Consider the following 59979-nt stretch of genomic DNA (forward strand, 5'->3'; position numbering starts at 1 on the left):
CAAAACGTCTCGGTGATACACTCTTGTGTACTGTTCTGTCATAATGAATTCAATCTGAATACTGCCAAAATTATAAACTGACCACAAAAAACAAGGAGAGAGGTACTCCATGCATAGACAACTCCAAGGGTTGCAAAAAAAAAATCAAACAAAAAATAATATACAAAAGAAAAAAGCCATAGACCAATGATGGCGAACCTTTTCGGCACTGAGTGCCAGAAAGGGAGCGCGCATATGCGCGTGACATGAAATGCCGAACAGGGAACACTTTGTACACACTCGTCAGGCCGCGACCAGGAAGAGGAGCTGCCCAGGGGGCATGCGTGTGCCAAATAAGGTACTTCCAGTTTCCAGCACACACATGTGTGCCAGCCAGCAAGTCTTCCAGTTACTGCCGTGCATGTGCCAATCAGCTGGCGGCGTACATGCTCATACCGGAAAATGGAAAACCAGCTCTTCCAGTTTCCGGCACTGCTGCACGCACAAAGGCCAGTTGATTGGCACGTGCGCATGTGCGCCAGAAACCCAGAAGAGGAACAAGTGACTTCACGCATGCCAGGTGACATGGCTCTGCGTGCCACTTCGGGCACATGTGCCATAGGTTCACCATCACGGCCATAGACTAACCCATACAGCCACAAGACTAATACATAAACACACAAACCAATTCTATCTGGGCAGAATATGCTTAATGGCCAGCCATGAAATAAGATGCTACGAGTGCAGGAAAGTGAAGATTGTTTGAAGGGCCATCTTTTCCCAGCCATCCAACCCATTGGATGAGACAGAAAAGGTGTTAGTTCCTTATGTTAATGAGGTCCATGTAGGGCAGTGGTTCTCAACCTGTGGGTCAGGACCCCTTTGGGGGTCGAATGATCCTTTCACAGGGGTCGCCTAAGACCATCGGAAGACACGTATTTTTGATGGTTTTAGGAATAATTTTATGGTTGGGGGTCACCACAACATGAGGAACTGTATTAAAGGGTCGCGGCATTAGGAAGGTTGAGAACCACTGATGTAGGGGGACCAAGGAGGGTTTTCTCCACGGTGGCTGTCTCCCTGTAGAACAGCATCCCTGGGGAGATAAGACTGTTGTCCATCTTGATAAGCTTTTGAAATGCTCTGAAACCATGGTTTTGCCATAGGGACTGGGGACCCCAGGGCAAAATGAAGCCCATCAAATACTTTGACTGTTGTCACAAAGGAGGTAAGGGTTTATTGGGTTTTGTATCTAGAGTTCTGTAAAGCATTAACTTCTGTAAATTGCCCAAAGTCACTGTAAATTGGGCAGGCATGTGCATTTTCTTAATAAAGTTGGAAAAGTATGAAGTACCTTCGAAATGTATACAACTGGCTAGCTGGGCCTTCAAGAGGAAAACCAAGCAAGAATGCAGAAACCTGGCAAAGACCACTTATTTTTTTTCTTGGGTATAAGCAAACAAGCACCCCTTCCTACATATGTACCCCTCATAGCTGCTCCTAACAGGTTGCTAGGTGCCATTCTAACAGAAGCAACTCCCAGTATCTAAATAATAGAATGCCACACAGACTTATGATAAGCCTCAAAGGGAGTTGGTGGCCACTTTTTAGTCGGGTATCCTTTGCCCGTGCCTTTAACTAAGCGCAAGCAAAGAGTCATTCAATAGGCGAAGTCATCAGCAGAGTTATCTGTACTTCTCCTGTTGAATTTCTGCCTGTCATGGACCCAATTCTGGGACGCAAAGAAAGGGGCAGATTTCGGACACACACCCACACACCCCACTCATTGTTCCAGAACTGGGAAGAAACGCGTTCCAATTCAAATAGGATGGTTTCCTCCTCCTCGGAAAAGCAAAACGGGCATAGTAGCTCCAGAAGAAGTTTGAACCAAGCCCTGAACTACAAGCCCCAGGGGAGGTGAAGGCAACCCCAGGCCATCGTTTTAATGCACTGGCGTCGGAGCCGTCCCAACTCCGCTGCTCTGAGCTCACGACCCAGCCCGCGTTCGTGTGTAGCCCAGCGGGGAGGGTGCCAAAGTGCGCCTCCGCAAAGCGGGCACGGCGCAGAGAAAGGCGCCTTTCCCGCCTGCTCGAAGGTCCCTCCTGAAGCTCAGCTCCGAGCCTTTTGCCGCCACCACCTCAGCCGCGCGCGCTTCGAGAGCCGAATGGGCTGGCAGAAGTTCCCGAGAGCCAGCAAAAACTCAAGAGCCAGCGGCTCGAGGAGCGCCTGCGCACTGCAGGGGCGCCAGATTTGGCGGGAGGGGGAGTGTCCAAAAAGCCTTTGTTAGATGGCATCTGTTTACAGAGTTACGCTTTCATCTCAACCTGTTTCCTCCTCCCCTCTCCGGCTCCTGAGAACTTAACAGCATAAGAACCCTTTTTTAAGAGGAGACACGCCAAGCACTGCTTCCAGCTGCATAAAGCCCTCTCCTCCCCCGCCCGCCCACCCACCTCTCGCCTTTTCCCCCCAGTGACTAATGCAAGGATGGCCAGGAGACCTAGGCACAGGTAAAAAGGCAAAGACTGGAAAAGGCAAAGCAAATTGCTTTGCAACACCGACGCATTTTTTTTTAATTTTTATATATATATATAGATATATTTGTCGTTGTTTCTCTCGCGCGCTCTCTTGCTGGCTCTTTCGGCCTCAGATATGTTGGTAATGTTGCGCGCGCGTGCGAATTGTTTTGTTTTATAGCGACAAAGATTCTTTGGGGGGAAAAAGTTAAAAGGATTGGAGAGAGATTGAGAACTGTTGCACAGGGTTCAGAGGAAGCGTTCTCTGCCAGTTCACCTGTCAGGACGTGCGTTAAATCGTTGTATTTAAATAAAATGCTGCATTGAATCAGTTGGCGCTTAGCAACTCACTTTCTCTTGGGCTACTTAGATTTTCCCCCACCTCCGCCGCTTATTAGCGATTAGGAATAGATAATAACACTCGGATCCGTGCAAAATTTCCAGAAGGGGTTGGGTGAGCGTCCGACCGAGTTGCAAGTTGTAGGTGAGCCGAGATAATTTCAGCTAAAAGACTCGAGAGCCGTTCCAGTCTTGCAAGGGGGATCCGTTGCTTCTGACAATCGCGATCTTGGTTTGCGCTCGTTTGGAGGCGAGAGAGCACAACCCTTACGCAAAAAAAAAAAAAAAAAGAGCAAAATGTCGGAGCTGCAGGTACCCGATTCCGTTTTCATTCATTCGTCTTTTCATTCATTCTTCGCGGCTGGGTAAATGACAAGCAGGGTGGAAGGAAAACTAAATCCCTTTTCTGCAGTTGTCGCTTTCTTTCGGGACCGCAAACCCATTGCCTTTGAATTTGGGTCTCTGTTACTTTCTTTTTTCTTTTCTTTTCTTTTTTTTTTTTTGAAAGTGCTTGCTAGTGAAGTTTGCGTTCGCGTTGCATGCGCTGTTTTTTCCTTCTGCGGGAGTTGGAGCTTTCCTTGCAGTGTTGCATGGGACAGTTTGGCACCGCAGGACAAGGTTGCAGGTGGGGGGGGGGGAGAAGATCGGTGGTTTGTCAACTGTCACTTATTTGGTAATGGTGGAGTTTTTGACCTTGCTTTGCAGGCCTGGGTTTGACAGTTTCTACGGAGGGGAAACTTTTACCAAAAAAAAAAAAATCTTGCTGAGGTGCTCGTATGTGGTGGCTTGTGATCGTCCGGGGCGAGGACGGCTTGTGGTTGTGGGGAAATGTTGCAGGGTGGAGGTGACTGAGGCTACCCGCTGCTTACTCCTTTTCCCCTTTGCGCTGCGACGGCGTGCAAGCAGCCGGCGAGCGAAAACCTGCGCCTCGTGGTCTGCAGAAACGCTTTCTTCAGTGCGGGATTGTTTGCTTAAATTAGCTCGGGACAACGTCCACGTGGAGTCAAGGATTGAAAAGTCTTTTCTCTTTCGCTCTTTCCGTTTTTTAACGCGCCCTCTTTTCCGCTCAGCTTTCCTTGGCACGGAGGGCGGTTAACCTTTGGAACTCCGGAAAGTTCCGCTTTACTTCTAGGAAGAGAAAGGAAAATAAAATAAAGCGAGGGGCGGAGGAGGCAGCTTTGCAAAAACCGCCTAAGGAATAAATATATATATATATATATGGCCGTTGCATGCATGCATGTATGCAGACAACATTGCTAATCGGGCTGGCAGAAACGATTTGGGAGGGGGGTGGGTGGGTAGTCAGTCTGCGGCGCTGCCTATTTTATTTTGAGTGGTGGCACGCTTCCCAGCCGCACGCTCGCTCGCTCGCTTCCTCCGGGTCGAGATCCGCAGCGCCGTGCGGGGAAGAAGCGGGGGCTGTTATTGAGCTTTGCACTTGCACTTGGGAGAAAGCGCTCGACTGTGCCAAAGGCGCCGTCTTCTCGACGCAAGCGCGGGACTTTCGGGGCACTTATTTTTAAAGCGATGTGTAATAATGTTCCTCATTGCAAAGAGTGAGGTTGAATAGAAGGATGTGGGGGGGGGGGAAGGAGGCGACGGAAGACACCGCCTCCTCTACTCCAGTGGGATTGGTGAAGGGCCATAGTTCCCCCGTTGGCAGCGGGCAGGACGGGCGGGGACACAGAAAAGAAAACCAGCCGGGGTTCGCTTCGTTCCAGCACCTGTCGGACTAGAAGACCGGCGAGAAGGATCGCCAGTGACTGCCCTTCGGCTGGCTGGCGAATTGCTCGCTTTTTCTTCAATCACAGTGACAGCGGTAGTAGTAATAGTAGTAGCTGTAGTAGTAAGCGGCAGCAACAAATCACTTCCTCCCCGCCCCATCCCCACCCTCTCTCTCTCACTCACTCACACACACACACACACTCACTCTCAAATTGGTTGCACAATTGAAGTTCCTTGGCAAGAGCAGAGTATTCATGAGTGTGTGGAGTATTTATGCACAAATTAGCTGGAGGAACGGTCTTAACCCTTTCCGTTTCTGCAGCCTGACACGTCATCTCAGACTGCTCTGAGCAATTGCCCGTTTATGGGTTCTAGAGATCAAAAAAAAAAAAAAAAGTGTATGGATGGAGGGACAGAAGGCTAGAAAGAAAGCTGGACTGCTTTTATTGGTTGGCTTTTTTTAATTGCAAAATGTGAGAGCATTTGAGTCCCGCCATCCTCATCTGGAAAACAAAAGAACAGTTATGGAACTCAGCTTAAGGAGCCTATAAAATTGATGTGAAATTGGAAACTAAGAGGTTTTTTTACATTGTCATGATTTTTGTTGTCTTGATGACTGTTAAAATAAGTACAGCTCACTAGTAGGTAAAGCTTAAAACATACAATTAAAATCTATACCAACATCTGAGAGCAGAAAAAATATTCAACTGTTTTCACAGCTCCTCAAGCCCCTATTTGCGTGGAGCACATACACAAACACACATATACACAATTAAATTATGCACAGAAAATAAACCTCAAATTCATTTTACATAGGAACAGTCAAATCATATGATCAGCAATTTTTGCATGTCATAACGCTTCATAAAACGTCACTTTTGATTGTAGGGTGAGTTTCCCGGGAAACAAGGGTTGCACTGTAGTCCAATTTAGTTTGGTTTTGAGTATTTTATACCAGTTTTACTGGTCTCTTGTGAGTGTCTAGAATGATGAGAATAGGTGGCACAAGATATGTATACATATTTATTTGCAAAAATAAGTACAAATACTTAGAAAAAATATAAAAATTTATTTAGAAATTCTTATATTGGACCAGTTTACTTTAATCTGATTTTTCAAAATGCATTTAAAAGTGACATTAAAGTGCATTCTATTAGTGTATTGCCATAGGTACCCCTTAAATCATCCATATTTTCTTCTCCACTTTAGATACAAGCTTTAGGCTAAACTTTCAAAACTTATGTTTACATTTTCCAGTTGAAAATAAAATGTTGCTCAATAGAATTTGAAGTAAGGCAACCGTCATTGCAAAATACTTTGCATTTTACCAAACTACATGAATTAAACTGGATGTTTTTAGAAATTTCTGCTCTCGTATTCGCTTGGAAAAAAAGCTGGGGCACTCAGCAACTGAAGCACATTAGATGGGATTGAGGTAGCAATAGTAGGAAAACTTGTATTCTTAGAGATACCTGTACTTGGCCATGAATTGTGAATTTCTTGTCATTGCAGAGTAAAACAAACCAAACTGACTAGTTGAATTTATTTTGCATTGACTGTTGACTTTGGGCACTTTGAGGCTACATTGCCAGGCATTTGTGCAAATTGATCCTCTTCAAAGTCAACCTCAAAGAATTTAGTAGCATATATCCTTGTAAAATATGTCTGCTGTTTCTTCAAGTGCATAGAAATTTCACTTAGTACATATAAGTGGTAGGTGGGAATGACTTTGGGAGACAAGAGAAAGTGCAGCAGACTAGACAAACAGTAAAATTAGTGTCCACAGAAGGACATGCGGTATGGGAGACTTTTCAGAAGGGACCCTCCTTGTTTTCTGTAGTGTAAAAAGGGAGGAGGGGGAAATATTTCAGACCTGCAAGAATCTATTAGGTATCCCTATAATAAAGGTAGAGCTAATATTCATTATTGTGTTTCTTGCTTGGACTACATTGAAGGGCAAACAGTGTAGTTTGAACTAGGATCATCATGTCTAGTCTGCAGAAAACCTGAAGATAAACGGATGGTGGGAAAGTTCTCACTCTGCTGCCATCTAGTGGTCCTCTAGATTTTTGCAGGCTGGACATTAGTCATAATTTGAAGTTAGTAGGAATGTGATTCCCAAACTTTGTGCCCCACGGTTCCAGACTGAATTCACAGGGGCACAGTGGAATATTTTACACTGTGTTAAAAAATGGAACTGTTTGTGGGTTTATTGTGGTACGCCAAGACACCAAAGCACACGGTGTGGAATCACTGGGGTGCTATAAACTGAGGAAGTTTGTAAACTTCTACAAGAGTTATTATACTAGAGTCATTTGGCATAAGAGGTTATTAAATAATATGACAGTAGGATAGTATAAAATACTAGCCTTCTAAAAATGTAAAAACTTGGTTTTCATCTGAAAATTAAAATGTGGATTTTTTTTTTTACCTCTTTGTGAGGTATTCTTTGAATGATTTGGCATAAGGATTCCAAATATGTACTTGGGCAAAGGACACAGCCTCTGTTCCCTTTATTGTCCTAAACATTGTATTTTAATTTGAAACCATCATTGGTTGAACAGCTGCCAAATGTGTAATTTACCACTGATCTAACAGCATGAGCAGGTCTAAACATGCATAGTAAGCAGAAGGTTGCCAACCTTTTGCTTGTATCTGTGGATACCAGAAACAGCAGAACCAGTTCAGAATGCTAGAACAGAATGCAGAACAAAATCTTGTCATGCAACTTTCCAGACAATTACCCCTATAACCTTTGCAAAAGTTGTTGACTTTCGCTAACTTTTTATAGAACCTGTGATATTGAAATCAAACTCTCCCCTTCAGTGTTCTGTCTTAATTTTGCTTTCTGTATTTCATTTCTTCAGCATATATAGCAGTGATGATGAGGATGAAGATGTTGAGCTATACGATCATGACTACGATGGGCTGCTCCCCAAGGGTGGAAAACGTCATTTAGGGAAAACACGATGGACCCGAGAAGAGGTAAACTGGCTTCATACTAAGGGTCTGTAGAAGACAAGAATTTTAGTACCATTTGTGGCTGGCTTCTCAAGCAAGTGGATAAGTAGAACCTTTTGGTTAATAAATATGAAGCTGAACACTTAATTTTTTTTTTCTTTTAGGTTGCCATGATCAGGCCTGTGCCTAAAAAACGCAGAATTTGCTTTACAAAAGAAACCACACACAAGTAGTTTAGCAATAAGCAGTATCTTTTGAGAGGGAAATTATATATAATGTCGATGTTGGGGCCTACTCACACTGGTGCCAGTTGTGATAGTGAGGTGAAAATAGGAACAGCTAAAAAGACAATGGACAAATGAAAACCCACTAGTTTAGAAGGAAAACGATAGAGAGGTACTGACTATATTATTATATTGACTTGGAAGCCTGAGAAGTCAATCGGGCAGTGGAAATTCTATTTCCTGCACATTTTCCACGAAAATCAGCACAACAGTAATCATGTCTTTGTATGTTGGTTTGTATGAAAAATGGAGGTGGTTCTAGGTGGGGCACTGCTTCAGCTATTTTGAATACAGGGTTCAACCTGTTGCTACAGATAATGGCTGATTTCATAGCAGTTGGTCAACTGCAATAAGGTGTGTAGAAATTGGCATTTATGCACTTGATAGAAAATACATAGAAGCCATTGGAAACATGTATTACATGTATTACATGTTACTGGGATTTATATGTCATAAATGGTTTCCACCATTTAATAGGGTCAAGTCCTGAGGCAATAACACATAAACCAACTTTTCTCATTTCTAATGATTGTCATAAAAGAAACAAAGACTGAAACTTCTTTCAGTCACAATTAACAATGCATAATATTTATCCCCTTGAAGACAGATAATCAATTAAAGGTATTACAAGGAGAATCACCCTCTTAGTTTCTACAGCTTGAGTATAGGATAGGTAATTTATTTTATTTATTTATTTTATTATATTTCTATACCGCCCTTCTCCTGCGGGACTCAGGGCGGTGCACAGCCGAGATAAAACATAACATATAAAATTTAAAAAACAGTTTAAAAACAATTAAATAATTTCGGCCCGGTAATTAAAATAACCTGATTAAAACCAATTCAATTAAAACAGAGAGGATGGGATCAAACCAGCCCAGCTAGATGGAACAAGTATGTCTTCAGGGCCCGACGAAAAGTCCGGAGGTCTGATATCGTGCGTATCTCAGGGGGCAGGTCATTCCAGAGGGCAGGCGCTGCCACAGAGAAGGCTCTCCCCCTGGGGGTCGCCAGCCGGCACTGCCTGGCCGACAGCACCCTGAGGAGGCCCTCTCTGTGTGAGCGAACCGGTCGGTGGGAGGCTATCGGTGGCAGAAGGCTGTCTCGCAAATACCCCGGCCCTAAGCCATGGAGCGCTTTAAAGGTGGTCACCAACACCTTGAAGCGCACCCGGAAGACCACAGGAAGCCAGTGCAGCTCGCGCAGGAGAGGTGTTATATGTGAGTGCCCCGTTGCTCCCATAATCCCCCGCGCGGCCGCGTTCTGGACCAACTGCAGCCTCCGGGTGCACCCCAAGGGGAGCCCCATGTAGACTGTAAATGTAATGACTCGGTTCACACATTACATTTAGCTAGATGGTTTTCTGTTTTCAGCTTCCCAATTGTTATCAAGAAGCAAATTCAGCCAGCTGTGGCTAACTCCATAGCAGTAGCAGTTAGACTTATATACCACTTCATGGTGCTTTACAGCACTCTCTAAGCAGTATACAGAGTCAGCATATTGCCTCCAACAATCTAGGTCCTCATTTTACCAACCTGGGTAGGATGGAAGGCTGAGCCAACTTTGAGCCGGTCAGAATCAAACTCCTGGCAGTGAGCAGAGTTAGCCTGTAATACTGCATTCTAACTACTGCACCCCATAAATGTTCATGTTCAATCATAAATCATGGTTAAACAGACAATGGCTTAAAATGAAGTGTGAAGGAGGACAATGTGACATCAAGAAGGAATTAATTTCAAAACAAAAACTAAATATAAGGCTGTCCACTTACTAAAATTGGTGTTAAGCTTAAAACATTCTTTGAGTATGTTTAAATAAAGTTTCTAAATAATTGAGTTGTATGTTTAGAACAGTAGTTCTAATGATATTAATAGTGTTTACCACCTAACTAAATAATAGGAATATAGTCTTCTTTTTAGAAAGCTAAATATTAAGAATTGAATTAGTGTTTTTAATTCATATGTGTAGTGTACTCTGCATTTCTTTGGCACAGGTTGCTGTGTTAAAATACTAAATTTGTAACACTGCTGGCAATAACTTCAGCTGACTTTTTGCTAGAGACTCCAATTTTCATATTTAGTTTGCTTTAGATTCAGTAACATGTTGATATGTAAACATTGACAGGTCATTTTCCCAATGATTTTATAAAAACTTAGGTTGTTGCTGCACTATTTGGCAACTCTCCAAAATAGCCTCTGCGGCTTAATGTTGTGCTTTCTAAACCCTTCCTGGAGGTTACTGGGTCAAATGATCACAAGGAAGTAGTCATCAAAATTGCAACAAATTAGTACATTTCTTTATAGGGCCACAGAGAATAGCTTAAGGATGATTGTTACGTTGTTCAAACCAACGATTTGGTTAAGTTAGTTGAACATGGTGACAGTTATAGCAGTGGCCGCCAGCCTTCTGGGCACCAGGGAATGTTTCTGTGGAGAAAGGTTTTTCCGCGGACTGGAGGGTGCGTGGTTTTGCATGCTGCCTGCATCCCTCAGATGAGGCTTCATTTGTTTGCGCAGCCCAGTTACTGGCATGCCGTGGACTGCGTGGTTGCTGGCATGCCTGTCCACGGACTGGGGGTTCGGGCCCCCCAAATTAAAGTTTTGAACCTTAATTGCATCTAGAAAAGTGCTTCTGTGTGGCGATTCTTTTATGTTGCAGCATAGTATTTGAAAAAATCTCTTGCTTCATGCTTTGTGTTTTAAACCCAACACACTTTTAGTAATAGCACAAGACAGTATTCCAGGTAGAACAATGCTTTCCACTCACAGGCACATTTTTTATTAATATATTTGAAGAAGGCGGTCCCGTGAAAATAGCCACGGGACCACCTTCTGCCACCGATAGCCTCCTACCGGCCAGTATGCTCCCACAGAGAGGGACTCCTCAGGGTGCCATCGGCCAGACAATGTCGGCTGGTGACCCCCAGGGGGAGGGCCTTCTCTGTGGCAGCACCTGTCCTCTGGAATGACCTGCCCCCGGAGATACGTAGGATCCCAGATCTCCGTGCTTTTCGCCATGCCCTTAAAACTTTTTTATTTCATCAAGCCGGGCTGGCTTAAACCCCCCCCCTTAGATATTTTTAATTGTTAATTTGATTTTAGTTGGGGTGTTTTAAATTATTGGGCCAAAATTTGTTTAATTCTTTCTTTTTTAAAAAAAATTAAATTTTGTATGTGATGTTTTTATTCTTGGCTGTTCACCGCCCTGAGTCCTGTGGGAGAAGGGTGGTATAAAAATCTAATAAAATAAATAAAATTAAATTAATAAATATGTTAGACTTTAGAGTTCAATGGTTATTGCTCCATCATTTAACAATGTTAATTGGGACCAGAATTTCCATCACTAAATAATCTGGTTGTAAAACACAATGTGATCCAATCCCCTGTTTAACGATGGCAATTCTGGCTGTTCCCTGCTACCATTTGTAAGCGGAGCTTTGCAGGTCCTTAAGCGAGGACTTCCCATGTTTGTGACTTCTGACTTCCTGCCAGCTTCCCCATTAACTTTGCTGTTGGAAAAGGTTGTAAATCATGTGATTGTGGGATACTACAATGCCTGGGATTTTGAGGACTGTTATTAGTATCACTAATTCAGCACTGTCATAAATTCAGTCGCTGAGCAAGTGATTGCTAACTAAGGATCACCTGTAGCATAAAAAGAAGTGCTTATCTGGATTGGTTCACAAGATAATGTTGGCACTATCATATTGAAGGCCATTCTTGTTCTATCTTGTATGATTACAAATAAGAGTTCTTGCAACCAAGTATAATGTTGAAATGCAGCTGGATTAATGATTGCCAAAATATTATAATTAACTTCAAATTCAGTGAACTTTCCAGTTACACTAATTCACTTTTGTACTGTAAATTAAATGACTTCAACACAAATGGTGCCAATATAGGAAGTGATTAGAGCAGCATTCTTCAACCCAGCCCTCTGGATAAGATGAACTACAGGTACATATAGCATATGCACCAAAGGCAAATTCCTTGTGTGTCCAATCGCACTTGGCCAATAAAGAATTCTATTCTATCCTATTCATGATTTTCAGTTAGCATAGTCGATAACCTTGTTGGTTGGAAATTTGGGGGCTATGGTCTGAGCTGTCTGGAGTACAGCAAGTTAGGGGATGCTGAGGTTATATGTGAAACTTGAACTAAGTGATACTGTCTTTATATTTCTTCATTTCTATTTTTCATCTTCATTTATTGGCTGTGGACAATTCACTGTGAGAGGCTACATTGCAGTTGCTGTCCAGAAGATTTCTCCCATTGAATTCTTCTCACGTAGTAAAATTGAACCTAACCAATCAACTATCTCTAGCTAGTGATATGAATGCCAAACGTCATGGAAATTGGATGTCTGCAATGGCAGATCAGTTTGTTGTATATACATGGTTTAAGTCGATGTGTGGATAAGTCAAATAAATGCATCTACACAACTATACATTCAAGATAATGCTAGATGCCTTAACTAAATATGTGATGTGTTTGATTCGTGTTTAAGAGGCAAGCTAGTCAACCAGGTTACTCCATTTTGGTGTCTGCGTGGATCATGTGATGGCTATTTGCAACCATATCAGCCAGCTTCTGACAAACGAAGTCATTTGGGAAAAACCAGATTTGCTTAATGACCGCATATTTCACTTAGCAGCTGCAGTGGTTCATTTAACAACCAAGGCAAAAAGATCAGGCTGACTCACTTAATAACCACATTGTTTAGCAATGAAAATTCTGGTCCCAATTGTGGTTGTAAGTGGAGGATGACCAGCAGTGTTTTGTACCAGTTGATAACCCAACTTGTTCACTGTTGCAGTTTGTTTCATCCCAACCTTCAACTTGACTGAATATAATAAAAACATATGATGCATACAAGTCTCAAATGGGGTGTGTACCTAGGAATGCAGCAAATTGGCCAACTCTATTGTTCATATGCTCCAACAAACCCAATTCTCTGCCAATGTCAAGTTGATAAGGTGAAATTGTGAAGAGCTATACATTTGGGACTCCTTCCATCAGTTTGTCTTTAAAATAAATTGTAATCATGGTTGATTACCATTGAATTATAGGAATCCTGGCCTCTCCAAGCATATACATACATCCCTGGCCATTTCCATCCACACACATATTTCACCCTGAACTTATGATGAAGTCAGGAAGAGCCAACCTTGGCAGTCAATGCATATATAAATGGATGGAGAGAGAAATGGGCAGAATCTATATCATGTTTCTTTTTCTGGAGACAAAGCCCTGGCATATTAAAAAGAAAAAAGCAAGTGACCTTTAAAAAATTTAATTACATAATTTTTCCTGACTTCTGTGGCAGTTTTGATCTTCATCAAGCATACTAAGTTTTCAGTGCTGATTTCAGCTTAGTTTACCAGTTGACAGCTTTCCAAATATAAAATGTCACACTGTTTTCATTGAAGAAAACTACCCGGTTGAGAAATGGGGAAGAAAAAGACTACCGTGTTGCCTCAAACAATTAAATTGGAAATCTCACCTTTCATGTTTATGGAAAGCAAGGATATTCAACAATTCATAATGTTGGTTTGGTCTTTTCCCTGTTTTGAAATGAAACCCCAAAATAATGGAATTTATATTACTGTCTTTAGGATGAGAAGCTAAAGAAACTTGTGGAGCAGAATGGCACAGAAGATTGGAAAGTTATTGCCAATTTCCTTCCTGTAAGTAGGCCTCTTTTCTGTTTATAACCACACATTTATCAGCGTGCAAGGAGAGAGGTTGTTTCATAATTACAGATGGAGACTAAATAGGCATTTGGGAGACTTGCAGAACTCAAATTTATATACACTTCTTTCACTTCTCATGTGAAATAAAGGACGGAAAATATAAAGAGCCTTTGGGGGGAGATTTTATGTACAACAGATGGCCGATACATCATATATTTCACATAGTTAAACAACAAAAACTTCAGAATAGAAGTTGACTGTGATCTTGGGTTGATGTCGCTTGTTAAATATATATTTATAGTAAATATGGTTGCCAAAATGCTAAAGGGGAAATATATTATTAGTAAGAATAGCTTGCTTTTATTGGGTCGATAAATATGATCAAAATTTTAAAATGCTCTCAGTTATGAAAAACTACAACAAAATGCCTGGGAGCTGAAACAGCCAGATAGCTGATTTCTAGCAATGTGTAGCTGTGTGTCTTACTTCTCTCCGTACCACTGTACTTACTCTTGGTAGCTGTACAGATGATATCCTGAGCAGTAAAACAAAAAGGCAAGTGGAACCCTGCAATAAACATTGGCAGTTTAGATGTTTCTGGATGACATATTAACATCTGTAGCATTTTGTAATAATTTGCTTTGGATTTTGTTCTGCAATCCTAGAATCGGACAGATGTACAGTGCCAGCATCGATGGCAAAAGGTGCTAAATCCAGAACTTATAAAAGGCCCATGGACTAAAGAAGAAGATCAGCAAGTATGTTTGAGTAATCTGGATTTTACTGCTTCCTTAATATTTAATATTGTGTCTAAACAAGCTGTATTCCAAAAGTAAAAACTCTGCATTTATACAGAGCATTGCCTTTTTTTTTCTTATTGCTACAGAATTTATTTTTTTTACAGCCTCTCATGCGGCCTTGAAAATTTACCAGCATTTTAAATTGTTCAATTGGGATAGCCATAGTATAGAATATTTCAGAGACTGAGCTGTAAACCAAGTACTTTCAACAGCAACTATAAGGGGGAAGAAGGATGGAAGCAGTGTCTCAATGGAAGCCCCACCTCTTTTGTATATGCACAATGTTATGGATATGAAAAGGGTAGCACTTGTAGCATGATACTGCTTTTATCATTCTGGTGAAAGCAGCAAGTTTCCTATAAGTACAGCCAAACACATTGTGGTGTAATTATTTAAGTTATTAATTAAAACTTTTCAAAAAAATAGTATTTAGCAGGTAGCAGTTACTTATTTTTGAATATTATATTCAAAATAACATAGGTTCTATTTTATTTTTATATTGCAGAAGGTATCCTCTCTAAAACCTTGCCTTTTGTTACACACGTATCATATTAAGCAAACAATCTGTTATACTCTTCAGAAAACTGTTTTATTTACAAATGCATAGTATGATCTTGTTATTGAAATTAAAGCTCCTGTGCTTAATATGGCTGACTCATCAGAAGAGAGCGCTTATAATTGTTATCTTGGTGGATTAATGACTTTCAAATACAGAGTAAAACCACCTGACTGAATATCCTTTCGTTTGAGCTGATTGTTTCTTAGCATTGGAGTCATCCAAAGCAGGTTGACGGAGGGAGATAGACTACCTCATTGAAGTGTGTTGCAAATTAGGGAAGCTTGTTTATAAGTTGAAATTGGAATTCACCGTGGGGTTTTTCTATTAAGATTTCTCTAATCAGTCAACAGACAATTATTTGATGCAGTATGGTGATTTCAATTTGGCTCTATTTATATAACACTTAACCACTAGGGATAGTTTTTTTAATTGTTGTTGTTTATTTGCAGGTAATAGAGCTTGTACAGAAATATGGCCCTAAACGCTGGTCTGTCATCGCCAAGCACTTAAAGGGAAGGATTGGGAAGCAATGCAGGGAGCGTTGGCACAACCATTTGAATCCAGAAGTGAAAAAAACATCCTGGACAGAGGAAGAAGATAGAATTATTTATCAGGCACACAAGAGGCTTGGAAACAGATGGGCAGAAATTGCAAAGTTGCTACCTGGACGGTAAGGTCAGAACAAGACAATTAAAAAGAAGCCTGGATGGAGTGGGGAGATTCTTTGTCTTTTATAGCAGAAAAATATTTCTGCACTTTAAAAAGTTAAATGTTGCTATCAGTTGCATTATGATACATCAAGTAATAGACAAGTCTGTCAGGTTTAATTCCATTTATAATTTTTTTAATTAAAGTTTATTTAGTTCTACTGTATCTTTCAAACAAAATCTACAAAATTCGGATGCGTTTTTGTGCATATTTCTAATACATTTTTGTATCCAGTTTTCCTAATGCATGCTTTTGCAGCAATTTTTTTTGCTTAATATTACTTTTTCCTATTGTATTTTTTGTTCAAGTTTTTCATACAAGGGTCCGTCTGAAACTCATGAGTTGTGGGGTACCATTAGATCATAGCAGTGCATGCTAACAGCAGAAGGGCTAAAATATACAGCTACACATCTTAAAGGTTGTGTTTAGCAACAGCAAAGAAGTGGGGATAAATCAAGTTAACAGTTTTGTGAAGTAAAACACTTGCATTTCCATCTTCTTCCCTTCAGAATCACAGATTTCCTCTAAGTGATCCACCAGTCATACACACCAAGCCCAAATAATGGATTTTTAAAAAATTCTTTGAACCCTCAGCCCCCCAAAATGCCTGCTCTTGCCTTAATGTCTGCAAAATAGTATCACAAAGTCTAGAGAAAATGCAGGTATCAAGGGAAAAAACTATGCACACAGGAATGTGAAGAATAACATATAACATTGTGAACTAAGCCAATTTTCCCATCTACATTTTGTGTGATTGCAGGAACAAGTTAGATAAGATGTATGTTTTGTGTTGAGTCTTTATTACTAGAGCTTCTTTTAGAGGCCATTTTCTCAATTATGTCTGATCTATAGATTCCTTCATTTGATTGCATAGATCATCTCCTGTATTGCCAGTAAGCAAGAAGCATTGTATTTAATACTTCTATAACAATCAGAATTAGATGAGAAGGGACACTGGCTTATGGACATTTCTATGAGTGCTGTATGTGTGACATGTATCCATGTCCTGCTATTCAGATTCCTGTGGATGCAAAAAAAGAGGAAGCATAATCAACTTCCTTTTTTTCTAATTAATGTACAAAGTGCTTCTAGTGAACATATTGATATCTTGACGTCTTTTAAAGATTGCAAAAAAAAAAAAAAAATTCCTACTAGAGACTGCCTATTGTATGATCAAGCTATGCTAGAGTGGACCAAACACTTTGACAATCCATTTTTCTGATGAGCATATGGAAAAGCTGGAAATAGGTCCTAAATATAGTAGTCAACTGTTAGCAACAATTGTTTTGTCCCTGTAACTAGAAGTAATAGATAAGACCTGTTACCAATTGCTGTTTGTAGATTACCTTATGGAACTGATTAATTTCATCCATCCCTTTAACAACTTCTAGCCTCACGAGGAACTTGGGAAGAATAACTTATTTTCACAAAGATTTACATAATATTTTTTCAATGTTTTCATAAGGTTTTCATTAAATTCAAGCAACATTAATAATGCTACAGATTCTTGTTGATCATGTATTTCTTAGATGGATGCCTATTGATTTGGGGTATCTCCATATAGAACTTGACTTCAAGCAGCTATTTCTTTCACTTGCCTATTTAGTTCGTTTAATTCATTAATCTGGACTGGAGGGTGCGAGGAGTCAATCCTTTTTTCTTTTTTCTTTTTGCATTAAATATGTGCATTGGTTTCATGCAGCCAGGTTCCTTTTAGCATGTCAGATTCCCTTTATATTTCACAAGCAAAGAGCCCTGATACATTATACCAAAAAAAACCAGGAAGTTGCTCCATGTCCCCATTTGAACTTTATGTTAAGGATGCAGTGTCTGGGATCGGAGAAGACTAACATGAGTTGGGTTCAGAAGTGGCAGAAGATTTGCTTTGTATGCAGCTATGTATTATTGTATTTTGTGGCTAGTTTTAAAAAGGAATAACTAAAATACAGAGTGAAATAAGCCTCTTGAACCTGCATAGGAAACTCCTATTAGAATTCTGAAACATTAAGTAAAACTCATAGTAATAAAATAATTCTTTCCTCCCAGTCAACATAATCAGGTCTGAAAGTTCTATTTGTGCAATATATATATATGAATATATATATATATATTTCTTTTGCCAATGTTTTTGTGCAGAACTGATAATGCTATCAAAAACCATTGGAATTCTACAATGCGTCGAAAGGTTGAACAAGAAGGTTATCTTCAAGAGGCTTCAAAAGTCAACCAGCCTTCAGGTTTTCCAAAGAACAATCATTTAATGGGTTTTACCCATACTCCACCTTCTGTGCATCTGGCAACAGACACTCAAGCTGCAGCGGCCAGTGACTATTCGTATTACCACATTTCTGAGACGCAAAATGTAAGCTAATGGAAACATTTGGATTAAAAGTTAGATTTCCCAGCAGTTGAAATTGTGCTGTTGCATCTGGGACTCAATTTGACAGTAGTATTTTGTTTGGATATGAGGCGTCTGTGATCCAAAGTACCAATGAGGTTTACATAGCTTTTGGTTGGATCAACATTACAGTATTAGATACTCCTAGATTATACCAGGTGGCCAGAAAAAATGCTAATTAGGATTTTTCAGTTAACTTGTAGATCTTTGTGTAAATGTATTGCACTAAACACGGAGTTTTTCTAAATAAATGCACATAGGATTGCCCTCTGAAAGCAGGCCTGTATTGACTTTACTGAGAATAAAGCCTGCTTAAAATGGAACTCCTTTTGCCTGAACTTCTGTAGGATCGCTCTCTAAATTGCTTCTTCTTGTAAACAACTCTTGTCAGTAAATATGCTCAGATAGCTCAATATTTTTGACTCTAGATCAGTGTTTCCCAAACTTGGCTATTTTAAGATGCATGGACTTCAATTCCCAGAATTCCCCAACCAGTATGCCTGGTTGAGGAATTCTGGGAGTTGAAGTCCATACATCTTCAAAGGGTCAAGTTTGGCAAACACTGCTCTAGATCACAGTGGAGTAAATGCAGAGAGGCATCTATTATCTTGCTTTGATGATACTTTAAATGTTTTAATTTTTTAATTTTAATAATACATTGGAAGTTAATGCAAAGAAAAAACTTACACTTCCTTTGGATCTAAATATATACCTTTCTCCTAATCTATACATCTGCCAGTTTATAAACTGGCTAGAGACCAAGTAATTAGTTTATGCAAATACACTGTACATGGATATATACCCGTGATGGCGAACCTATGGCATGCATGCCACAGGTGGCACACGTAGCCATATCAGTGGGCACGCCAGCTCAGCTCTGGAGTGCATGCATGCACCAGCCAGCTGATTTTTGGGCCTTCTGGGCCCACCAGAAGTAGGGAAACAGGCTGTTTCCTGCCTCCGGGGGGGGGGGGGGCGTTTTTCTTTCTTACCTGGCTCCAGATCCTCTCTATACATCTGCGGAGGGCAAAAACAGCCTTTCCCACTCCCTCGGAGGCCCTCCAAAGGCCTGAAACGGCCCATTTCCCAACTCCCGGTGGGTCAGGAAGTGACTTTTTTTGGCAGTCTCCAGAGACTCCTAGAGAGGCTACCATCACGTGCCAGGAGCGGGGGGGGGGGTTGCACGCGCAGGGCAGGGTGCATAGAATTATCAGTGTGGGCTCACGCGCGCACAACCCTCCCCCGCCCCCCCTCCTGGCACGCGATGGCAAAAAGGTTAGCCATCACTGATACATACTATAATCATTACTAATTGCATAAAATAGATCTAAGAAAATCTCCAAAAATCCAGCAAGGCCCTTTTTAAAAATGTAATTGGTTATTATGCATTGAATAATTTGAAAGTATAGAAAAACTATTCAGAATTTGCCAGGACTCAGAAAATGTCAACTTATAAGACTAGTATGTATATTTTCTTTGGGTTTTTAATTTTAATTTGCATAACATTTGAGGTAAAATGAAATGTTGAGGTGAAATACACTTGGATAGAAAAACTTTATTTCAGGACTTGGTGAGATGTGGGTAGCATCACAGGGTTGTGCATTTTTATGTAAAGTAACACAATAGGTAATTTTGTTCTGTTCTTCATATCTGGGCTGTAATATAGAACATGATATTCTAAATTCACTGCCATAATGGTTTATCCATATTTTACTGTTAATGTTTATGAAGCTTTAAAGGTCTATTGTAAACCAGCAATTAATTCTAAAAGTCAAGAACAGAATTATTTAATTTTCTGCTGGATATAATAACAAATCTATCATTCCAGGAGTGGCCCTAATGGTAGTGGTCGTGATGCCACCAATTTGTTAGGGTTGTTTTTGTTACTAATTACCTGGCAACTTGAGAACTTCGTAATTTTTTATTTGAAATTATTAACTTCAAAAGACCACATAGTTGCATTTCAAGGAAATAGAATGATTAATGTGAAGGCTTTTGTTGTTTCTTTAAGCCAGTTATGTAATTAGGAAGTATTTTAGCATGACAAATAATTTACATTTTTTTATTTGTGTTTTGTTTTGTTCATTTTTTTGGCATAGGTCTCTCCTCAGATCCCATATCCAGTAGCACTTCATGTAAATATTGTTAATGTACCCCAGCCAGCTGCTGCAGCTATTCAGGTAGATTATTTTAAAGATAATTTGAAGAGTCAATTTGATGTAGATCTGGTGTGCAAATTAGATGCAAATACTTTATTTTGTAGTCAAGCAAAAGCAAAGGTCTTTCATGTTTTATGGCAAATGTTAAAGAAATAATTTTGTAGATAAAATGCTGTGGCTAGCTCTACTGCTAGCAAATTTTATTCCAGTCTTGAAAAGATGTGGAATTCCGGGAGTTGACGTCTACACATCTTCAGATTTACAAGATAGGGAAACACTGGTTTAGAAGAAACTGGCTGAGCAACATATACTCAGATTTGGTGAAGAAAAACTGCAAAAGCAGAAGGGGGAAATATATTCCAGGAAAGGAGGCATACTTTAACCTCTCATTTGCTCAACCCAGTTATCAGGGAAACCAGTGTTATATTTACATTCTAAAAAGGAGATGAGAGAGGATGCAATGTTGAAATGAGGTGAAAAGTTAGAAATCACTCCAGAATGATATCTTTAGTCTCATGTTCTCAACATGAATCTCTGTAAAAGTTTAGTGGAGACATTCTTCAGTCGGTAGCAGTCTCTTAGGCCTATCTACAACATGGCACTGGCCATTCTTATCATGATGACTGCAGCATCTGGCTGGGCCTTTACTTTCTCTTTTCCCTTAACTCTTAATTTCAGAGACACTATAATGATGAAGACCCTGAGAAAGAAAAACGAATAAAGGAATTAGAATTGCTACTAATGTCGACTGAGAATGAACTGAAAGGGCAGCAGGCATTACCAGTAAGAATGTCCCCGTGTATTTGGATGGAGGGATAGCAGCTTTACCCCAGTGCTTCTCTTCACTTTTTCTCTCTCTTCCTCTTCCTTCATTTTCTCTCTTTTTATATGTTACTAATTGGGACTCTATATTTCCATTGACTGGGACAAAATATTATAGCCTTCTTACCTGATTTATGCTGATATGAAATATGAGAAATGAAGAACTTACATTACTTTGCATAATGGAAATGTAGTGTCTAACTCTTGCATTTTGTTTCTCCATGGTGCATTTCATCAGCTACATGTTATTTTGTCCTGTGATTCTGAAACTTCCATAGAATATTTAATTTAATAGCCACCCTTTTCACCCAATGTGTCATTTCACACTTCCAAAATAATGGAAAATGAAAAGCCATTTGGATTTTGCAGTTCTCTGATGAAGAAATATGTGCAAAAGTGAATAATATACTCAGAAATTCTTTTAGTAGTTGATATTACCTAGAGAAATGAGTTATTGCTTGTTTGCACAAAAAACATGCTAGACAAAATAGCATGCAAAATGCATCTATGGGAACAAGTATACACAGAAAGATCTATAATTTGTATGCCGTTTTAAAAAAAACATGCACAGTCAACCCACTGTAGAAATAGGATGAATTGAACTTAGGGGCAGAAAAACGAAAACTTGAGAGGAATCCAAATGGACAATTGTGTTGATTCTTCCTTTATATATTAAACATTTAACACATATTAAAGCCATTTTGATGTAATGGTGAAGGTACTGTCCTAAAAACCAGAAGTCTTAAGTTTTAGACTTTCCTTAAGTATGAAAGCCATGTGAGTGGTGGCTTGGGGCAGTCAACTCTCTCTTAGTGCAAACCACCTTGCAGTGTTGTTGTGAGGACAATAGCAGGCAAGAATATTAAAGGAGCAATAGTAGTGGGCACCTTGGATGCAACTCCAAAATAACTGGAGCACCACTTGAACATAATTGACATTGAGAAAATCACCACCGGTCAATTGGAAAAGGTAGCTTTACTTGAACAGCCCACATCCTGCAACGATTCCTTTAATACCATCAAACAGCACCTGCCTACCTGAAGTCCTTGGGAAGGACTCAATAAATAGATACAAATGCCAAATCCAGTCTAAACATCTGGCTTATTGTGCAACCAACCATAATAATAATAATAATACAAGACATACTGTATGTAGCTCTTCCCTCCGCCCAAACCCCAGTAGCGCTCTTCTCAGAAGCAAGTGAGCAACAGGAAAGAAGCAGGCAAAGAGTGAAGCCTCTCTCTGTCCACACCCTGCTTACCTGCTGCTTTTCAGAATGCCACAAGCATCATTTGCCTGGGCCACTTTTGGCGTACATATTGCATCGTGGACATGTTGCATCTAGTTTAATTGGCTTGGGAGACTACAATTCCAAGTGGTTTGGGAATCACAGTCCAAGTCATGTCATGATCTTCTTCATGTTTTCTTTAAGGAAAGTTAGATTCCATAACTGCATGCATCAAACCGAAGTATTACGGCACACTAATAGATAAATTTGTTTTCCCTCCCTGTTTCTTTTAAAAAGGAAAAATAACAAACCAATTTATGAAATGAATTAATACAGGTATTACAGAAAAACCCCAAGTGGTAGCCAGCAGAAACCTCTGTGCATAATTGAATTCTGTCAATATTTAATTTCTAGTTAATACGACAAGGCAACTGTGTGCATGATGCCATGTTAGTTTGGCCACGTCTAATTTTCGTCTTACATTTTGCAATTTCTTGTCTTGCATGGTGATACTATAAAGAGACTTCTATTAATTTGCTTTTCTGCTTTCTTAACCACATTGATTTTACAGCCTTTCCATTGCATTGGTGTAAGCTGTAGTGCTAAACAGGGATAGGAAAAAGTCCCAAAAAAGTTGATGCTAGTTCTAATCTTGACCCATAAAAATAAATCAGACCACTTCAGGTAACTTCAGATGTGATAATAGAGCAGACCTAAAAGATTTAACTTCTAAATCCTTTAGGTACAGACAAGCGTGAGCTTGCATTAGAGAAAATCTGCTATTTCCTTGCTTCTCACCAGGAAAATAAATTCAGCTACTTTGGTGAAACAACGCCATGATTGTGTGGCTTAAAATTATACTTACTTGCCCAGGATGCAGAGTTGTTGCCCAAAATGAGGTAATGCCAAAATGAGAGCTATAAATCATCTACCCTTCTAAAACCCGCTCTTGCTGCACTGATGAAAGGAAACATCTTGACAACTGTTTCATAGGCATTAAGTGCTTAAGTGATGCAACCACTTTTATCTTTTCCTTTAACAGCCATCTGACGCCTTGTGCAATTTCATTACTAAGTTCCTTCTGCCTTTCTCTTTCTTTCTCCACTTTCCCTTCTCATCCCCGCTTCCCCCTCTTTTTAGACTCAGAATCACACTTCAGATTATCCAGGATGGCACAGCACCACGATTGCAGACAATACCAGAACCAGCGGTAATGGTGCAGCCATTTCCTCTTTGGGGGAGCATCACTGCACTGCATCCCCACCCATGGACCATGGCTGCTTGCCTGAAGAAAGTGCATCCCCTGCAAGGTGCATGATTGTTCACCAGAGTAACTTCCTGGATAATGTTAAGAATCTCTTAGAATTTGCAGAAACACTTCAGCTAATAGATTCCGTAAGTAGAATGTTCATTTTCTGAAAATGTGACTGTTAGGGGAATCTGCCTGCTATGTTTACAGCAGTAATGTTTTCTTATATATATGGTCATTCTTTACTAAATGTTCAGGCCACCAGCACAAAAGGCTAAATACAGGTTCCCTGTTTCCCTAAAAATAAGACATCTCCTGATAATAAGCCCAGTCGGGCTTTTGAGCACATGCGATAAAATAAGCCCTCCCCAAAAATATTTAAACGCATGCACAGCCGGTCCCTGCCATTTCTTCTGGTTAGGTTTAGGGAGACAGAGCTGGAAATCTGGTAAAACGGCATGAGGAGCCCCATCTTGTTCAATGCGCCCCAAAATAATAAGACCACGTCGAAAATAAGGCCAAGCGTTTATTTTGGGGTTCAAAAAATATAAGACAGGGTCTTATTTTCAGGGAAACACGGTAGTCCTTTACTCACGATCACAAGTAGCCCAACATTTCTGTTGCTAAGTGAGAAATTTGTTAAGTGAGTTTTGCCCCGTTTTACGACTTTTCTTGCCACATTTGTTAAGTGAATCACTGCAGTTGTTAGGTTAGCAACACGGTTGTTAAGTGAATGTGGCTTCCCCATTGACTTTGCTTGTCAGAAGGTCCGAAAAGGTAATCACATGGCCTTGGGACACAGCAATGGTTGTAAGTATGAACCAGTTGCCAAGCATCTAAATTTTGCACATAAGATCATGGGGATACTGCAAAGTATAAATATACAAAAGTATGAAGGCTATTGCTTAACGGATTGTAAGCCGCCCTGAGTCTCCGGAGAAGGGCGGCATATAAATTAAAGCAAAAAAAAAAAAAAAAAGATCGTAACTGAAAAACAGTCATAAGTCACTTTTTTCATCTCTTATTTCAGTAATATATTAGACTTCTGGATCCCAGCTTTTTTATAGTGCTGATGGTTTTTTTTTTTTAATCACAATTTCAATAAAATCATTGTATTTTTAAAGATTCTAACTGAAGAGTAAGAATATGTGTTACTTTTAAGCACTGTAATTTGCGACAAGAGTTTTAATAAACTAAAAATACATGACATTTATAACATTATAAATACTGATTGATACACAATTTTCCATTTAAGGATGTTGCTATTGTATAAATTTAGTCAGTAAAATATATTTGTGTAATAAGACTTTATAATTGAATGAACAGCCAGTTTGAGATAAAGCTTGTTCTTTTTTGGAATATATCATTAGGATGATTTGTATCTTAAATTTTTACATTTTGAGAAAGTATCACAATTGGGTCAAACTCAATTAAAAGGAATCAATCTTTCTCCTTTGGTTAATTCTGTGTTAGTAATTCAGTTGAGCTTCTTAAAATAGGTGGGAGGAATATGCACTCTCTCATAGACTCGTGGCTTCCCCCATTGTTTCCAGGATCTGTCGTCATGGGGTGATCTCAGCAGTTTTGAATTCTCAGAAACATCAAATGCTTCACCTACACAGGTTCCCTCAGACAGAACCCCACAGCTTCAGAAAACAGACAGCAGTGTGTGTAGGCCTGAAGGACACCCTCTTGCAGACTTGAGCAAAGCCATGTTGAGTCAGGATTCCTTTGCCTTACCAAAGTCCTTGACTGGCTCCAAATGTGGCCCAGCTCCATTGGTCATTCTGCGTGCAAAGAGAAGCCATTCCATGAACCATTTAGCCAATGGTCATAATAAGTCCTTCATTCTTGCTGAAGTCAGCAGCTCAACTCCTAAGCATTCCCCTGTCAAAAGCCTGCCTTTCTCTCCTTCCCAGGTAGAGCAACTTTGTTTAAATGTTACTAATTCTCTAAGTCAGTAAAGTGTTAACAACACGGAGAAACTAATCTTTGGGGCAAATGACTAATCTCTGCTGTGCTTGTTAATTGCATTCTGATTTTGAATCTACCCACTGTTGAGTTTAGAGAGCAAACAATCTAACTTACCTGTATACTTAATTCTTGATGATTTGGGGAGGATTTGTTGTCTGTTTGCTTTATTCTGCCTTGTAATTTCCTTCATCTGTCCAAAATTAGCATTCCTATTTCCCGTAATCATTTTTTATTTCATCCATTTTGCAGGATGTTTCATATAATCCCAGAATTTGGGCTAAACAATAACTTCCAAATTATGTACTAACAAGTTCATTTTTAAAAAAGAAAATCACATTAACCTAATAATGAAAATAAATTTGGGGGGTATTGGAGGAACTGTGCAATGTGACTTACAAATCAGTTGAATGGATATACTTAAATTGTCTTGGTCACATAGAAGATTTAAACATAAAAGTGTTTGCTTAAATAAACTGCTGGACCTTTTCTTGGAACAATCTAAAATGATGAGTTAATGAATTCATCTTTACTAGTACTGCAGTTCTGGGTTTCTTTTCTAAATGGTAACAGTCTTTTGCAAACAAAACCAAATTTTACATTTTAAAAGCTCTGTGCATCCTTTACTACCCATACTGTTAAAGCAAAGTAATGTTTTAACAAAGAAAATAGGGAATTATATTTTTTTACTTGTTTCTATTAAAAAAAAAATCCTATGTTTGTTCTACTTTAGCTGGAGGATTCAACAATCTTCAGAAAGCAAATTTGTTCTTCCCTGATAGCTAAAATTCCACTGAAACAGGTAGTTACTCTTTAAATATCATCTTGGAACAAATCTAAAAAAAATAGATTTGAATAGGCTTAAGCAATAGAAATGTAAAATTTTGGAAATACAGTAATCAAAATGCATAACAGCATACAGACTCTTAGATGAAATTAGTACTGATGCACAAAGTTACACTGTGAGTTCCTTTTCTTCACTTCTCTTGGTTTTACTTGATTACACTGTTTCAAAAGCTAAAAACCATTAATTCCATAAAAATATACATTTGCAGTTCTTCAGCACTTCTTCTATCCAAGAAAGTCTGGATCTGGACAATCCCATTTTAAGTTCCACTCCACTGTGTAATCACAAAGTCGGTACAACACCTCTTCAAAAAGACCAAGGATTTAAGAGCCAGAAAGAAAATAATTCGTAAGTCCTCTTAAATTATACTTTTGACAGCAGTTTCAACTCTCAGTGAGAATGTTGTAGATATTTTGTATGTGTGTGGAATTGCTGTGCAAATTATTTTCTCCTTTCTCAGTGAAAGATAGCTTGGTGCTTAAAGCACCTTTCAATATAATTAAGGTGTCAAGATACATAAAGAGAGTTTTGTCATGGGGTTGAGAGTTACATCTCATATTATCCCTTTACAGCAGAATCCTTTCTATAAACTGTTTGTAAAATATATAATATAGGTAGTCCTCAACTTATGACCACAATGGAGCCAAACTTTATGTTGCTAAGTGAGAAATTTGTTAACTGAGTTTTGTCTCATTTTATGACTTTTCTTGCCACATTCGTTAAGTGAATCACTGCAGTTCTTAAAGCAGTAACATGTGTGGTCAGTGACTCTGGCTTCCCCATTGACTTTGCTTATCAGAAGGTTGCAAAAGGGGATCACATGATCCCGGGGCACTGCAATTGTCATAAAGTTGAGTCAGTTGTCAGGCATCCGAATGTAAACATGTGACCATGGAGATGCTGCAATGGTCATTGGTGAAATGGTGAAAATTCAACATGCAATGATGGAAAACGGTAATAAGTCACTTTTTTCAATGCCGTTGTAACTTCAAATGGTCACTAAACAAACTGTTGTAAGTAGAGGACTACCTGTATAGGTTCATTCTATATTCACAATAAGTACTTCATTTACACCAGGTAATTTACTTTATTTAAACAATTGATGTTGAAATTAAAAAAACAGATAGGCCTTGTTTAACAGCGGTAATTGAGACCAGCAACTGTGTTCCTAAGCGATACAGTTGTAAAGTGCAGCATCATGTGACTTAAGTGCTGACTTGCAAGGGCAAATGCCGCATAGTTCCTGCGCCCCATTAGTCTTGTGATCGCCATTTGCTACTTCCTGCCAGCTTTCCCATTGACTTTGCTTGTGAGAAACCAGCAGTGAAGGTTGGAAATAAATGGTGATCTTATGACAATGATGCTGTGACTGTTGCAATTGTGAGCCAGTTGATGAGTGGCCAGATTGTGATTATAGGACCACAGGGAGGCTGGGACTGCTACAACTATGAAGAAAGGTGACCGGCCCCCTTTTTCAGCACTATCAAAACTTCAAACTGTTGCTTAATGAGGACTAGATGTACAGTGCTAAACAAATTCATTATTCTGTATCATCTTCTAAGTGTTTGAATAATTGTGTGCAAATAAGTTTAACAAACAAATAAATAAATACATGTAGCTTGCTTGTACAACAAGCCAGTATGAATATTTCCATAATATAAATGGGAGAGTGAAACTGGGAATTTACAGCTGTAACACATTCTAGTTGTTGCAATACTCTAGTAGTTGCATTCTAAGCAAAATATTTCAACTAATGTCTTGAAACTTGTTTTTCTCTCTCTTGCCCCTCCCCCAACTCTTTATTTCTTTCACTTTGATAAGTTTCAGAACTCCAGCTATCAAAAGATCAATATTAGAGAGTTCTCCTCGAACGCCAACTCCATTTAAAAATGCAATTGCAGCTCAAGAATTAAAATACGGACCCTTAAAAATGCTGGTAAGAAAAAAGAGCACTAATTTAATGATCAGGCAACCCTTTGTTAACAGCCATATGACCAGAAGTCAGAAAAAATAAAACAAGCAAAAATGAAAATATATAAAGATGAAATGACATTAATACAAATGTTCAGACCTAGGGAAAGGCAGATAGCGTTATTGTGGTGAACTCAGAAAGATATATGCAACCAATAGCCTGCAGAAGAACTGATAAACAGAAGTCATGCTGTCTTACCCTGAAATTTCTTTAGGATAGGATTTATTTATTTAAGTCATTGGGCTTCTTTGTAGAGAGAGCAATGAAAAACATACACACTGATAAAAGGAAATATTTTTGTAGTACCCGAACAGACAGGAGAAGGCATGTTTGCATCCAGCCTAGCCAAAGTGAAGACCTGTCAGAATTTCAGAAGTGATAAAAAAAAAAAGAAATAGGAAGCTAGTGGGTGATTTAATGAGGTTTCTTGGGAAGCTCCAGTAGGACATAATCTTTGGGAATGGAGGAACATGACTGCACTCGGCTATAACAAGCCAAGAACTGCATGCCGAAAGTTAGTAGGATCAAATTGGATTTAATTTAATTTGCGCCTATAGTGATTTTATTTATTTATTTTATTTTATTTTTTGAATTTGTATACCGCCCTTCTCCCTGAGGACTCAGGGCGGTGAACAGCCAAATAAAAACATCAGATACAAATATTAAAATACAGTTAAAAAATATATATAAATTTGGCCCCATTAATTAAAACAATAAACCAAACAATTAAAAACACTTAAAAAGAATTAGGCCAGCCCGGCTTGTTGGAAAAGGAAGGTTTTAAGGGCACGGCGGAAGGCACTGAGGTCATGGATTCTCCTTATCTCAGGGGGCAACTGATTCCAGAGGGTGGGAGCCCCCACAGAGAAGGCCCTCCCCCTGGGGGTCACCAGCCTGCATTGTTTGGCTGATGGCACCCCGAGGAGGCCCTCTCTGTGGGAGCGCACGGGTCGATGGGAGGTCGTCGGTGGCAGCAGGCGGTCTCGGAGATAGCTAGGCCCTATGCCATGGAGCGCTTTAAAGGTGATAGCCAACACCTTGAAGATTGAAATATAGATAATACCATTTCTTTTCCTGAGGTCACATTAAATTTTTGTGGCAATTTTGGGAAGCAGTCCAGGAGCCCCACACCAAATTAAATAAACCTCTGGGTTTTAGCTCTACTATAAGGCATTTTCTGCTGTTCATGTGCATTTCTCTCTCTTCCTGTTAGCCTCAAACACCAACTCACCTGGTGGATGACCTGCAAGACGTCATCAAACAGGAGTCTGATGAATCTGGTATTGTATCCAGCCTATGTGAAAATGGTTCCCCTTTGCTGAAGAAAATAAAACAAGAGGCAAGTTAAACCATATTTCCTTAAGGTTACCTTAAGCTCCATTCGGTTTAGAAGCCAACAAATGCTTCTAAATCACTTTAGGCACTGCCTCAGGAAATCAACTTTGGCAGGTTACTTTCAGAAAAGAATTTACTACTCCAATTTACATTTTTGGGAAATTAATCAGAATATTCAGAAATAGTTCTAAACTTTGGTTAATTGAAAGTAACACATGAAGTTGCCAATAGGAAGTCCAATAAGATTTAATAGTCCTAAAAAAGACACTACAGTACTGCTATTTCTGACTTCCAATTTCATGAAATTCCACTACTCTCTCTATTAAGTTTAGATTATTTTGGATATCAGTAGTAGAGCAATAATTTGCATTTAACAAAACATGTCCAGGCTTATAATCCAGTCAGTGAAAAGACATCTTTCAACATAGTATGCAATCTTTAGTAGAAAAGAAATGCCTTTGAAATCTGGCTAAATTCATGTTATATCAATCAAATAGGAGCAAGTTTAAATCTGTATAAAGTGAACAGATCCTGAGTGCTGGAGTTCATTGTTAGAGGTGTGCATGACACAGGAAATCCATTTATTTCAAGCTTGGAACAGATTTGCCCCATTCAAAATGCTCTCTGAGAAGGATTTGAATTGGCTTGTTGAATTGGCTTGTTCCTTTGGAGTAATTGAGCACTTGAATGTTCTGCGTTCCTTCAGAACAAAACTCAAAAATATTTTAATCATTCCGGTTCTAGTAACTTATTACCAGGTGTTAGTTCCTTATTTTTCACTTTAGGGCAAGAAAAGTAAGCGGGTTGGTGGTCATGTTGACTGATGTTTATATCCTAACTGCTGAAAAATTAGCGAAGGACAAGGTTTTTAATTGAAAATATTAATGTAAAATGCTTAGAGACAATAGGTTCATCAACTGAGAAATCTATTTTGATTAGCATCTGTTACTACCCACCCATTTTTGCCCATTCAGAAAGAAATTCAGTTTTCAATTTCTTTAAACAAACCTTATGGGTCACTCCAACAGATTGCAGGACAAAAAGAGCAGTTAAATTATTTAATATTGTTTTTAATTAGTACATTTCCTTGAGAGATTTTCCTGAGGTTTTGACCTTTCTATTTTTTTGACATTTTGGGGGGAAATCTTTTTTCTTTCTTTCTTTTGCAGTTAAAGAACAAACTCAACGTTTTCTTTGCCTAATGTTTTTGCTTGCATAGTGGGGTGTCTAGTGACTGCCAGGTGGGAGAGAAAGGCTGCTAGTGCTTTTGAATTGCATGAATAATATCACAGTAACATTAAAACAAGTTCTAAAAGTGTGCATATGCATGGCAAATCTGAGCAAGCCAGTATTGCACCAGTAGTATTTACATCTAAGTAGCTTCTGTAGCATTAATACCACCTCTGGTACGAAGCAAAGCAATGGACACAAACATGCACCAGTGGGGACCCAGCGGTGCATTCAGGTGAAAACTCAAACGTCACCTTTTTGAAAAGCAATAATTTACCAGGCAGCTCCAATAGTCTTCTACTTGTGTTTCATTGCTTCTTTTCAACACTTCACTCCTGTATTACCCCACATAGGCTAAAGCAATAGCAGCAAGGACATAATGGGCTCCTGCTTCTCTGTTGGTTAAGGTGGAAGAGATTTGAAGAAAGCAGCCTAATCATAATTCTTCAAACAGCCCAGTCCAAACACTCTCTAAATGCTTTCATGTTGGAACAAAACAGTATGTTTTCTTTCACACTCAGTACACCAAAAACAGCTTTTTCAAACTCGAAACACTTCGCTTATCTCTGTTGTGTGGAGCAGCTCAGGACATTGAATGCTGACTGAATTAGGTTTGGTGCCAAAGCTTATGTCAAAACGCACTTGCTGTTAAGCAAGACAGAATGTGTCAATCAACTCTTATTTTAATATGGCTTTTGTTCCTGCCTGCAGGTGGATTCTCCAGCAGGGAAAGCAGAAAACTTCCTTTGCTCAAATAGTTGGGAAGGGGAAGGGCTAAACGCACAGCTTTTCCCATATGCATCATCAGCAGAAGACGTTCCTGTATGTATTACTGTCCTACATCTCAACATCTTGGGCTAGGGTGTTTTTTGTTGTGGTGTTCGTTTGTGCAACCTTGATTGGTCCAAGGCCAAAATAAGAAAAGAATACCCCATATCTGGGCACTCCTCCTAAAAAATTTTTTTCCCTTTTCCCTACTAGTTTACTCGTAGCTGTTACCTTTCTCAGTAGCTACTTCATGATAATTTCCTTCTCTGCTTAACTGCCAGCTTTTGGTCCTGCATTATTTAGTAGCCACTTCGTTAATGTGACTTGGTTTGATTGTATAACATCAGCATAATGTCAGTTCAGACATTTACTTGAAGTTCTTTAAAAAGTTCTTTCAGATAAAGATTGTGACAATTTGGAGGACTGTGCAGATCGTCCACTTGTTCAGTGACTGTTCAGAGTTACAACAGCACTGAACAAGGGGGACTTGGGACCCAGTCTGCAAAGTTGCAAATATCACAGTATCCCCGTAGTCACATGACCCAGGGGTGAAATGCTCCCAGTTCGGACCGGATCACTTGATCCGGTAGCGAGGGCGGCGGGTGGTTCGGAGAACCGGTAGCAAAAATCCCTTGCCCCCTCCCCCCATGCCCAGCTGAGCAGCGCGATCATCAGAGGCTTTTTTTTTTTAAGCATTTTTTCTACAACCTCTGGCTGAAAAAATGCTTTTAAAAGTTTTTTTTAAAAAAGCCTCTGATGATCGTGCAGCTCAGCTGGGATCGTCAGAGGCTTTTTAAAGCATTTTTTTACAATCTCTTCGGCCGAAGAGGTTATAGAAAAAATGGTTTTAAAAGTAAAAAAAAAAAAAAAAGTTGGCCACGCCCACTCAGTCACATTACCCCCCACACACCAAGCCACGCCCACAGAACTGGTAGTAACAAATTTTACATTTCACCACTGATATGACCACACTTCGAGCACTTGGCAACCAGTTCACACTGATCACCATTTGCGATCTTCCCTGCTAGCTTCCCACAAGTTAGGTCAGTGGAGAAGCCAGTGGGAGATTGCAAGTTGACACTTTCTCACCCATTTCCTCATAATCTATAGCACAGGTGTTAAACTCGCCGCATCATGTTACTGCCACATGATGTTTTGCATCATTTTTCCCATTCGTCGAGCTGGGGCGGGCATGGCCTGCACGTGACACATCCAACCCGTGGGCCACCAGTTTGACACCCCTGATCTATAGTATCCACCCATACTTTATAGTACCTGGTAAGCTTTTGCCAACCAGCTGGCTTACCTGGAGCTCCCATCTCTTCCCTTTATGGTCATGTGAGTTCATTCCTTGATGACCTGTGCAGTTGTGAAGTTAAAACTACCAGGATTGCCATCCCTAAGCAATACAATCATTTGACATCACGTTTTATGATTGCATTGCTTAATGCTGGGAATTCTAGTCCCGGGTTCCATCATAACTCAAGAACTACCTGTATGCAGTACTGTCCCTTACAAAAAAAGTCTTTTAAAGTCCTTCTAATTTTATCTGCTATCTGTTTTATTTTTTCAGAGTATTCCAATATTTGAATACTCCAAAATTCCAAATATTATTTAAATGCAATGTGATAGGGTGGAAAGGAGGGTGGGGAGAGATAACCAAACAATCATATTCAGTATTAAATATCATTCTTACACTGTTAAGATTTTATTGTGGGTCTTTTTTTCCAGAATCTGCTGACCAGTTCACATTTAAAGATGCCTACACCAGAAGAAGAAGACAACAATCATAAATTATTCACATTTCATAGATCTAGATCATCAAGTAGCCCACTTCAGGTAAAAAATTTTCATTTTGTAAAATTCCATAGCTAATCCTTGAATTTACTTCCAAATAGAGAAATAATTCTTTCAATCCAGAGAATAATTTGTTTGTAAAACATGAAGATCTCGCTTCATTGTATAAGGGGAAAATGTTGTAGATGTGTTTGTATAAGAATTTAACACAAACCTAATTAGCTATTGAATGCAGTATTACTGACCAAGTAAAATATTTCAGGAACAAGGAGCTCTTGGGAAAACATAACTGAACCTGTTGACTTTTCTTGACAGTAGTGGAACAGTGGCATTCTTTTCTTCTGCAATCTGTGGGGAGGAGTGATTTGGGGTGCCCTGTTGAAGTGTAAAGGGAAAGGAAGCCAAGAAACATTGATATTTTTTGATTCCCCATTTCCGGTGTCCTTGTTTTTGTAACAGTGAAATATGAACTTCCTCAGATCAGGTTATTTTCAACCAGATAACCACATGAAACTCAATTTGAAGTCTGAGTTTTGAGTTGAATGGAAGAGTAGCAAACACTGCAGGACTGTCTTTTTGAGTGGTAGAACTCAGACTTATTATGAATGGGAATGAGAACCTAATACAGTACCAGACGTCTTCAGATAGACTTGAAAAGAAGTTCTCTCTACAGAACCACATTGGTAGTCTGCATGGAAAATACTGAGCCAGTTGGATCAGTGCTCTGGATCTTTTCATTAGCTTCCAATAGAAAACTGATGTAAAAACCTTTACGGTACAATCCTGTGGATGTCCACTCATAATAAATCATTTTGAATTCAGCAAGGTTATTCCCGAATAGTTGGATATACATTGCATTTTTTATAATCATAAGAAAAACCCTAGAAGATGAAACCAAAGATCTGTATCTAGTTTACTATCTTAGTTTCTCACTGCAGTCTGCTAGATACCTTCAGGAAGCCTGGAAGCAGAACATAATGATAAGAAACAACTCTCACTGTTCAGTAGAATCTGGGATAACTACTGTAGACAAGATTAGATTCACATGCTTCATTCTTGTTCCTACATAAAATGGCCTAATGATGAAAATCTATTTCACCTATTAAGAAAGTGATAATGCTTGAATGTGTCTCGTAGGCATAAGACATGGAAATTTGCCTCCGGCTTTGCTATTTGCAAATATAAATTAGACAACAATTACTGCTATGTTGGCCAAGTTCATGAAAATTTATTCTTAATCACTTCTACAGAGCTGAGCCAACAGAATATGCAGACTATTTTATTACTGCTATTTATGTAAATAAGTACATTAGAAACAATTATTCCCTAAGTAAATGAAACAGAAATGGCTTGTTATCTTAACTTAAAGTTGGCATTAGATTGTTGTTTCTTTTGTGTGAACTCACAAATGGGAAATAAATGGGCTTTTTCCCATTCCAGTTCTTGGGTAGCCAGAGATTTTTAGACTGTAAATAAATCTGTATTTGTGTGCAGTTATTTAAATCATTGAATGTGGGAACTCAGATGGTGTATTTCCTGATCCATTTCCCCTTTCTAATCAGGAGATAGAAGCTGTTACGTAGTCCATTCAATGACTTGGTGGGCTGGATCACAAAAAGGGAAAATATGTTTGTACAGGATATTTCCTCCTTTTGTTAACCTAAAAAGATGGTGATGCCTTTTGAGGGCCTATGGAAATGTACACAGAAGCTAAATTTCCTGCCCTCCACAACTGTTCCAGGCATTTGGGCACAATCCATTTCTGGATTGGGTTGCCAGCTTTTCATTATGTTTATTCCTCCTTTGGTCATTTTTCCTAAGAAGGATCTCTGATGAATACCACTTTATAATGTTTGGTAAGGCCACACTTACTGCATCTAGTTTTGGTTGCCACGATGTAAAAAAGACGTTGAGACTCTAGAAAGAGTGCAGAGAAGAAGAACAAAGATGATTAGGGGACTGGAGGCTAAAACATGAAGAACAGTTGCTGGAACTGGGTATGTCTAGTCTGATGAAAAGAAGGACCAGCGGTGACATGATAGCAGTGTTCTGATATCTCAGGGGCTGCCACAAAGAAGAGAGAGTCAAACTATTCTCCAAAGCACCTGAGGGCAGGACAAGAAGCAATGGGTGGAAACTAATCAAGGAGAGAAGCAACTTAGAACTAAGGAGAAATTTCCTAACAGTTAGAACAATTAATCAGTGGAACAACTTGCCTCCAGAAGTTGTGAATGCTCCAACACTGGAAGTTTTTAAGAAGATATTGGATAACCATTTGTCTGAAGTGATGTAGAGTTTCCTGCCTAAGCAGGGGGTTGGACTAGAAGACCTCTAAGGTCCCTTCCAACTCTGTTATTCTATTCTATGTCAATACCCAACAATTTTGGTGTGGTATTTCTTTCAAGAAGCAAACTAGCAAAAGAAATGTTATGAGGCTCCTCAACATGTTCTAATCTCATGCAGTGAAAGTGCTTTAGCAGTTGTCTCCGTTGTCTATGGAAACTTAACAATTCAGATGTAGAAGTGGGATAGATGGGTGGGATTTTGTTTTAAATAAACTTTTCATGTAAGTGTTGCTCGAAGATAATATTTTTCTGCAGAAGCACCATAATTCAGCAAAACCCACCTTAGGGGCTTTGGAAGTCATAATAATTTTTAAATGACTGCATAGAGAGATAAAGAAGAGCTGCCACTATCAGAGGAGAAAATATCTTAAACTTCGACTAATTGATTGAAAAGTGTTGACCTCACTAGGCTTGGACAGCTAGATAATTCATTCGTTCATTTTATTACTCTTGAATATTAAGAAAAACATTTACATTCAATGTGCAAAATCATTTCTATATATCAGGCTATATTTTCAATATACATACATGAATGAATAGACATTCTAATATTTTCTTCCTGTATACCAATATATAATAAATTTGAGGTATATTTTAAAAAAACATTTTACTGAAAATATTTGGAATTCACTAGCATAGACAATGGCAGATGAGAGAAGAGTGGTTTGATCCTGCCTTGTTTCTTGAGTACTTATTTGCAGGAAAATGTAATATGTGAATCTGCCATTGAGTTGAGTAGTTTTAAGAAAGCAGCTTTGCACAGTCTTGCCTTTATTGCTGTGTTTTCCCTGGAGGTTCACTTTTACTTAACTGGATATCCCAGTTAAACTCTGTAGACTTTGTTTACTGTTCACTCTTCCCTGAGGCAACAGAAGACACGTTACAGGATAAGTGAGATAATTTAGTTGCCAGAAGAAGGATATGCAGGTAGGATTAATGATGTAACAAAATGAACTAAGAGTGACACAGCTGAAAATATTCCATGGTTTGATGGTAATATGTGAACATAATGTAAACATAACAAAAGTTACCTTTGTTATCCATATTTTAACTTTTAAAAAGTGCTAATAGGAAATCTGCTTTGAAAAAAGAAATATGTTTTGCAAGAGAGGGTGAGATAACAAGGATTGCCCACAATTTCATAGGATCTGTGGTCTAATGCAAAACATACAGGCCGCCAATGATGGGGCACGACCAAGTTAAAAGTAGCTCCAACTAAACTGTATTGAAAAGAAGGAAATAGAAACATGAGAACCACTGTTGCCTTGATCTGTCTATGGCATTGTCACATGGCAGTTAGTGAAAATTTAGTGGTTTATGGTAAAGGTCATTATTAATGAGGGGCAATTTTAAGTGAGTGGAACCCTAAACATCTATTAGTGTATAGTATAGCCTTTATTGTCATTGTACATCATATATACAATGAAATTGGTTAAATTAGTGAGCATCATTAAGAAGGAAGCAGTGGGAGTACCTGGATGCTAATGTTGACTAACAAAGCATTCCTGCAAGAAAACCTTGTGAGAATGCTTCAAGATGGATGGATTACAATTCCTAGAATTCTATAGGTAGCACGGCCATTATTATTTATTCTGAGACTTCAGATATGTAGTACAGGAGGGCATCCAGACCAAGGATGGCTGCTATAGGACTAGATCACAAAAACCTGTCTTCAAACCTGCCAAAAAATGTGTCACTGTTTAGGCAGCATGTTTTGCTTTTGAGCAATCATCTCAAGAAGACAACGAGAGGGAACAAAAGCAGCAGCATTCTGTTCACTATAGGCAGCAAAAACATGTTGGTTTCAATAGTGTCTCCTTGGCCGTGGTGCTATTTTTCTAGTCCTCTGGAAGCAAGTAAGCTCTAGTCATAATTTCAGAGGGTTTGGAAGTTTTCATTAATGTCTAGCAAAATCTGATTGTGACTTTTCCTTCCCTTCTTTCTGTGGCATCCAAAGCTTTTGTTTTACCCTAAGCATCCATGCGATTACCGTACTTGTGCCTTAGAAAGAAATAGCTTGCTTTCTTCTGGATTACTTTTATTCTGTTTCTCTTTAATATCATTTAATATTATAACTTTATATTATAAAATGAGCAGTTAACAATCTCACCCCATTTAATAAAAAAATAAATAGAACAGTGAAATATTACCAGGTCAAGAAGGACTATTTAACATACATCTAGTCTTATGAAAAGAAGGATTAGGGGTGACAGGATAGCAGTGTTCCGATATCTCAGGGGCTGCCACAAAGAAGAGGGAGTTAAGCTATTCTCCAAAGCACCTGAGGGCAGGACAAGAAGCAATGGGTGGAAACTAATCAAGGAGAGAAGCAACTTAGAACTAAGGAGAAATTTCCTGACAGTTAGAACAATTAATCAGTGGAACAACTTGCCTCCAGAAGTTGTGAATGCTCCAACACTGGAAGTTCTAAGAAAATGTTGGATAACCATTTGTCTGAAGTGGTGTAGGGTTTCCTGCCTAAGCAGGGGGTTGGACTAGAAGACCTCCAAGGTCCCTTCCAACTCTTCTATTCTATTCTATCCTATTTTTTGAAATGAATGTGTCTGTATGTGTATAAACAAATATGAAATTAATAGCTGAGAATTCCAAGGGCTCATGTGTGCAAAACCAACTTCTAAACCTGTCATATCATAACAATTGAAAGTATTCCCAGCTCCTATGAGAGCAACAGGAATATTTTTATATAGAGCTGCATATGGTAACTAATACAATGCATCTGCTTCAGTATTAGTTCACCCAAAAACATTGGTAATGTTACAAGTGGGATAGCTCTCTCAGCCTAGAATAGATAATGAAGAGCAAGAAATAAGACCATCATTACTTTGAACCTTGTCAAACACTTTGAAAGGGAAGGTATTCAAACTTGTTCTCATAAATCAACCATCTCTGTTTGCTTATAAACAGACTCCCAAAGTTGTGATGAGCCTTAGGGTGTGACTGTGCCTGGTAATTATCAGGTCACAGAGTGCTTGTAATGAATATCAATCCTTACTCATTTCTGTAGGTTTTAGATAAAAAGGTCAGGCCACTGTTTACATTATATATCATGTGAAACAAGAGCAGCAGTCATACAGGGACATTTATCGTTTTGGAATAACATTTGCCTTCTCCCTATCAAACAATGAATCATATGAAAAACTTGGACCTGGTATACTACAGTATATACCTTAAAGCTTTTGTAAATCATTTTATAAAATGTTCAAAGCGAAAGCTAACATACATTCCTGTACCCTTTGATCCATTCTCATTCAATTTTTGGATACTAGGGTAAAGATTGTTCAGGAGTTGAGTTGTCATCAATCCACAGAATCTTGAAGTCTGAACATGTAATTGGTTGCATTACAACACAGCTTTTACAGATTATAGTGTAAAAGAGGGAACAATTACTGTAATCTTCCAGTCATCAGCCATGAATGCAGTCTTCACAGCCACATTTAGCAAGTTGCGCAGCCACTTCATAAGCCACAACCCTATTTTATTTATTTATTTATTTATTTTATTTTATTCGGTTTATATGCCGCCCTATCTCACAATGGACTCAGGGCGGCTCACAACAATAAAACACAAGCCACAATATAAAATAAAGACCAAAATCTAAAAAAATGTAAAATTAACCCTTAAAACCAATTAAAACCCCATCATCAGTCCAGGTCAAGTGATTTGAAAAGCCAAGTTTTTAATTCCCGACGGAAGGTGCGAAGGTCAGGAGCTAATCGGAGCTCCAAGGGGAGTTGATTCCAGAGGGTGGGCGCACCGACCGAGAAGGCTCTACCCCTGGGGGCCGCCAGCCGCCACTGTCTAGCCGACGGCACCCTGAGTAGGCCCTCTCTATGGGCGCGAACCGGGCAATGGGATATCGTTGCTGGCTGTAAGTGGTCCACCAAATATCCTGGTCCTAAGCCATGTTGGGCTTTATAGGTCATAACCAGCACTTTGAATCTCACCCGGAGGGCAACCGGTAGCCAATGCAAACCGCGCAGAAGGGGTGTAACATGGGAGTATCGGGATTCTCCCATCACAACCCGTGCGGTTGCATTTTGCACCAGCTGAAGCCTCCGAGTGGTCCTCAAGGGCAGCCCCATGTAGAGAGCATTGCAGTAGTCAATCTGTGAGGTGACCAGCGCATGAGTAACTGTGCGTAGGGCATCTCGGTCCAAGTAGGGATGCAACTGGCGCACCAGACGTATCTGGGCAAATGCCCCCCGGTCACGGTCGTTATCTGGTCTTCTAAACTCAACCATGTATCCAGAAGGACGCCCAAGTTGCGCACCCTGTCTACAGGGGGCAAAACTTCACCCCCTTTTTAAGATTTTAAGATTTCTCCAGTTATATAATCTACATTAGCATCATTATTTTTTCAGTATTCTCAAAGCGTTTATTAGTTTCTTTGGATCAGTATTTTTCTTGGACACCAACATATTCCTATACAAATCTCTGAAACACACCTTCCAGCCTTCCCTCATGTCTGTTTCATTAGAAATCAATTTTATCAGTTTTGCTTTTAATTCCGTTCATTTCTGCTGGTGATTTTTATTTAACCGTCTGCTCTCAATTTTTTATATTCATCAAAATCTTTCAGTTTTTTCTCTGTTTTTTCAGCCATAATTCTGCAAGGAAGAAGCCTTTCTTGTTCTGTTTGAAAGTTTATTTTCAATTATCTTTCTCTACATATATACCATACAATGCCTTTTCTTTTTCCATCACTCATACTCTAATATGCATTTTTTAAAATATTTTTCATATTTTCTGCTGGAAGACTAATATTTTAATATTTTTTCATACAACACTCATACTTTTTTCTTGCAGTTTTCTCATTTCCTCTGCTTTTTTTCCTTTCCATTTTCCCCCAAGTTTCACTCTTCATGCTACCAAAAATTAAAAATGATTCAGAAATTTTTAACACCCTTGAATTCTTCACTGATTCAGTCTTTCATCATAATCATTTCAACAACCATGTTTTCAGATTTATATTCGTTCTTTTGCCATGCAAATAGAGCTAAAACCAAATCTTCAAAGCAAACAAAAATACAGTGCACAATCAAGCAATTGTCATTGATTCAGAGTGTTGCACAGTTTTTCCCAAAACTCACTGCTTGTTCTCACATATTCTTTAGAACACCACATGCAGCAATCCCTAACCTAAGAGTTTCTAGTTCCATATGCAAAATATGTATGTGTTTTCTACAGCAGACTAGACAAAATCAGATTTTGGTTTATTGCATAGGTTTTATCACTTTTGTTCAAAATTAAACTCACACAGTCACTTTCTGACTGTATTTATCAACTTCTCTGTTAAATCAGATCTGTTAAATCCTTTCTCTTAGTTTGACAGGTGGGCAGTTTTGGCCAGTATGTTCTGGATATGTATTTTAGTCAATATACATGAGTGCTATTCTTTGTTAAAAGAAGGAAACCTGTTAGTCAATCAGTAGAAGGGACATGAAACACTTTCTTTCATGCCTTATCCCATATCATGTCAAGGAATATCCACTGCTGCCACTATTCCCTGCAGATCTTACCAGAAGCTCATCATTTTCCATGATCAGAACCATTTTTTGGGTTTCCAGTATCCTTTACAAAAAGAGATCAGTCATTTGGTCAGCAGCTGCTATTTCCCCTGAGCAGATCTGACTCAGTGGAGTTACACAGTGTTGAAAATTACTGGAAGTCTAACCAGCTTCTCGAGAGTGGAGGCTGTCTAGTGAAATCATGAAGAGGAACAGCACTGTGGTATATCTGTGAGGTAAAATGTATGTCACACCTGCCCTTGACTGTGGTTTGCAGAGGATTATGCTGTGTAAAAAAAAACCCTATTAGTGGGAGGGTGCTGTTTTACAAATCCATAGCTACATATTTGGACTGTTTTTGACATGAAGATTGATTGCTTAATGAGAGGACTACTGAAGACCAAAGAACTAAGGGAGAGATATAGATCAGGAAAAAAATGCATAGTTAACTCAGGTTCACGTTAGAGGGTTAAACTCTTTGTCTCATCACTTGTTTTCTTCTGTGAGGATTTAGATGATTTTGATTTATTTTAATTTTATGGAGTTTTATATCTCTGATATGGAGTTTTATGGTGTTATATCTAAAAATCGATTCTTGGTTAAATTGCATTTTAGTTCTGCAGCATACTCAAGGTAGTAATACCATTGGAAAAAAATGGATAAAATTTAACTTTGTCTAATGCTTACATCACACCACATCATTTTGATATGGGAATGTCCTGATTAAGGAGCATTAATCAAGTCAGAAATAAGCAAGTGTTGCTTCATCGAAAAACTTACTTTGATGGAAATACAGTTTAAATGGCATTGGAGATCCCAGTCACAAAAATCTCTATATGGTTTGGATGGTCAATGAATGACCATGTTTAAAAAACCATATATAGTATTCCATGCCATAATGTATTTTTTCTGTCACAGAGATAGACAGTTGTGTGTCTTTGCAGGTTTTATAATTAGTGTTGCTGGAATTGCTGCTGTGAAAGTACCAGTTCTGATTGTCTACCAGTAAATTTTAACAAATGGGTTAGAAGAAAGCAGTACTTATCTCTGTCAGCAAATTCCATAGTATGTTGACATTTTTGTCCTTCCTGATGACTGGAGGCAGCAAGAGATAGTTTACAAGACTATAGAACAAGTTTATCATTTTCCAACACAGTGTTGTGTTGAGTTTTCAACCTTTGTAAACATCGCAAACACAGACTGTAGTTAAGAAATGTGTTTCTATTAGCAGGCCTTTCACCTTTCCCCCTACATTTCTCTAGGGAAGACTAACCCTCCTTTTGTGCATTAATATAAAGATTTTAAGTCTTAGCTTGGTTTTAATACACTGTTTTTCAGTTCAAGACATACAGAATAGACATGCAGTTCTAAAAGTAGCAGCAGTCTGCTAAAGCACACAATGCATAGTGTCTTATAGGCCAAAGCCTAAAAACTTGAAAGGGCCCAAATATAAATATAATAATGTCACAGAGGAGGAGGAGAAGTAGAAGAAAGATTTCACGCACATACTCTGCTTCAGCATACCTAAAAGAGCACATGGGAAGTTTTGCAGTTGTTATTTCTTCTCTTATGCACCAGTAGATTCTTAAAGGATCTTAACATCCAAGCAGGGTGATATAGAAGAAGGCAGTCTTAAGATTCACTGTTTCCCTTAGCACAGGACAATGGAGACTGATGTCATGTTGAATCTATCATGCATTTTATCATAACCCTGAATTTCATGTTACCTGCTGCACCCTATGATTCATATACTGAATAAACAACCACATTGCAACATCAGAATTATTCTCATAGAAATGACCTGAAAGTAACATGACTACCAGATAATAGTCATCTTTTAGAGGCACAAAACATAGAAGTTTGTTCCTGCTCACATTCGCAAAGCTTAATAAAAGGTTGAGAATAGCGGATTCCTAATCAAAATGTAACGATCTGTTCTTGTCCAAGCAATCAGAAGTTTAATCTTACGAACAAAGCAGATTGGAGAAAGAGTGCCAAATTAGAAAGCTGGTAACAAATTAAAATAAACAGGTTTTTGGAGGTCAGGGTTGAGCTCTTCTTGTCTGGTCTTTACATGAGATTAAGTCGCCTCCTGAGTACTTTATTGCTTCTCAAAGGGACCAGGATTATGTGTTTTAGACAGAAACCCATTGACTTCCCTTGGAACATCCAAGACAGGAACAAGTGATGAAACATGTACTACAATTCCATACATTTGATTTATGTATTTGAGGTCAAGATGCATGTACAAAAGACCAGGGCTTGTGTCTGTGACACATTCCATTGTCATTTTATCATTGTGGTTTGTATGGCAGCCTTTGGACTTCCCCCTTCTCAATGTCACACTCCTAAGAGGGAAAAAAAAAAAAACGCTGTTTCTCAATTCTTCTCTCTTCTTTTTGTCTTTAGCATTTTAGCAACACATGGGATTCAGCTTTCTGCGGGAAGACGGAAGATCAGCTGACTTTTTCCGACCCAGCACGCAAATACATGGGTGCATTCTCAGCTCGAACTCTGGTCATGTAAAAGTCCACCAACAAGCATTACGTTCTCTTTTCAAAACACTTTAACAGTTGATTTAGATTTACCATTCTTCTACATGGGAGAAAAACATTTTTGTATATTTGTTTGTTTGTTGTTATGGTACAACATTTGGGAGCAGCACAAAGTGCATACATTCACAAAAGCATATATTAATCAGGTTGGAATTCACCCAACTTTAAAAAGGGAAACGGACAGATCAACGTTCTCTTACATTGATGATGCTTTACTGTAAGTTATCAGGTATTCAATTTTATGCAGTTATTAATAATTACGCAGATTTTAACGACACGGTGATTTTAAATGATTAAAAATGTTTGGGGAGATCAAGTGCACAGTATTAATTCAGTGAAGAGTTGCTACCTGAGTTCCAGTGCCAGTGAAAATGTTGTCTAGGTTTTTATTGGTTTTTTTCTTTTTGAGAGCTGGCACTCAATCAGTAGCTTATGCTAAAATCATTGAACAAATGTCTTGGTCTGAAATACTGCAAGAAAAGCATTACTGCAAATGCTACTCTAAAAGTTAAGGCGGGGCATACCTTGTCTGTAAATGCTCACTTACCTTTAATTATTTGAAGTACTGTTCTACTTAATGGAGATCTAGATAGCTTCTCCTTTTTTATTAAGAAAAGCTTGCTTTTATTTTTTATTTTTACTGTATGAAGCATAGTTTTATGAAAACAAATTATATTTTTATTCAGTAATTTAATTTTGTAAATGCCAAATGGACTTTGGGTTGGGTTTTTTTTTTTTTTTAAGTTGTAATGTTCTTTGCTGCTGCAGACTTGCAGCATGTAGATGGACTACTAAAGGACCATAAAGTTTTACATAAAAAATAAAACCCTAGTCGGGGAGCAAGTAGCTATTTGACTATGCACTAGCATTTCTGATTTTTGCAATATTGTTTTAATGCTCCCCCTTTTCTTGGACAAGCAATATTTTGAAACACTTACTGAGAGTTTTCATGTGCCTACATGTATGTATTTTCAAAGGTTTTGAAAACATAGAATGCAGATCTTTAGTATTTTGGGAGAACACAATCTTGCTTATGTCTTCAATTATTGTCTCACGTTTAAAGATTCCATACATGGACTCTGCACAATTCAAAAAGAAAATTATGGCCTTGGGACTGCCATATCTGAATTTTTCTCAGTGTGAAGAGAAAGTGGCTTTTTTTTTATGTCGGACATTGCCGCCTTAATAGAATTAGGTGCAGCCTTGTCTGCACTTTTTATAATACACTGTACTGCCTTGTAGATAAATAAAGTGTGGCATTTTGTAAAAATTAACTGCTTGTTTATTACCTTAGATAAGCTGGCATTTTAGCAAACTCGTCAAGAACGTCATTCGACTATGTCCATTTGTTCTGTTAGTTTTGCAAAATACTAGAATGTGTAAGCTTCGCCTATTTTAAGTCAGAGCTGTTTCTGCCATTTCAAAACTAAAACAACCAAATTCTTGTTTCATACGAGTCTATGTAGAAAATCATCTATATTCTCATGGGACAATATGGCAAGGTTTTAATAATTCTGTCTGCAGTCAGTTGAGGTGGTGAAACTGCAACTCAGATGTATATTTTTCTGAACCTGCTTGACTCCTCTGTCAGCCTTGGGAAAGATGGGGTGCCTTTAAAGAGCAGCCAGAGATACAGAAAAGGTACTTGTGGATCCAGAGTACCCTAACCTGCTTTAATTACAGCACATCCCTAATGTATGTTGTGTCTGGCTCACATGTTTTATAAACCATGGTTTGCTTAGACTTGGTTAAGTCACAATAAACCAGGGTGGATTTGATTTAAATCAAACTGATTTAAATCATGATTTAAATCACGATTTAAATCACTAGTAAAAAGGCTTGATTTAAATCAACTTGATTTAAATCATAATTTTTAAAGAGCAACTGTCATCTCTGCTACTCCTTTGACCCACTGTTGACTCACCAATAGTCCCAGTGTTGCAGAATATACAGCCTCATGCTACATAACTAAGCTCCATTTCATGCTGAATAAACTAAATTATGTATGTATCTTAAATAGAAAACTATCTTATGATAGATTTTTACCCCAAAAGTTTTTTATTAAAATAAATTAGATAAAAATCAAAAAAATCCAATTTAAATAAAAAAAATCCAATTTAAATTTAAAAAATCTGATTTTTTAAAAAAAATTATAGATTTTTATCCACCCTGCAATAAACAGACATAAGCTGTGGCATTATGTCAGTGAAGGAACGCAATCATCTTTCAAACAGACCACAGTGTTTTCATGTAATATATCCAAAGGGCATGGTGGTGGGGCAACAATTTGGGAAGATCTACTGCTACATGACAAACACATTTAAATGATTTTGACCTAATTTTTTTCATAGAATGTAAAAAAGTACCAAAACTTTGCCTGTAATTTAAAAAGCAATTCAAAGGCCCATGAAATTTCCGATATCTACCAGTATATACAAAAAAGTGTCTTATTTCAAAATCTCTAGTTAACTAGGCTTGTACTGTGGGACCAGATAATAAAGATAAAGGGTTGGAGTTTTGATACATAACATTCCTATATTTCTAAGAGATATATTTTATCCAAAGCATTCAATACAATAAAAGCCAAATAAGACTGGACTGCAGTTGTTAACCACAAAATGGCTTGTAAAAGATACTTTTGATACAACTTTGGTCTTGATTACAATTGATAATGTGTTGCAGCTTCAGGAGAATTTGAAATAATCTCTGAAAAAGCAGTGATAATCCAGTCTTTGCAGAAAATAATACAATTACACGGCATAAACCAATTCCCAATCTATCCATGAGAATATTGCAAGAAGTTTATTAGGAACAAAAACCCATTTTACCATATAGTAACATATTGTGCATCTTTCACATCCAACATTACTAATTATTTTCAATATAATTTGTTCCATTTTTATGTAATTCTCTTTAAACACCAAATTTTCAATGAATTTTATTGAACTATATTAAGCAGATAAAAATATACAAGAATCTAACACAAAAATACATTAAAAAAGAAACCAGCAAGTATATTCAACATTACCTTATTTTATTTAAAATAAAACTAAATACATCTTCATTCCATATCTTGCCCCATTTTTCATAAACTCATCTCTAAATCTAACTATTAATCAACAAAGATGCAGTAAAAATTAACAAAATGTCTTAACTACGTAAGTATATAATACTGTTCCAATTAGTCTACCATGACAACACCAAATAAAAATAATTGTTATATTACAATGCATGCCACGCCTCTTAATATATCATAATATTTCATGCAAATGCATAAGAGGTGGAATTGGTGTTACAATATTTCTTCATTGTCCTCTTTGGTCACCTCTATCAACAGTCTAAACTGATGTTCTTTATCCATTCAGTTATTGAAACCCCATAGTTGAAACCTTGAAATGACAGGTTCAAGAGAGTTAAGTTTAGGAAACCTTATTCATGTGCTGATACACAAAAAAAATTAGCATGTTGCAAAATATCTCTACTATTTTCCGCCATTATTAACTTAACTGGCATTTACTTCTTCCAAAACTACCCATAGAGATATATTATATGATAACAAAAGACTGGTCCGTAAATTTAGATACCAATTTAACTACAACTTGATTGTGGGGTTCTTATTAACTCATGAGTGTTAGCTTTTGAAGCAAATTGAATGGATCCTATTGGATGAGTGATCCTATAGTCCAGGTATGTCAAACCTGCGGCATCATGTCATCATGTGACGCATCAGAACTTTTTTCTCCTTCACTAAAACGGGGGTGGGGTGGCCATTGCGTGACGCATTCAGCCTGTGGGCCGTGAGTTTGACACCCCTGCTCTAGTCATTCAAAGTTGGGCAGATCTGGAGAAATGGAAAGTGAAGAGTTTTATTCCTCATCTGTGCCATATAACTAGAGAAGTAGAAAAACAGGGTGAAGGAAGGGTTAAGCACTGCAATAAATTATGCCTTTCCCCTGCTACCTGTTAAGAAGTTTGGCAACGATTCAGGTTCTCAGACTAGAACTACTCAGATGAGTTGTGAGTATAATAAAATAGCCCAGCTGTACTGTAGTAAAATAGCCCAGCTGTGTCTCTTCTAAGTGTCCCTCCTTAAACCACAATTCTTTTAACATGTTTTTAGCTTAGTTTGCTTTTCACTTCCTTTTTACCAGTAGATAGAAGTTGGTTCTAAGATAGCCACTTGGCTCGGCCATCACTGTTAGATTTTCCCAATAACCACATTATATTATTTTAATTTGATAAATTTACATATTCCTGTCTTTTGCCTGTCTGTTTTTCATATACCCACACCAGAGAATTGCATGGCATTTTTCAAGAGCATAAAATTCTTGAAGAGTTACAACTCTTAGAAGCAATAGAAGAAATCAGCAATAGCAAACTACTTGTAAGAATAAATAGTAATAGCTGCTGGAAGGAAAAAAAAATACAATGTATGCCACATTGAGCTCTAGAACATAAATCTAAACAAGCACATTAAACAAAAGGATAAGAAATTGTAAACATGTCTATCAACATTATCCAGACTGCATCCTTCACATGTGTTGTATGTAATGAAACCATAGTTTCATTATTCATAGCCATCATGATTTTTGTAGTCTTAATACAGCTGAAAGTTCACTATATACTGGGCAAAGGTAGTACTGATTTAATTGTTCTGTTATTACACTTAGATTTGCTTTTTAAATTTGGGTCAATATACAGTATATTCTAAAGACACTACTGGAAATATTAATAAATATTAACATTATGCTCTTAGCACCCCATAGCAAAGGAAGAACTGAGTGTATTAATCACACTCCTGGAATGAAAAGCTAACCAACTCATGGCACAGAAGGGTTTCCCTTTATATCAGTATCTGTCATGTACCCTATACCTCCTGCACGTTTCATCAGAAGGAATTCAACAATTCCAAGCAGAGATTTAATCTAGTCTAATTCAATATTTCAAAAGTTTAATTGGGAACCCTATTTACTCAAAAACAGGTTTACATTCCTGGAATATGCTTCTAAGAAAGCAATGCAATTGTAACAAGCCAGTAGTTTCAACAGCAAATGTGACTCTGTTTTAACACGCTGATTCATAGAGCTGAATCTACGGCTAAAGCAAATCAATGTGGTCATCCTTAAACAGAAGACTTGCCATGCAAAGCAGTTTCAAGAATCATACAAACCTTTGTTGAAATCAATCACCTTTCAAAGTTTTGCATAGCACTGCTCAGCCTCTATAGACATGAGGACAGAATTTGCCAGAAAGAAGGCAAGGCAGGCAGGAAGGAAGGAAGAAAGGAGAGAAGGAAAGGGAGGGAGGGAGGGAGGGAGGAAGGAAGGAAGGAAGGAAGGAAGGAAGGAAGGAAGGAAGGAAGGAAGGAAGGAAGGAAGGAAGGAGAGAAGGAAAGGGAGGGAGGGAGGGAGGGAGGAAGGAAGGAAGGAAGGAAGGAAGGAAGGAAGGAAGGGAGAAGGAGTAGTAAATAGGAAACTTGAAATGTAAAATCTTGGGAGATTTAAGGTCTTAATGTCACCCATATTTCATAAGCTTTCAATTTCTTTGCATGAGGCATTATGAAAAATGTGAGAAGAACAGAATATAAGTTGGTGAATTTTATAAGATTTAATTGTAATTGCAGACACTTGGTTTCTTTTTTGGTTTGTTAACATGGGGAGGTAAGACCCAGCACTGAACAGGTCACCAATCCCTGAATTAGCAACAGTAGGGTATAATATCATGCTGCCGGCAAGCATACACAGAAAACCTCATGTCACTTGGATAATATTTCTGCACACTATGTGATAAAGAGCTACACTGCAAAGCTTTTATGTGTCAAACATACAGAGCATGTTGGTGAAATTGAGCCACAGAGAAGCCCTTAGTATCTGCCAGTATCAACATATTGGAAATAACCAGTCCCCTTCCCCAAATAATCTTTATTTCTGGGAATGCTTCTGAGTCCCAGGTATCCCTGGGGCCTTCTTGAGAAATAAAAAATATATTACAGACTGCAGCCTAGTGTTGGTTGAGAAGCATGTCCACTTGACACACTTTTCCCCAAAAGCCATGCTCGATTGGGATCTAGGATCTACCAGAGAAAGTTGCTCACCAAAATGGCAGCCTTGGTTCAAACAAGAGAAACAGTCACAGACTGGGACACCAAGAATACAAGGTACAATAATAGATGCACACCACATATTTCAATGCATCTGTTTATTACAGATCAGCACAATCGTAAAAGTATATATAAAAGTATATATAAACATATATAAAGGAGATACATGTTGTTGCTTTTAAAACACAGTGAGTCATCATGATAGCATCGCTGTAAAGTTTTGAGGATTTATGCCCACAGAGAAAAGCTGCACACATGGTGTGTGATGTCACCGCTTCCCATCTATATCGCTGAACAGGAATCTTAATTAGACATGCTTCTACAGTGCTCTCAGTCAAATATGTGCCTGTGTTCCCAGCATTACATCAGTAGTATTTAATCTCAGTATGTTGTAGTTGCCCTGGAGAACTGACACCCAATATAAACTGTTAAAATACTAGCCCAATCATGTAATATGTCCATGGCTGGGAAATCTTATGGCAGCATTTTCAGAATAATGTGCCTATCTATGTGACTGATATTCATAGAGAACCCATTGATGCATCTGAAAATTGTTATATAGAAATATTGCCACAGTCCTCTTATATTAATGTATAATTTAATATCAAAATGTTGTCTATTGTTTCCTTATTTTGCATTATTTGCCTGTTTGTTTATTAATTTACAGTTTTTATAGCTCACCCAACTCAAAGGGTTTCTGAGCAACTTACAACAAGTTAAAACTACAGATGCAACAATAAATAAATCACAGTAATAAAAAATCGACAATGCAATAATTTTTTTCTCCCAGGATCAGGGGTGTGTTCTATTTACCTTTACTACCGGTTCGCAATGGGATTGCACACGCACTCGCTTCGCTCACGCACCCACCTTGCTTCTGCGCATGCGCAGAAGCTTCTGCACATGTGCAGATCGCTTCTGAAGGCGTCAGAGTCAGTGGGCGGAGCCTCCCGCCGGTTTTACTACAGGTTCTATAGAACCGGTTCGAACCGGGGGCAACACACCACTGCCCAGGATATATTTAAGATGTATTTTATTTTAGAGTAAGCCTGCTGAAATAAAACCAGTCTTAAAGATATTCTAAAACCCATAAGGGAAGAAACTTTACACACTTCTGGGTGTAAAGGTTCCATTCTTAGAGGCAGCTATCCACAGAGAAGACCTGTTGTCTTGTCCATGTCACCCTCATTTCAGATAGAGCAGTGCTGTTAACATAATCTTCCAAAAATGTATACATTGGATGGGTAAATTCAGTTCTGGCAAGACAGTGCCTGATATAATCCATTGTTTATTCTACATCTGCCGAATAAGTGCCTCCCCGGTATACTATTTATTTAGATTATTTTATCCCATCTTTATTATTTTTATAAATAACTCAAGGCAGTGAACATACCTGCTACTCCTTCCATCCTGACTCTAAGGCTAAGCTGCAAATGTACAGGTAGAAAGACCTAGGTCAGACCTGCACGTAAAGTAAGTCACTGAGTAGTACCAACTAGTGATGCTTCTGAAACACAGAATGAATAAGTTTGTGTGAAAACTGGCATTATTGCAATTCTTGTTTGTATCGTTGCTTTTAAAATATATATTGTAATTTTATGTATTTGTTACATTCAAAACTGCACAGAGTCAGTTTGGAACTGGTGAGGTCTAAATAAAATAATTAATGTAACTTAAACATGTTTTAAAAGTTAATTTTTATTATATGTGTCTTCCCTAAACTATATACTGTTAACAAAGTATTCTGGGCCCTCTGAAACCATTCTCTTCTTTCTTAATTTTAAAATACTAGGAAGTTTACCTTCTGTGATGCATTTTCAAAACTGGCTCAGAATTCTTGATGAAAAAGATGCTTTATGAACTCCTAATGTTTTCACAAGGTATACCAGAAATTTAAATGTGTTATCACTTTAAACATTTGCAACGGAAACCTTCCATCAAAATTTTCCATTCTGACACTTAATTATTGAGTAAATTCTACATGATGATAAAGTTATCTTTATTGACTTTCCTCATCTGGAACTACATCTTCTAAGCAAAGGTGTCAAACTTGCAGCGTCACATTGCTGTCCCATGATGTATCGCGATGTTTTTCCCCTTCGTGGAGCCTGCACATGATGCATCCGGCCTGCAGGCCACCAGTTTGACACCAGTTTCTACACAATCATCATCAAGTCTAAACCACATCTGAATTGAGCCTGAACCCTTCCATAAATGACCAAACAAAATCTGTGTTTTCCATGACAAATCTCAGCTATGACAATCTGGATTGGCCAGAGACAAGGAACTGGGAAACTTCTCATCAGATTATATAATCAGCCCTTCCTACATCTTTAAATAGTAACAAAAAGCTCTACTACCATATCCCTGTAGCAAAAGAACCAAATGACTCTGTTCCATTAGTGCAGGGGTGTCAAACTCACGTCATCACGGTTTCATCACGTAACATATTGCAACTTTTTCCCCCTTCGCTAAACCAGGCATGGGCATGGGCGTGGCCAGTGCATGATCCATCTGGCCCACGGGCCGCAAGTTTGACAGCTCTGCATTAGTGAATCACAGGAGCTCTTCCCCTTCCACAAATGATACGACGACAGGAGCTAAAGACAACTGAGAATAATACCTTATTTGAGGACAAGGATATCTATGTGTATCCAAGTATCAAAATCTGTTCCTGAATGAAATTTAGTCTTACAGTCCAGTCTATTGCTGGTGGTCTCTGTAAATCAGAAGCTTTAGCAAGGCTTGCTAAAGCAAACTGGTAGCACCAGAGTGTACTTGTAGGTTAGAATTGGTTTGCTTAACGGAGAGTTCAAGGTTGAACAGCAGAACTAGAGGCATACAATGAAATGTGTTCACTTGGGAAAGATAGAAGGTAGTTCAAGCAATATTTGCATAATCACATTAACTTAAAGAACCTTCTTTAAAGTTGTCCTAACAATGCTGTTCATTGTTGAAAGACACAGCTGTCTATGCTGATCCGACACAGAGGGGAATTGTGCTGTTACAGAGCAAACATCTTCACAACCATTCATAAGAATCCAAATGCAAAATGTTTGACTACTTTGGCAGCAAATGGAAGCTTTGCTCTTTAGGAACACCTGGGCTGAAAACGTTCTGTCAAGATTCTATTTCTTCCTTTGATTAGTCTTATCTAATTGCCATCAAATTTAAGACCACAGCATGTGAGAAAAAGAACACACACATCAGGCTAAAATGCTTATTAAAATGTTGCAATGAATAAGAATGAGCTGCAATAATTTACCTTGGGGTATATTTACTTTTGGCTCTGCAAAAACACAGGTAGCATGCCATAATTCCATACAAATATTCCACACATCAAATCTCCTGGTAACATAATTGCCACCTTTAAAAACTTGATTAAGTCATATGCATCTTCATCTTTTTTTTTTTTTTTTATCAAAGCTTATCCACTTTGAAAGTGGCAATTGATCTATTACTTGGCAGGTAATAGCTGAGAAAAGGAAATACCTGTCTACTGTAACATTGAGCATGCTAATTGAGGCAAAATGTACCCAAAGACTTATTATGTTTTTGAAGGAGGGGGCAAATGTACAGTAGTCAACTAACTTCTGTGGAATTTAATTTGGCAGATACAATCAAGCTTGCATCCAAACAGTTCTGATATTTAAAAAAAAAATATCGGCAGAATTTCTGCTTAGTCATGAAAGGTGTTTAAGGATCAGCGCTCAGATTAATCCGATTTCAGTGCTTTGGCTACATGTCTATCAAAGACTGTTCTTTGTACTATTGAAGGTGGAAGATAAAAGGGAACCAAAGATCTTTTCCTATACACTGAGTTAATAGTATATTGAATGTGGGTATTATATTACCTGCACCTCAGCCCAGACTTAAATCAGATGACTTTTTAAGGAAATGGAACCTAGAAGTCAATCTATTCATCAGCATCCAATCACATTAGAGTAAGGTTGCATTCATTGAGTCTCTAAGAGAATATCTTGAAGAAATTAGGACTGAGTGGGTCTTGTTACTGCCTTATAGAGACTCACTATAACAGTTACAAAAACTTTCATTGCTCTTATTCTTGCCATTTCTGCTTGGTTAATAATGGCAAAAACAGATATTTGGGCAGAAGTAGTTCAAAGAGAGCATTAATCAATTCACTAGACACTAGAGATCTGGTTATTTAATTTTTTTTCTCTCAGTTTCCTCTCTCCTATACCTATAGGATTGCACTGTCCAATAATAATAATAATAATAATAATAATAATAATAATAATAATAATAATAATAGGTGGGAAGTAATCGCAAATTATACATGCAATGCCTATAGAGAAATCTCTGGCTCTCAGCAGGAATTTTAGTAACTTTTATTTTGCAATTTCAAGATTGAATCAATAATGAATAAAAAAGAAAGAGAAAATGTGATAAAATGTATTTAAAGAATGCTATGTTTATTTATTTCATAATTAAAGTTCTAGCCCAATGTCTCTCTTCATTTTTGTAAATTGCTAAATTAACTGTCTAGCACAAAGATTCTGCTTCTCTCTTTAGTGAAGAAGCAGGGATCTGCAATCTACTGGCATTTATTCAAAAAAGTGTTTTATTTATTAAAATTTAGAGGTAATTAATTACTTGTAAAAAAAAGTATTTTTGATAGGCTAGAACAGTTTTTCAGTCTTGGAAATTTGTTTTTTACCTGTGCAAGTAAAATCTAAGCCTAGCTATACCCACTTGACACATCGGTGTAACATTTTAGCTTTTGTGGAATAGATGGTTAAGACTGTTGTTGTATATCCAATCTAGTAGACAAATTGGACCTTAGCTTTTATTCAGTCTCAAAAAATTCAGTAATTCTGCACTGAGTATGTTTGACTTGTTCCAGATTTCCTCAAGTTAATAGCCTTCAGATAGGAGGATTATATTCCAGACTTTTGAGAAATAAACCTAAAAAATAATCCCCTTAAAAGTTAAAAAAAAAAGTGGATCCCCCATAACTTGAAAGGGCATTAGAGACATATTAATGTTCTGTTCTGGGAATATATAACTTTTTTTCTGCCTAACGCCCAAGCATTGACACCTGTTCCTATAAACATTAATATTCCTAAATTTTTCAATATTGGAAACAGAATCATAGAAGGCTTCCAGCTTCATTTTGAGTCCAATACTGGATGTTAGGGGATAGGAATGCAAAAAAATGCATTGTCTAGAGCAAGACTCGCTCAGATTCGGGAACACCTGGACTCTGACTGGGTAGATTCAGGAGGGATGATGGAGGCAGGTCTTGAGAATATTATTTGGGAAGAGTTTGATCCTGTGACTCCCGAAGACGTGGACAGGATACTGGGCAGACTGAGCGCGGCCACATGTTTATTGGACCCGTGTCCCTCCTGGTTGGTACTGGCCTCCCAGGAGGTTACACGAGGCTGGCTCCAGGGGATTATTAATGTTTCCTTAATTGAGGGTGTCTTCCCTGCTGCCTTGAAGGAGGCGGTGGTGAGGCCTCTCCTCAAGAAGCCTTCCCTGGACCTGGCAGCGTTGGATAATTATCGACCAGTCTCCAACCTTTGCTTTGTTGCGAAGGTTGTTGAGAGTGTGGTAGCGCGACAGCTTCCTCAGTACCTGGATGAATCGGCTTATCTAGATCCGTTCCAGTCGGGCTTCAGGCCTGGATACAGCACAGAAACGGCATTGGTCACATTGTTTGATGATCCCTGAAGGGCTCGGGACAGGGGTTGCTCCTCGGTCCTGGTCCTATTAGACCTCTCAGAGGGGTTGATACCATCGACCATGGTATCATGCTGCACCGGTTGGAAGACTTAGGGGTGGGGGGCACCGTGTTGTGGTGGTTCTCCTCCTTTTTCTCCGACCGGTCACAGTCTGTGTTGACAGGGGGGCAGAGGTCAACCCCGAGGCCCCTCATATGTGGGGTGCCACAGGGGTCGGTCCTCTCGCCCCTTCTGTTCAACATTTATGTGAAGCCGCTGGGTGAGATAATCCGTGGTTTCGGGGTGAAGTACCATCAGTACGCTGATGACACTCAGCTGTACATCTCCACCCTGGATCACCCCAATGATGCCCTTGAAGTGATGTCCCAGTGCCTGGAGGCTGTGCAGATCTGGATGGGAAGAAACAGACTTAGGCTCAACCCATCCAACACCGAATGGCTGTGGTTTCCGACGTCCCGATATAGTCAGTTGGTGCCATCACTGACTATTGGGTGTGAGTCATTGGCCCCCACGGAGAGGGCTCGCAACTTGGGTGTCCTCCTGGACTCACGGCTGTCTTTAGAAGAGCATTTGACGGCTGAGGCCAGGAGGACTTTTTATCAGGTTCACCTGATCCGCCAGTTGCGTCCCTTTCTGGATTAGGACTCGTTACATACGGTCACTCATGCCCTCGTCACTTCCCGCCTGGACTACTGCAATGCTCTCTACATGGGGCTCCCCTTGAGGAGCACCCGGAGGCTCCAGCTGGTCCAGAATGCGGCCGCACGGGTGGTTATGGGAGCGACATGGCGCTCCCATGTGACTCCCCTCCTGCGCCAGCTGCACTGGCTCCCGGTGGTCTTCCGGGTGTGCTTCAAGGTTTTGGTTACCACCTTTAGAGCGCTCCATGGCTTAGGACCGGAGTATCTACGAGACCGCCTTCTGCCACCAGTAGCCTCTCACCAACCAGTACGCTCCCATAGAGAGGGTCTTCTCAGGGTGCCGTCGGTCAAACAATGTCGACTGGCGGCCCCCAAGGGGAGAGCCTTCTCTGTGGGGGCACCTGCCATCTGGAACGAGCTCCCCCTGGAGATACGGAGGATCCCGGATTTACGCACTTTCCGCCGTGCCCTCAAAACATTCTTATTCCAGCAGGCTGGTCTGGCCTAACCTCCCTTTTAATTGCTTTTAAATTTGTTTTATAAATTGGGGTGTTTTAAATTTCTTCTGGGCCAAAGTATTTAATGTATTTTTAAATGGTTTTTTAAAGTTTGTACTATGTGTATTTTATCTTTTGGCTGTTCACCGCCCTGAGTCCTTCGGGAGTAGGGCGGTATATAAATTTAATAAATAAATAAATAAATAAATAATAAATAAGACCAACAATAGAAGAGGTTTGCACTTCTTCAACATAGCCCACATTCACTAGGCAATGTAAAAGGAAGCCATAGAAACTACTAAGAGGACAAAACAAATATGTAATTTCTTGAAAGACCAAGACACAAAAACGGGAAAGCAGTAGTGTTTATTACTTACCTAGAGGATTGACAAACAGCCAGGAAAGAAGCCATGGTCTTGGTAAACTAGAAAAAAGTGGGATAGCATCACCACCAGATGGATTTGCAAACTGGCTGATAAACCATACTCAATGAGTAGTCCTTAATGGGGCTAAATCTACATGGAGGGAAGTAAGCATTGGGGTTCCGTCTTAGGCCCAGTGCTCTTCAATATCTTCATAAACAACTTAGATGAGGGAATAGAAAGGGAAGTTACCAAATTTGCAGATGATACTAAGATGGCAGGAATTGCTAACACCTTAGAAGATAGGCTCAAGATTGACAGACTTGAACACTGGGCTCTATCTAACAAAATGAAATTCAATTCAAAGTCCTACACTTAGGCAAGAAAAACCGAAAGTACACATATAGACTGCGTGAAACCAGGTTTAATAGCAGTGACTCTGAGAGGGATCTTGGAGTTTTAGTGGACAATCAGCTAAATATGAGCCAACAGTGTCCAGCGGCAGCCAAAAAAGCCAATGCAATGCTGAGTTGCATTAACAGAGGGATATAATCAAGATCAAGTGAGTTATTAATACCACTCTATAAAGCCTTAGTAAGACCACACCTAGAGTACTGCATCCAGTTTTGGTCATCACACTATAAAAAGATGTTGAGACTCCAGAAAAAGTGCAGAGAAGAGCAACTAGGATGATTAGGGGACTGGAGACTAAAACATATGAAGAACAGTTACAGGAACTGGGCATGGCTTGTCTAGTGAAGAGGAGGACAAGGGGAGACATGATAGCAGTGTTCCAATATTTGAGGGGCTGCCACAGAGAGGAAGGGGTCAAGCTATTTTCTAAAGAACCTGTAGGCCAGACAAGGAATAATGGATGGAAACTGAACAAGGAGAGATTTAACCTGGAAATAAAGAGAAATTTTCTGACAGTGAGAACAATCAACCAATGGAACAGCTTGCCTTCAGAAGCTGTGGGAGCTTCATCACTTGAGACTTTCAAGAAGATATTGGACTGCCATTTGTCAGAAATGGTGTAGGGTCACCTGCTTGGGCAGGAGGTTGGACTAGATGACCTACTTACAAGGTCCCTTCCAACTCTTAAATCTGTATAAAGCTTTAAAGCAATTTAATGTAATTGTATTCTCAAATTAATATTATTCTAGCCTAAATTACTGAGGCTAAAGAGATGCTGGATTACAGGAATGTGCTGCTTTCATTAGAAAGTTCAACCCCTTTTGTTTATGAGTGTGATGTTGCAACAGGTGTACAAAACATGTACAAAAAGATGCTGCATTCAAAATTTTGTCACAGCTTTCACTAATGTTGCTGGTTTCTATTGATTTCTTTTAGTATCATTTTAAAATTGTACTGATACTAAACCATATCCTTCTCAAAATTTGGTGCCCCTCATATACAGTATGTTTGGACCCTAACTCTCAGAATTCTCAATATGCACAGAAAATCTATTATACAAGCTGTAATTCCTGAAGTTCAAGTTGAAACATATCTAGAGAGCAATAAGTTGAGAAAGCAGTCTGTAAAATAGTTAAAGAAATCTCCATAAATGAATCCAGGCTGTGATTGGAGAGTAATCCTCTATTTTTTCTTTTATTAAAAGTGAACAGAATCAAATAAAATGTTGGTCCCATCTAACATTTTCTGTGGTGCAGCTTCAGCAATTACATATAGATCAGGGGTGGGTTTCACTTACCTTTGCTACTGGTTCGCTCCTGCATGTGCCACTTCTGCGCATGCGCAGTGTGTATTTGATGATGTCTGGGCTGGTGGACAGAGCCTCCTGCCGCGGGTAGCAACCCACCATAGATGTAGATTTAGATGTCAAATGATATAGATGTCAAATGGCCAAGAAAAACTTCTGGATAGACAAAATAATCTGCAAGGTGTGTCTTGAGGAAGCTTTGCCTTTTAGATAATGCTATCTAGATTTCAGTAGAATAGAGGTAGTCCTCAACCTATGACCCCAATTGAGCCCAAAATTTCTGTTGCTAAGTGAGACATTTTTAAAGTAAATTTTGTCCCACTGTACAACATTTCATGCTACAGTTGTTAAGTGACTCACTGCGGTTAAGTTAGTAACATGGTTACTATGTGAATCTGGTTTCCCCATTGAGTTCGCTTGTCAGAAGGTCGCAAAAGATGGATCACATGACCACAGGACACTGCATCCATCATAAATGAGTCAATTCAGGAGTGAAATTCAGCTGGTTCTATCCGGCTCGGGCGAACCGGTAGCGGCGGCTGAGGGAGGTTTCACCCACCCCCATGGACGTCATGACATCACTTTTTGGCGACGATTTTAAGTCTCTGCACGGAAGGATTTGCGCATGCGCGGACAACGGCACGCGCACATTTGGTAGGGAAGGTAAGTGAATTTCACCTGTGTCAGTTGCCAAGCATCTGAATTTTGATCACATGACCATGGGGATGCGGCAACAAGTTGTACCTTTGAAAAACAGTCATAGGTCACTTTTTTCAGTGTAACATTGAAAAGTCATTACATGAACTGTTATAAATTGAGGACTACCTGTAATGCAAAAAGAGCAAAGTACACTTTTCTACTTCATTTGGCAAAATTCACCAAACTCTATGATAAGAGTCAAAACAAACAAGTGGATTAAGTTAGAGGAAACCACACACACACACACACACACACACACACACACACACACACACCCCTCAATCTGTGGGAAAGATCACAAGTGAGTTGATTCGTGTTTTCTTTCCGGTTAAATTTAAAAAAAAGGGGGGGGGGTTGTGTGTGTGTGGAAAGGCTGCTTGATCATGTTGCGTTCTCCTCATCAAAAGGGAACTTCTCATTCAACTCAAAGGTAAGCAAGAACTGAGGAGGTGACAGCGTTTCACGTCACACGTCAGATGTAAACC

At 38.8% G+C, this 59979-nt stretch overlaps 1 protein-coding gene across 5 annotated transcripts; it reads left to right on the forward strand.

Moving 5' to 3' along the window:
- The first annotated feature begins 2083 nt into the window (after window positions 1-2083).
- MYB (MYB proto-oncogene, transcription factor) lies at window positions 2084-45034 on the forward strand. 5 transcript variants are annotated; one of them, XM_034418856.3, is made up of 16 exons: window positions 2090-2486; window positions 7424-7541; window positions 13416-13487; window positions 14159-14251; window positions 15302-15522; window positions 17697-17922; window positions 20058-20138; window positions 20796-20900; window positions 23308-23562; window positions 24970-25335; window positions 26443-26582; window positions 28056-28170; window positions 29420-29545; window positions 31483-31593; window positions 33271-33378; window positions 43619-45034. In XM_034418856.3, the coding sequence occupies exons 1-16, from the start codon at window positions 2464-2466 to the stop codon at window positions 43733-43735; spliced, it is 2277 nt and encodes a 758-aa protein (XP_034274747.1). In that variant the 5' UTR covers window positions 2090-2463; the 3' UTR covers window positions 43736-45034. The 5 variants fall into 5 exon arrangements, with proteins under 5 accessions (XP_034274749.1, XP_034274747.1, XP_087743326.1 ...); XM_087887200.1 differs by lacking the exon at window positions 24970-25335 and adding an exon at window positions 26121-26189 and having other exon boundaries at window positions 43619-45032; XM_034418858.3 differs by lacking the exon at window positions 24970-25335 and having other exon boundaries at window positions 2084-2486.
- Window positions 45035-59979: the final 14945 nt, after the last annotated feature.

The sequence above is a fragment of the Pantherophis guttatus genome, chromosome 1 (assembly GCF_059756535.1).
Source record: "Pantherophis guttatus breed Tessera chromosome 1, ASM5975653v1, whole genome shotgun sequence".
NCBI classification, from domain to species: domain Eukaryota; kingdom Metazoa; phylum Chordata; class Lepidosauria; order Squamata; family Colubridae; genus Pantherophis; species Pantherophis guttatus.

Coding starts and splice junctions, on each gene's coding strand:
- MYB (XM_034418856.3), top strand. CDS start 2,464: ATGGCCAGGAGACCTAGGCACAG. Junction 13,488..14,158: donor TTATTGCCAATTTCCTTCCT/GTAAGTAGGCCT, acceptor CTGCAATCCTAG/AATCGGACAGATGTACAGTG. Junction 20,901..23,307: donor AAGGGCAGCAGGCATTACCA/GTAAGAATGTCC, acceptor CCCTCTTTTTAG/ACTCAGAATCACACTTCAGA.